At 36.3% G+C, this 64,136-nt stretch overlaps 4 protein-coding genes and 1 pseudogene across 6 annotated transcripts; 1 reads left to right on the top strand and 4 right to left on the bottom strand.

Annotated features, from left to right (window-relative positions):
- Positions 1 to 19,503: 19,503 nt before the first annotated feature.
- LOC118490117 lies at positions 19,504 to 20,302 on the bottom strand. The gene has a single exon (XM_035987339.1). The coding sequence runs from the start codon at positions 20,257 to 20,259 to the stop codon at positions 19,708 to 19,710; it is 552 nt and encodes a 183-aa protein (XP_035843232.1). The 5' UTR covers positions 20,260 to 20,302; the 3' UTR covers positions 19,504 to 19,707.
- A 972-nt stretch (positions 20,303 to 21,274) lies between these two features.
- LOC118490360 lies at positions 21,275 to 26,021 on the top strand (annotated as a pseudogene).
- A 7,689-nt stretch (positions 26,022 to 33,710) lies between these two features.
- Positions 33,711 to 34,753, bottom strand: LOC110931145 (protein FAR1-RELATED SEQUENCE 2-like). The gene is made up of 2 exons (XM_022174550.2): positions 34,505 to 34,753; positions 33,711 to 34,334 (listed from the first exon to the last, which is right to left on the bottom strand). Exons 1-2 carry the CDS (start codon positions 34,751 to 34,753, stop codon positions 33,711 to 33,713), a joined length of 873 nt encoding a protein of 290 aa, XP_022030242.2.
- On the bottom strand, positions 34,724 to 35,932 carry LOC110927498 (protein FAR1-RELATED SEQUENCE 5-like). The gene is made up of 3 exons (XM_022171092.2): positions 35,639 to 35,932; positions 35,286 to 35,544; positions 34,724 to 35,069 (listed from the first exon to the last, which is right to left on the bottom strand). The coding sequence occupies exons 1-3, from the start codon at positions 35,710 to 35,712 to the stop codon at positions 34,761 to 34,763; spliced, it is 642 nt and encodes a 213-aa protein (XP_022026784.1). The 5' UTR covers positions 35,713 to 35,932; the 3' UTR covers positions 34,724 to 34,760.
- Positions 35,933 to 37,757: 1,825 nt separating this feature from the next.
- On the bottom strand, positions 37,758 to 42,964 carry LOC110928537 (ninja-family protein mc410). 3 transcript variants are annotated; one of them, XM_022171548.2, is made up of 4 exons: positions 42,829 to 42,943; positions 41,953 to 41,978; positions 39,087 to 39,830; positions 37,758 to 38,506 (listed from the first exon to the last, which is right to left on the bottom strand). In XM_022171548.2, the coding sequence occupies exons 3-4, from the start codon at positions 39,793 to 39,795 to the stop codon at positions 38,046 to 38,048; spliced, it is 1,170 nt and encodes a 389-aa protein (XP_022027240.1). In that variant the 5' UTR covers positions 39,796 to 39,830; positions 41,953 to 41,978; positions 42,829 to 42,943; the 3' UTR covers positions 37,758 to 38,045. The 3 variants fall into 3 exon arrangements, with proteins under 3 accessions (XP_022027240.1, XP_022027236.1, XP_022027237.1); XM_022171544.2 differs by lacking the exon at positions 41,953 to 41,978 and having other exon boundaries at positions 39,087 to 39,833; positions 42,829 to 42,964; XM_022171545.2 differs by lacking the exon at positions 41,953 to 41,978 and having other exon boundaries at positions 42,829 to 42,962.
- Between the last annotated feature and the right edge of the window lie 21,172 nt (positions 42,965 to 64,136).

Raw genomic sequence — 64,136 nt, 5'->3', positions numbered from 1 at the left:
ACGAAACGTACCAATTCGAAATTCGTGCTATTTTGGGCGAATTCTGTGACTATGGTCTACATCTTACCCCTCCTCAGACCTACCTTAGCTTTGCTATTGGTGGGATATACTGAGTATGAAGATGTATATTTCACTCCTATTTTACAGGAAAATTATATGTGTTAGCGGATACAAATAAAGTACTAAAGTATACTCGAGTAAACTGGAAATTGTCTCTCTGTGGTTTAGTGGTGCTGGCATAATGCCTCCCCAAACTTCTTTTTTTGCAGTATGCTTCCCTGTGGTTTCATTTCACCACACTATGCACTTTTCTATCAAACTGGCGTTAGTTTAACCGTTTGACTTTGAGTGAAAAGAGCAAACTATCTTCTTTTATCTTGCACTATCCGTCCCTAGGTTTAGCATTCACATCCTATCCATCACATTTTACCCTATAGTCACACTAAAAACAACCATCTTTTCTCTCTCCTTTTAATTAAATAATATTTTTATACATTTATCATTACCTTTTCTCTCACTTCCACTCACAACCACTTTCAAAATATATTAAAAAATTATAGAGGGTGAAGAGTGTCCCCTCAAATATACAGATGAACAGTAACATTTTCTCTCTCCTCCACTCACAACCACTTTTTATACCTTTTATAGTATAAGAACTTCTTCTCACAGATTTTGGTGGTTAGGATGTGAATGCTCTTATTACAAGTTTACAACTACCACCCACCACCATCATCACCACCACCACACCACTATCATCCACAAAAACTGTCGGTAAACCCTGCGTATCCATGAGAATTCATGATTCTACCGAAAACAATCGATAAACGCACGGGAAATTCTGCTTGGTTCATTGCCTAGGCCTCCGGCGGGTGCACTCTATATCCCCAAATTCAAACCAAAATCTTCATCTTCAAAAGAACCAAACTCACTAGATCCGCTTACCAGAACCAAGCAGATTCTTGCGTAAACCTTATCCGTATCAACATTCGCCTTGAACTTAACCGCCACAACCCGACATCTATGAATCTAAACATTTTCCAGTTTGTTGCAGTTTCTCTTTTGAATATATAACCCTCTTTCGTTATATTTTGTTTCCCCGAACGATCAAGAAACTTAAAGCCTCTACAAAGTAGCAAAATTCTTTGGATTTAAATCCTCTAAATCTCCTCACATCATCTACAAATTGCAGTTTACTCAAATATATATATATATATATATATATATATATATATATAGGGGAAGGTTCATTTGAGAAGAAAATTTTATTGAGAAGAAAAAGAATAAAAGGGTATAATTGTAAAACATTAAATATTTTTTTTTCATCTCATTTATTATTATGTTTGACTAATTAATTAGTCGTTAAGACTATAATCCTCCACACTAAATATTTTTGCCTACACACATCAAAAGTTATCCTACACATTTCGAAATTTATCATACACATATTGAAATTTATCCTACACAACTCGTAATTTATCCTACACGCCTCGTATTTATCCTACACTATAAATGAATTTTTATTTTTATATTTTGTGAAAAATATATATCTTAAAAATAAGTTACAAATTTAATATAGTTAGTTATTAAAGATGAAACTACCAATTAATGATGTATGTAAGTTTACTAATATACCCTTATAGTTACATTAAGTACAAATATTAAATGAAGTCTAATGAAGCATTTCTATTGGTTGAAATTTCTTCTTTTTTCTTCTTACAAAGAATTTCTTCTCATTTGAACCCTCCACTATATATATATATATATAAAACCGAAATACGGTTTTTTTGGAAATTATATATAATGCATAATAATTTTTACTTTGAAAATCTTTGGATTACATAAGATTCTCAACTTATCGAACTTGTTACTGTTTAAAGTTTTTTCCCATCTCAACTTTCATATACTTTTATGCTTCCATCATCAAATGTCAAACCTTTATGATTTTTTATTCTTTATCAACTTTAGATTTTTGAATGAATGAGATTTGAAAGTTGAGATGTATATGATTGTGATATCTACAGGTTTTTAAAAGTCATAAAAGGTGGAATGCACAATATACCCTTCAAATTCAAAGTGAATAAAGAGAGACACTACTCCAATTCAAGCATGACACATGTGAGAGATGATGGATGGCTAATGGTAGAATTATACCAATTTACTAGCTACAAAAGAAAACATGATCTGCGGATTCACTTCTTGCCACTCTTCAACATTAGTTCCTCAAGCATCGAGTATTTTGTTGAAGGCATTGAGTTTCGCCCTGTCCACTAGGGGTGTGCATGGGTCGGTTTGGGTCGGTTTTGGGTCATAACCATAACCGATATGTCGGTTATGGAAAAGTCATAACCATAACCGCTCGGTTATGGCAGTTTCAGTTATGGAGGTTTTGATGGTTATGGTGGTCGGTTAACCATGAACTTGGCTCTAGCTAATTTTAGCTCAAAACAATATTATCTATAAATATTAATACTTTTATTCTAATCGTTACAGACTTCAAATTTCTAACAGAAACAATCATTTAAACTAATCGTGACAGACTTTAAATATTGAATGTAATATTTCTAACAGAAACAATCAGTTTATCAGATTTCTAACAGAATTTTGTAAACTGGATTTGACTTTTTGAAAGTGTAAACACTTATAAAACATTCAGAACACATCTGAATTGTATAAACTTTAAATCAACTAAACTATCTAATTTACCTCAGTTCATATGGTTCAAAGAACTTTAAAAATTCATGAACACACATTTTCATAAAAAAAAAAATACGATAACTTGTAATTTAACACCAATTTCTACATGTGTTAAAATTAAGGCATTCCAACCCAAACACGTTTTCACACTACATTCCATATTAATTAATAGATTATAAACTATTATCGAATTACTAACTAGCGGGTCGGTTCGGTTATGGCGGTTATTGAAACGTACAAAACCATAACCGACCCATGATTGTCGGTTTTCAAAAAATTAAAAACCGACCCATCGGTTTTCCATTCGGTTCGGTTTTTTCGGTTCGGTTTTTTCGGTTAATTCGGTTTTTTGCACACCCCTACTGTCCACTATTTAAGTCAATAAGACATGTAGAGTTAGCTGCCATTTTCGTCCATGTGGTTTGGTGGAAAATGTCACTTCAGTTAAAAAAAAAATTTGTGCAAGTTTCGTCCTTAACATTTTTGAAACGTGTCACTTCAGTCTAAAAAGATAACGCGCCGTTAAAAACGAACGCTGAGGACGAAACTGACGCAACGCGTTATCTTTTGGACTGAAGTGGCACGTTTCAAAAATGTTGAGGACGGAACTGACGCAAATTTTTTTTTAGTGAGGTGACATTTTCTAACTCAGATATGTATTTGCTTCTGTACATTATTTTCTTGTTGATAGTTATATTTGGTTCTAATGAATGTACGTTTGTGAGTGTAGGAAAGCTTTTCTACTTAATAAAAATATAAAAATTATATGAATATATGTTGTTTATTTTGGTTAATTGGATTTTTTGGTCCTTGATTACATATATTGTCAAAATAGAAGAATAAAACCATTAGCATATGTTGTCAAGAATATGTGACTTTATTGTTGATGAAACAAAGGTTAATACTGAGGTTAATCCGTTGGATTGTCTCTTCTGTGGGTTCAGTCTCCTTCTCTGCTCGTGAAATGACTAAGAACCTGCAAAACAGCAACACCGTTAGTTTCGTTAAGAGGGGAATATGGGGGTTTCCCTCTTAACCAGGCTCCGGCGTGAGAATAAGTATTGTTTCGAGGGAGATAAACAGTGTGTGTTGAGTGTGAGAGTATGGAGGGTAAGATGATTCAACCTGAATGATGAAGGGTCCTATTTATAGCCGGGCGGTAAAAGAGGGAGGAGCAGCGTTGCCAGCTGTTACAGGGCGCCAACTGTCTGACCAAGGGGAATATCCACTTGGTCCCCTCTGCTGTGGTCACGGTAGTGGTACACGTGGTACACGTGGCGCGCCTGTATTTGTTCATGCTGGGAACGTCGTACTGCTGATGTCAGTCCTGCTCCTTGATTTGTTACAGGCCTACATGGCTCTCGATGAATGGTGACACGTTTTGTCCTTTTGGTCGGAGAGAGCATCTTTGGTGCCACCTTGCCGTATTCCAGAAGCTTCTAGAAGCTTCTGGATCCGCTTGCTGATGTGTGTGTCATGTAGGATGAAAAAGTGGTGTGGTCCTTGCCATGGAGGCAAGGATTTGGGACCATACCTCTTCAATTATATTTTAACCAAAACACTCAAGATTAGTTCTGAACAAAATAGAAGAATAAAACCAGTAGCAGTCGAATGTATACAAACTGACTAATCTGTTAAAATCAAGAATAACTAATCGCCTATAGAAGTCCAATGGAACAACACCCAACAGATAATAAAATACCAAAGAAAAGGACATACAAACAAAAGATTGAAGGATTGTTTGTTGACTATGCAATGAACATACATATGGCTCTTAATATATAGGCAAACCATAGCCTCTCTTCTTTGGATGGCTGATGAAAAATTAAAATGATAGTAAGAGTGAGAGGCTGAGATTGTTGGAATTTAGTGGTGTCATTTTTACTTATTATCAAAACAGGTTTGATATATATTTATTAAGTAGATCTGTAACTAATATAACAGAGCGGAATAATATATTTAAACAACACCAAAAATGAACCCGAACAAGATTATGGTTACAAACATGTAAATACGGTACACATAAATTCTTAATCTACTAAGGGTATCCGGAGTGCTGATCGGCAAACACATCGGCACCGAGCGGCAACCACCGCCAACTCTTTTGCCGCACATGTGTTGCCGAAAATGGGGAAGAAATCGGTGATGCCATGCCGATGCAGGGAGGGAGGATAGGAGAGAGAGAGAGAGGGGGTGTGTGGGGTATCCCAATCTCAACCAATCACTTTTTTTTTTATTGTTTACCACTTCACCAAGTGTCTAACCATTGCCAACACTTTTGAGCATAGTTTACCACTTTGACGTGACACACTCTCATTACAACGAGATTAAATATATCTTGTTGTTAATAATTAACCGTATGAAACACCAAATTACCTAGAACACGAACACCAATGGAGCACAAAATCACAAAGCCAAGAAAAGGGACGACGCGACTTTAGAGGTGGCGTCGTCTACCTTTGCTTTGTCGCAAGGCGGCAAGTGAAAAAGAATTGACTTCTTTTCTGTTTTTTTGATATATCACTTATGGGGTGTTTTATTATGAGTGTTGTTAAATATACCCAAAAGTCAACTTTCAGGAGAGAGAATCGTAGGTATGAGAGAGAAAAAAGTTGTCATTAATTACCTAAAGCATTAATTACCTAATATTTATATTTTATTTTTATTTTTTAATTATTAATTACAATCATTAGTTTTTACCTTTTATATTATTTTTTAAATGAGCATAAAGTATTTTTTATGCAATCAAACTTTCATGTAATGAGTTTTTGAAGAAATACTAGTTCAAATGTTTTCTTAATCTTTGTTATAACCATACCCCTTCAGTTTTCTTAATCTTTGTTATAACACACAGACTTGACAAATGTTTTTTGAATAAATTATTCAATTTTTAAACCAATCAAGTTGAATAAAAAGTGGTCTGAAATGTGTAAAAATATTAAAAGACAACAGCTTATCATATAAATTTTTTAGTTTTTAATTTAATATAGTACAAAAAATATAGTTCGTCCATTAGTAATATATAAAATTGTAATAGTTAACTGTATATATGTATTTCTTTTTTATTATACAAGACAAGTAGTAAAAACAAAATATAAAAAAGTGACAAAATATTATAAAATAAAATAACATAAAAAACATAATTATTACTTTTGACTTTTATAATAAAATAATGTAATAAAGTAAATAACATAAAAACATAATTATTACTTTGACTTTATAATAAAATAATGTAATAAAGTGTTTAATCATTACCAAGTTTGACTAATGGGTAAATTTATCTTTATATTGGGTGTATTTATCACACCCGTTTATTAATCAACTAGGTTAGAACTTAGAAGCCCATGTATTACATGAGTTGACTAAATACATTTTTATATAATAAGTAATAAAAAGTTACATCTTAAAAGACTTGTGTATTGCACGAGTTGAATAAAGTCGTGTATTACATGGATTTAATAAATATAATGTAATCAGTTAACACATACAATCGTCAATATACGTTTTTTTTGTGAAAAAATGAACCTTTATGTACTATTTACATATAATAACATTATATTTTATTTTTGATATATTAAAAGGTTAGAAACGTGTGTACTATATGTGGTTGGATCAATAAAATATTAAATAGTTATTATTAATAAGCGGAAAAAATAAAAGAAATAGTTAAAGAAAAGTAATACTAAATAAATAAGAGATAAGAAAAAAATAAAGATAAAAATAAAGGTTATATATCAATAATATTATTCGAAGCCAATGATCTCTAGATCAAGTGGTGGAGGGCTTGCATTTCTCTTGAAAGATGCAGGTTCGACTCTCATTTGGTGCAGAGTGAGGCACTGGTGGGCAATGGTAGGAGACTCAGGGAAACCTGGGTTTGATACTTGAGCCAAACGAGTTTTACCGATAATTTCACCGTCGTGCCTACGGGCGGGTGAGTTACCGGGTTTTCCCCGGAATTGGTGGTGGACTCGGGTTACTCTCGGAGTACTCCGTTTGTCCAGTGGGTACCCCGAGAGTGCTCGGGATTGAGTTTGTTGGCCGTTCAAAAAAAAAATTTTCGAATCCTTTATTATAAGATAAATATAAATATAGAGATATAGATAAATGATTTCATGAAGATTTAGATTTTTTAATTAAAAAATAATTATTTATAATAAAATAGGTAAGAAAGGCGGAAAAACTAAAAAGTAGGTGTTTTTCAAAATTAGTATTTTTCATAAAAAAATATGTTTTGGTTGTTATAAAACATAATTATTAAGCCATATAATAATTAATTGGGTTTTATCTCATAACCCCTATTAACTATTACTAATCATCTTTTGGGGGCCCAAAGCCTAATATGACTAGTACAAGCCGAAACATGATATGAAACACGAAAAACAAAGTTGAATTGAATAAATAATTAAACATTAAATTATTTATAACGTGTATAAATAATAAATCTCATTCCGTTAGAATATATAATTATTCTAGATAATTATATAAATTTAGTTCTGTTAATTGTTCTTAATCATTTGTTAACCAAGTTAAGAGGATTTATTGTTCGTTGCCCAAGGTGTTACTGTTGGTGCACTTGTGTCTGTACTTTGTCTGTATTCGGTCTGTATGTAAACGATGTCCTGAGTTAGTCTGTAAGTTGACCAAGTCAACTATCCTCCTAGTTTGACTTGGCCAATAAGTTGTAATATGTTTGTCTGTATCGAAGGATAGCCTCGAAGGATACTGTTGATCCTTCGAGGTGATCGAAAGATAGGCTTCGAACGATAGACCTCGAAAGGTGATCTTTCGAGGTCCTTGCTGATACTTCGAAAGCACTATATCTGAAAGATGATCCTTCGGACCATCTATCGGATCCTTCGGACCAGACATCATGGGCTGGGTATATATATACCCATGCAGTGTAGTGTGAAAGATAGATGCACACAGACAGAAAGTTAGAGAGCTGAGAGCATTCTGTCCGAAACACACACACACACATAGTGAGAGTTTGCAAGTTATATTTGTAAACATTGTGCTTGTAACTGGAACCTTCATACGTATTAATACAGTGGTGTTAATCGGTGAACTCTTGTGTGTTTGTTTCTCTACTTGCTTCATCCCGGTTTGCTTGCTAGCTTGGATTCCGCACTCGCTAGTGAGTTAGTATAACAAGGTTTAGGTTCGTTATCCTCCGCGAAAAGGGACCTACAAGTGGTATCAGAGCTTGGCTCTTTACCTTGTTTAAAACCGGTTTGTTCGAGTTCTTGGTGTGTTTGAACACTTGGTTTAGCAACCGTTTTTGGTGGTTTTCTTGCTTGTTTAAACTGAAAAACGGCTTCTAAACCTTCGGGAGTGTTCAAGGTTGGGTTGGGTAACTTGAAAACTTGTTTTTAAGTGACTTTGATTTTTCCGGCCATTTTTCCGGTCATATCTCCGGTGACTGGTTTGGATAAGGTTGTGTCCATTTTGGGTAAACTTTTTGAAAGTCCAAAAAGTTGGTAAAAAGTTGTTGGCAGACCATATCCTTTCTGCCGAAAGTACTTCACCAACCCATCACCTTTTCACCAACCCGTCAACGTTTCTGTCAGTGTGTCAGACCTCGAAAGATACCTTTCGAGCTCGATAGATCATCCTTCGATCAAGGAGATTCGAAAGATAGCCATCCTTCGAACATCCTTCGAAGTCAGTGTGTTATCCTTCGAGTCAAGGAATCTTTTCGAAAGATCATCCTTCGAGTTACTGTTCATTTCGAAAAATAAGGATCCTTCGTGTAGGAGAATCTTTCGTATTAGTGTTCGAAAGATCAGTATCTTTCAAGTGTGAATCTGTCGAGATCTTTGTACGAAAGATCAGAATCTTTCGTTGTGAATCTTTCGAGACCTTTGTTCGAAAAATAAGGATCTTTCAATCTTCGAAAGATAAGGAGAAGCTTTTGAAATCTTCTTTCGAAAGATAAGGATCCTTCGTACAGTCAATCTTTCGAAGTGAGTGTTCGAAACTCAACAGTAATCTTACGAACATTGTTGATCCTTCGAACAGGTCGTGATCTTTCGAACAGATTGTATCTTTCAATTCTTATTTGTTTGCTCTTAACAGTTTGTGGTTGTGTAGGTTTTTTTTTCCTTAATATTTGATCAAAATGAGTTGTACTAGTCCGTGGGATTGGAGTTTGGACTCACGATCCAATCAAGAGCTAGTCACTGCTGCAGATTGGGCAAAGAGTATGTTACCGCCTACAACAATCAGTCCAAGTCAATGGGCTTTGGTATCCAATCAAAGTCAAAGTCTTCAGAACCTTCTGATTAGTGAGAGTGAAACTGGCAGCAACAATCGTCCACCTAAGTTGAACCATATGAACGATTTTCCATCATGGAAAAACCGTTTTCACACATATGTTCAAGGGCAAAGCACTGATCTTTGGACGTGTTTCATCAATGCGTTCAATACTAATCTTGAAACTGCTGCGTCAACTTCAGAGGGTTATGCCAATATGCTTGAAAATGACAAGAAGGCTTATGAATTGGAGAAAAAGGCCTTTGCCACACTTACTCAAGCACTCAACAAAGACATCTACCATCAGTTCTCATATTGCAAGACCACGAAAGCATTGTGGGATGCCTTAGTTGCTAGAGGAGAAGGCAATGCAGCTGCTCGAAAATCTCGGCATGATTTGTTGAAGAAAGAGTTTGAATCCTTTCAGTTTTTGGAAAACGAGACTCTGAATGATATGATCACACGTTTCTATCATTTGATTAGTGAGATGTGTGCTTATGGAGTTGTCTCTACTCAACAAGACATGGTGAGTAGATTTGCTGACGCCTTACCTCCAAAGTGGAGTTCTTTCATTGAACTGTTAAAGCATACTGGAACTCTAGATCAAGTCAACATCTATGAGTTCATTCAAAAGCTGGAACATAAAAATGATGAAGAAATTAGGAAAGCAAGGCGTGCTCCAGCTCCTCAGAATACAGAAATGTATCTTCCAGGATTCGATGCTTTGGCAAGATCCGCTGCAGTTCAGCAACAGCAACCTAAGCTGCAGACTGCATTTGTGTCCAATACAAGTTCAAGTTCCTTTCCGTTTCCTCAGTCAACAGCTGCTCCACCACAACCTCAATTCGATCCGAGGTCTTACATTCCTGTTCCAACACAGCCACAACCACAACCTCAACAACAACAACAGCAAGCTCACTATACAAGCAATCCTCAACCTCAACCCCAAAGTCATCACACAATCCGAGTCGACAACTCAAATCTTTCACACCTTAGCATTGAAGTTGCTAAGGAACATATGGAGATTATCAACACCATGGTCAGTGCATACTGTGGTTTGGTAGCAGGTCAGCTTGGAAACATCAACATGACCAATGAAGATTATGATCAGATCGACAAGGAAGAAATGGAGTTGATGGATATTAAATGGGCTTTTGCTAGTGCGGTTAGAAGGGCAAAAGATTTCATGGCACGAACTGGAAGAACTTCGTTGGAAGGAAAGAAAAACACGAAGTATGGGTTTGATATTAATGCCGTCACGTGCTTTAACTGTGGCGAGAAAGGGCACTTTAAACGTGAGTGCACTCGACCAACAAAACACGGCAATCACAACCCTTTCAGAAACCAGACGAATGTGAATGCCCAACAAGAAAACCGTGAACGGAGGATGGTGGCAGTGAATAACAATCAGGGACAGCCTGGAACTGCAAATCACAATCGGGCTTTGGCTGTTCAAGCTGATGAAGGATGTGACTGGTCAGTGCAGTTTGGTGAAGGTGATCAGGGAAGTGGAACTGCTTTGTATGCTAAGGTCATCGAGCAGGTTCACAAAGAAGAATCTTCTGGGAGTGATGACAGTTCTGGTTATTCTGGAAGTTCGGATGAAGAAGGCTCTGTTTCTGGGGATAATCACTCAGAGCCTGATGAGAAGGAGGAAGAAGGTGAAGATATTCAGGATCTTCTGAATGAAGCTGATGAGCTTAAATGTCAGAAATCAATTCTGATTAGAAAGGCGGATACTACATCAAAGGAAATGGAAAAACTATTCTCTGAAGATGGAGCTTTTTCTTTTCAAACTGCCTTTATGGCAAATGGCTCAGCCTCTTCTAATCAGGTAAATTCTGAACCTCCTGCTTCTAGCAGTTGTGAATCTTGTGCTGATATGAAGCTTGAATCAGAAAAGCTTCATAGTCATAACCAGAATTTGGTTATTGAACTGTCGAAATGCAAAGAGGCAAACATGGCTTTAACTCGGAATGAAAAAGAATTTAAATCTGTAATAGAAACATTAAAGAAAAATGTGTCCGAGGTTAACAAAGTAGTTTACCACAAGCAAGTGAGTATAAATGAATATATTAACCTTGTGGAAGAAACTAAAAAACAATTAGCCATTGCCCAATGCGAACATGATGCGATCAAACAGAAATTGGATAGTTATTCTAACTCCCAATTTGTGCTTGATCACATCATCGATGTTCAACAACTAAAGGGAAATCAGAAAGGAATAGGGTATAATAAATGTCCGCCCCCCTTGATGAACAACTATACCAAGATGCCTGATGAGGAAGAAATGCCTCGGTATGAACCCAGTGTGCCTCTTGATGTTGAGGAGTTTACTACTGGCCTTGGGTTCAAACCGGACAATTCTTCAAATACAGCCTCTAAGGAACAAGAAACTTCACCATCCATGAAGCAAAGTCCTCCAATTATCGAGGACTATGAGACATCGGATGATGAATCAGAAGTGGCTGTAAGTGATCAGGATAAATCACTTAGCAAGATGAAAGGAGTAGATATTCCACGAGAGAATCACATCCTTTGTGATCCTGATACTCCTGAGATTCCATCTGTTAAGAAGCAAGTGATTGATCCTGTCAAGGTTGATAAGACAGGTGTGTCTACTGTTAAAAGCAGTAATGTGTTGTACACTTTGGTTGGAGATAATAAAATCTACTCAGATCATGTTTTTCCAATTAAAAATGTAAATAAATCTTTGATTGACAAAGTCTTTGAAGACAATACAAACAAATTTTTGGGAAAAACACTTCCGGGAATTGTGGTAACACAATGTGATCCAATTCCTAAGGCTGAGATTAGGAAACAGTTTGGTAATCAAAAATCTCCAACCACTCAACAACATACTGCTTCTAAGGGTAAACAACAACAACGAGCTCCAAAGCCAAAGGCTAAGGTTGAATCAAAAGGAGCTCGTTACATGAAGAAAGGAAAAGATGTTAAGTTTGTAGCGTCAAAAGGTACATATAAAATTGAGACTTTTGAAAACAAATCAAACACTGATTTTGTACAACAAGTCAAGATTTTGAAACGTAACAGTGATAACAATTACACCCAACACACAAACGGGTGTGATGAAAAAGCAAGTACCTCAGGTTCTACAGGCTCAACATCTGGTAGTCGATCAAGTTCTCCTAAGTCTGTTGAAAGGAGAACTTGTTTCAAATGTGGAGAAATTGGGCACATTATCAGAAACTGCCCAAATGCTCCGAAGAAGAAATTTGTTGAGAAAGCTCCACCTGAAACAGTTCACCCTCAACGTCGGTCAGTTTCACCTAAACATGATAAACGAACTGTAAAAGAACAAGAAACTAAACAACGACGTAAGAACATAAAAACTGTTGAAAAGGCTTTAAAACCTGAAGTTCAAACAGTTAAAAGGAAACCAAGTGTGTCACAACCTGTAAAACCAGAAACTTCAAAAATTGTTTATAAAAATAAATCTGGCAGGTCAAATCAAACTTGGTTACCTAAGTCGGGTGACAATTCAGGGGGAGCAGTTGTTCTTGAAAACCATCAAGAGATCGAGCTTACGTTTCGTGATGCCAAGGGACGACCCAAGACCACTAAGGCTTGGGTCCCCATTCTCAACTGATGTGTTTAAATGACATGTGCAGGATGTTCTAGGAGGAACTATTAATAGTCATTGGATTGTTGATAGTGGAGCATCCAGGCACATGACTGGCGACTTACGGCTCCTGTATGACGTGAGAAATATTAGAGGAGGGTATGTTGCTTTTGCAGGTGATAAAGGTGGGTACATCACTGGAGAAGGAAGTATCTCCAATGGTATCGTGTGCTTTGATAAGATCAATTATGTGAAGCAAATTGATCACAATCTTCTGAGTGTGTCGCAAATCTGCGATAAAAAGTTCTCAGTAATTTTTGATGACGCTGGCTGCTATGTGCTGAAACCTGGATTCAAAATTCCACAAGAATGGATTCTCTTATCGGCTCCGAGAGTTAATGATCTTTATATTCTCGACATGAGCCAGGCGATTACTACATCTGCACAAGTCACTTGCTTTGTCTCAAAAGCCACAGAAAAGGAGTCTATATCTTGGCACAGAAGAATGGGACACATTCACTTGAGGAAGATGAACCATTTGGTGAAAAATAATCTTGTGAATGGTGTGCCTGTTAGAAGTTTTCATCTACAAGATATCTGTGTCTCGTGCCAAAAGGGGAAGCAAACAAAGAAGTCTCACCCTTTGAAGAAAATCAACACTGTCAGCATGCCTCTCGAACGTCTTCATATGGACCTTTTTGGACCTATGAAGCACAAGACAACGTTTGGTGATGCCTATTGTTTAGTAGTTACTGATGACTACTCTAGATTTTCTTGGGTATCTTTTATGGCACACAAGAGTGAAACTCCTGGAATCCTCAAGGACCTTCTCACTATGTTGGAAAATCTCTATACGTTGAAAGTGAAAAGGATCCGAAGCGACAATGGAACTGAATTCAAGAATCAAGTTATGGATGAGTTTTGTACTTCTAAAGGCATTCTTCATGAATACAGTTCTCGTTATACTCCACAACAAAATGGTGTCGCTGAGAGGAAGAATCGGACGATTATAGAAACTGCAAGAACAATGTTAGTAGAGTCGGAACTCCCTATTCAATTCTGGGGAGAGGCTGTATCGGCTGCTTGCTACACGTTGAACAGAGTTCTTACAGTAAAGAGACATGGCAAGACTTGCTTCGAACTCCTTCAGAAAAGGAAACCGGATCTTTCTTACCTTGAACCGTTTGGTGCTCCGTGTACTATGATTGAGCCAGATGGAAAGTTTGGTGCAAGAGCTATCGAGGGTTTCTTCCTTGGATATGCTACTCCGAATTTTCGTGTTTGGAATCTAGCTACCAAAAAGATAGAGCTATGGAGTGAAGTTAGGGTTCAAAGGTACACGAGTCCTGTTAGGGCTCCGGGTGATCCGTGGATGTTCGATTATGATGGGCTATTTGACTCCTTCAATCTGCCAACCTTTGACGAAGAATCAGCAGCGGCTAGAATGTTGTTGGAAAGTGACAACGCTGCTGTCTCGCCTTTGGTTAGACCTATTGTTGTTGACCCTCAAGCTTCTTCGTCTGTCAACAATATGGTTCAAAATGAGGTTTATGAAGATGCTGCTGATTATAATGACTCTTCTGAAGATGATGAATATCATGATGCAGCCGAAGGATCTTCAGCTCCAGCTGCTCCTGTTCAAGGTGCCTCTGGTGATACACCTCATACGCAGAATATAGATACTGCTGAAGGGAATGCATCCACCTCTACCCACATTCCTGGTGTGGAGTTGGTTGTTGATCTTAATCTTACCAATTTGGGTATCAATGCTCGTGTGCCAGATAATCCTGAAATGCGGATTCACGATACCCATCCCCAGCAGAATATCATAGGAGATGTCCATCGCGGTGTGCAGACGCGTAATCAGCTGAGAAACAACCGGAATGCTGGTTTGTATTCAGCTATAAGAGAATCTGGTCAACAGAATGACTGGTCCTTCGCGTGTTACGTGTCACAAGAAGAACCAAAGTCGTGGAAAGAAGCATTGAAAGACAGTGCTTGGGTTGAAGCCATGCAGGAAGAATTACAGCAATTTCACAAGCTTGGTGTTTGGAAGCTTGTTGAAAAGCCTGAGAATTACAAGAAGATTGGCACTCGATGGGTCTTCAAATGCAAGAAAGACGACCGTGGAGTGGTTATTCGAAACAAAGCTCGTTTAGTTGTTCAAGGTTTTCGTCAGATAGAGGGGATCGACTACAACGAAGTCTATGCACCAGTTGCACGTCTGGAAGCTATTCGGATCTTTCTGGCTTATGCCTCATTCAAAGGATTCAAGGTTTACCAGATGGACGTCAAAAGTGCATTTCTACATGGTGTGGTTGAAGAAGAGGTATATGTCGAACAGCCTCCAGGTTTTGAAGATCCTGTTCATCCCGATCGGGTTTGGTTGCTCAACAAAGCTCTTTATGGTCTTCATCAAGCGCCACGAGCTTGGTATGCAACCTTATCTACATATCTGCTGGAGAACGGTTTTCGAAGAGGTCTTATCGATTGTACTCTCTTCATCAAAGAACAAGATGGAGATCTTCTTCTGGTACAGGTATATGTTGATGATATTATTTTTGGTTCTACTAATGATGTTTTGTGTAGGAATTTCGAGCGCATCATGCAGGATAAGTTCGAGATGAGTGCTATGGGGGAAATGAATTTCTTCTTGGGCCTACAAGTGCAACAAACGGAGTCTGGGATATTCATCCATCAGACTAAATATGTTGGTGACATCTTGAGCCGGTTCCAGATGTCCGATGCAACGCCCATTGGTACCCCATTGCCAACTAATCACGGAATAACTCCTGACTTGAAGGGTGAACCTGTTAGCCCTTCATACTATCGCGCGATGATCGGATCCCTTATGTACCTCACAGCATCAAGGCCAGATATAATGTACCCAACGTGCCTGCTTGCCAGATATCAAGTTAACCCGAAGGCCTCACATCTTGCAGCTGTCAAAAGGATTTTTCGTTATTTGAAGGCTTACCCCGACACCGGTCTGTGGTATCCTAGGGATAATAACTTTGACTTGGTCGCATTCAGTGATTCTGATTTTGGCGGATGTAAAATCGACGGCAAATCCACAACGGCTGGATGTCAGTTTTTAGGAAATCGCCTAGTCACATGGCAGTGCAAGAAGCAGACGTGTGTCGCTACATCAACATGCGAAGCTGAATACATTGCTGCCTCAAGTTGTTGTTCACAAGTTCTTTGGATCCAACAACAATTGCGGGACTACGGTTTTGAATTCCTAACTACTCCTATTTACGTTGATAATTCTGCTGCTTTAGATATCACTAAAAATCCTGTGCAGCATTCAAAGACCAAACACATCGAAATCAAATATCACTTCATACGTGATTGCTTTGAAAAAAGGCTAATCGATGTTGTTAAGGTCCACACCGATGACCAACGTGCCGACTTATTTACCAAAGCTTTTGACAAATCTAGATTTGACTTCTTATTAGTGGTAAATGGCATTAAGGTCAAGCAAGAGTAAACCAACATCGGAAAATCATTTTTGTAAATATCTTTGTGTGTTTTTAAATTTATCTTAGTTTATTGATTTTAGGGGGAGTAAATCCGAAAATCTGAAAATCCAAAAACATCGAAAAATTTCAAAAAAAAAACACAAAAACAATAGAAAAACAAAAATGAGTTTCCTGGCGAGCAAAAGAGAAAATGATAGTACATCAGTGGTCTATCTAAACCTCTTTAAACCTTAAATGAAAAACGATAAGCAGCTCTATATAAGATGTATCGGTAGGCTCACAATCATTTTAAAGTGTGCAGGGTGATATAAATCTTAATCGACTGAAGACCAGGTGGGAACCATTCATTGGCATATGGTCTTAGTACCGAAATTTCGTTTGAGAGATTGCCGAGGTTCTGAGATATTCGGTCTTTATGCTGCTTATCATCTGGGTATCATGGTTGTATCTTTTACCGAAAAATAACGGGGACGCAAGTCTAGATCTTCCATGATACTATACATACGTGTACATATTACATACTGCATTCGACCTCAATAAGTGATAAACAATCACATGTCCAAAACAAATAAGTGATAAAAATATCACATCTATCCGGGTGCCAAGTTCGTCTCTCTGCTGTACGGAAGTACTGACCTGTTCACGGACTTGCACCTGTGCCCTCATGCATACGAAAATCAAGTTCCTCATCAATAAGTGATTATATCACAAAGGGCTTGTTTTCAAATCAAAATAAGTGAGTATCTCACAGTTTATACGGTCAAACAGATGATAATCGGTATACTCACCGGTAAGATGAACTCTCGTGCATACCTTGATACGGGAATGTGTCGTGATGTGGATGAACACCGGTCGGTAAGTATAAATCATACCTTAACGTATCCCCTCGCCATGATTACATCTGATAAGTTGAGCTTAAGTGGACAACAATACCGATAATTGTTATAGGATGCTTATCTTAATGTTAACTAACTGAACAACAAGAGTGTTTTGGCATGACCGTACACTGATATGATTCTCTTACCCTCGAAACTCGCAAAAAGAATGTCTGTATATATTTATTTACTGCTTAACTCTTATTGTTTTTCTTTTAAACAGTTTCGTCGTTTGGTGCATATCAGCACGACATTAGCGGTGATGTCGTTTGATAACACTCAAAGGATTTTAAATTGTTGTCTTTTAATTTCAAAAATACCAAAAAGATTTTAGGCGTGTTTTAATATAAACTTTATAAAAGCCAAAAAGATTTTATTTCTACTTTATTTTCGATCGTACGATGTTGGAGCTCGAGTCTTCGTTACCTGAAACCTGAACGAAAACCGAATTGACTAAATCTTCATAAACGGTCGAAATTTGCAAGTTTTGAAAGTTAAAGTCTAAAATTGACAAATTTATTAAACTTTCAAACTGTCGGACGGTGTTTGATTATGACATGGTCATTCGTGTGTCATTTGGTTATACTAACTATTCCAAGCAGTTGTTCTCATTACGCGTTTAGATTTCTTGCATGTGCAGATTTTAAAGGCTAGGAGAACATGGTCGATGACAAGCTTCGGGATGAAGACACAACGTGAAGGCACTCAACTGATGAAAATGATCGAGTTGCCGCTGGCCATCATCAACACCACCAGGATCTCACTTCATAAAGTTAAAGTATTTCACGAGCATGACTCAAGGGGGAGCTTATGTTAAGGGGGAGTTTGTCAACACACTTCCTACATGATACGGGTAGTTTGTTGATACACTCTCTGCTTTCAAGACGTGAAGACTTTGAAGATCCCCCGACAATGAAGACCTGAAAGGACTTGAAAGGACATCAAAGTTTTGGGAACTCGAAGACCAAAGACCGTCAAAGTTCGAGACGAGTCTACAACTATAGAAGATAAAGACAAAGCTACAGCCAAGGGGGAGTTTGTTGGTGCACTTGTGTCTGTACTTTGTCTGTATTCGGTCTGTATGTAAACGATGTCCTGAGTTAGTCTGTAAGTTGACCAAGTCAACTATCCTCCTAGTTTGACTTGGCCAATAAGTTGTAATATGTTTGTCTGTATCGAAGGATAGCCTCGAAGGATACTGTTGATCCTTCGAGGTGATCGAAAGATAGGCTTCGAACGATAGACCTCGAAAGGTGATCTTTTGAGGTCCTTGCTGATACTTCGAAAGCACTATATCCGAAAGATGATCCTTCGGACCATCTATCGGATCCTTCGGACCAGACATCATGGGCTGGGTATATATATACCCATGCAGTGTAGTGTGAAAGATAGATGCACACAGACAGAAAGTTAGAGAGCTGAGAGCATTCTGTCCGAAACACACACACACACATAGTGAGAGTTTGCAAGTTATATTTGTAAACATTGTGCTTGTAACTGGAACCTTCATACGTATTAATACAGTGGTGTTAATCGGTGAACTCTTGTGTGTTTGTTTCTCTACTTGCTTCATCCCGGTTTGCTTGCTAGCTTGGATTCCGCACTCGCTAGTGAGTTAGTATAACAAGGTTTAGGTTCGTTATCCTCCGCGAAAAGGGACCTACAGTTACTCTCACGGGTCATAGCTCGGTCGACAGCGTTAATATATCAAGTCCGTACATATAAATTAAATCCTTCAGGAATTGGACCAAAACAAACATGGAAATGAAGAGCGATATATTCTGCTAAATGTATCATAGATTAGAGCCTTCAGGATTAGCCCCTTTGGTTAACCTTAGTATTAGCTTGTGTTTCATCAATAGTTGTAATAGTTTAATGGTCACATACACATTCCAGTTATCACTGTATTATCAACATACACAAGCAACAGTAGAAAAAAAAAACATATGCAATTGATTGAACAAACAATTAATAGTCACATATTCTTTAAACAAATCCATCACTTAAGAACGCCACCCTTAACTTTTCATACCATTTACGAGGGGGGTTTTTAAGCCATACAAAGACTTCATCAATTTACACACTTCAGAATCATTATTTTTTCAAAAGAATTACCCTCTAGTAGTTACATATAAAGTTCTTTAGAATAATTACCATACAAATAAAATATCATTCTCCAGTTCGGAGACGAGTGTATCCCGATGTGGTGAATTTCGCCAGTAGCCCATTTGAAGGATTCGTTGGCCGTTCGAAAAAAAAAATTAATATCAAGATGATACAAAGACAAACCATTCTCAGTAGCTAGGCACAAACTACAACGCACGATGACCATATTTACAACTAGAGAGAATGCCTCATCAAAATCAATCCAATTCATAAACAGTGGCGTTGAGATTTCCGACCGGGGTCCAAAACGTATATACCTAAAAAAATTATAAAACCGAGGGGTCGAAAACATATATACCTATTTTTAATATATTTTGCAACAAAATGTTTATATTGATAATTTACTATAAAACCATAATAAAGTATTCTTTTCGTATATTTTACTCCTACTTCACAAGAAAATTTAGCAGATATAAGAAAGAGTTAATTACTGTTTTCGTCCCTGTGGTTTGTCAAAAATCACTATTTCAGTCCATTAGTTTAAAAATTGCGATTTCAGTCCCATGTAGGTGCATTTTGATTTTTAATAGTATGATACAATGGCTAATGCATGAAATCCCACTTTTGATGCAAAATGATGAAAACTAAAGGTTGAAGGGACAACAAGAATCTCCACAATTGACTTATAAAAAAACATGCAAACGAAGCAAAATCAACAAGAATCGAGTCTAGGTTTCTTTCGAATGGATATCGAGCCTTTTAGATGATCCCTAAAGATTTTGATCTCGGAACAATCTCTTAGATCTTCAAGACTAATATATTGTTGTCTTACCATTCTAGAGAAATCACCCGCGGTGTCATGCACCCAAATATAAGGATGACATGTTTCGTCGTAGTAATATAAGAAGCTCCTCGCTCCACCAGCACTAGCACCAACTTTGTCGTCGCCACCACCACCACCACCGGGGACATAAGACTTGTAAATCTTCTTGCTTTTCAACCGCTTTGACGAACCAGGTTTAAGTGTATGAACTTTCTTTAATATCGACCCCACTCTTATTTGCAACTCTATGGACCTATCACTAAGGTTCCAAATCCTTGTACCGATGCCTGCAACTTGTGTATGATCACGACATCCATTGAAACACCTTGTGATCGCCAAAAGGTTGCAAGTTTGCATTTGGGTTCTATGAAAATATTTTGGTTTGTTCTTGTGTTTAGGGTTATGGGGGGATTTTTGAAATATGTTTAGGGATTTTGGCATGGTAAGTGGTAGGGTACAAGAACCATTAAAGGGTAGAGAAGATTGAAATTTGGCACTAAAATAGTGGGAAAAGTGGTGTCATTTGAAACTTTTTTAAAGCTTCATGATGAAGTGTTGTATGATGTTGCTTCCTCTTTCATCATTTTGATTCATACGAGTTTCCTCCATATTTACTTTCCTTTCAAGATTCATGATACTTTGTTTGGTGAAATAGCAATTTTTTTTAACTATGAGAATCCGTTATCAGAAAACTTACATCATCTATAAGTACTTTACTAAACCCGATTAGTTAAAATTGCAGCTTGTGCTGGTCATGTTTCCTTCAAGAGGTTATGATTGAAAACCAGTGGAAGCAAAATTCGAACTTATACCCTTAAAAAAATTAAGAATGCACTAGAAATGTTTAATTTTGGCATGGAATCAGATTTAGTGACAAAATCTTGACTATAACTCGTAGTAAAATGTGCAGTAGCGAAGCTTGAGATTTCCGACCGGGAGGTTGAAAACGTATATATATATAATTATTACTGAAATTGTCCACTATGTCACATCACATCGTGTGGTGTGGGTTTCCTCTAGTATACATATACACACACAAATTTAAGCAATGATTTAAACAAGCAAAAGTGAGGCATGACCACAACCTCGAGCCAAGCTGACTCTCGCTCAGACCGGCTCGTTTACAACCAACCCGATTTGGTTCAGCTTATTTATAAAGGAGACAATTTAAAGAAGTTGAAGCCGTGAGTATTTTAAAGACCAATATCCTCCACGGCAGCCTCCTTTATGGAATTAAGCTAACATGTTTTGAATATTCCAAAAGGGTTCTCAAAGTCTTGGATTTGAACAATACTAAGAGATATTTATTTAGAAAAAAGATATTTGTAATGTGTGAAACATCTTTTTGGATTTATTCAAAAATAGATATTCGAAATAGTAGATAAGGCATCCATGGTTAAGGCTATAAATGTAGACTTTTAGTCCCTTGTAATATTACCATCCTTTATTTACCAAAATGACTCACCTAAACAGCCTTTGGTTATGGTGGTTGGCCATACTTGTGATCACCATTTCAGTAGTGATGTTGGGTATTTTATGGTCCAAGTTAAAACCATTGAGCTCATCATCACCATTACCACCGGGCCCTCGTTCCTTGCCGGTTGTCGGATACCTTCCATTTCTTGGTCCCGACTTGCACAAACAGTTCACCAACATGGCTAACACCTACGGTCCCATTTTCAAGTTCCACATGGGAAGCAAGCTTCACGTTGTGATAAACACGTCAGAGTTAACAAAGGTTGTGACTCGTGACCAAGATCACACCTTTGCTAACCGTAACCTGACAATTGCGGCCTCCATAATAACATACGGAGGCCAAGATATAGTATTTTCCAACAACTCTCATTGGCGTAAACTTCGTAAGATATTTGTCCATGAGGCACTAAGCAACAAGAATCTTGCAGCATGTAGTTATTTCCGAAGCAATGAAGTTAGGAAAACCATTAAGAATGTTTTCGGTAAATTGGGCACGTCTATCGACATTAGACAGGTTTCTTTCTTCGTTGTAGTTGTTAGCCAAGTTTATTATCTATTATAACTAGTAATTGTACCTGCCGCGCGTTGCGGCGGCGTCAAAACATACAATAACTCGAATTTATTCCGTCGAAAAAAAACGTATTATATTTGACCTGACTTGTTTCCAAACAAAATTTACATCAAAACGTAGATCAACTGAAAACGTACATAAAAATAGGTATGAAAACGTATTATATTTGACTCTAGTCGTTTAAAAAAAAGATGATGTTGAAACTTAAACCAACTTGAATTTATACCTACACGTACATAAAAATAAGCACATAAGAACATAGTTTTTTTAAGTTAAAGAATGAAAGTACAGGGAATAAACTTAAAACTTTAAAAACTCAAGATAGTTAAATGACATTTTACAAATTTTAAAAATTAAAAGAGTTGTAAATATCAATATTGAAAGTTGAGAGAAAATTAAAAAGTGTGAATACCAATTCACACCTTCTAATATATATTAGTTTTATTAATAATGACATAACAATTTTTAGTTGAGCGTAGATGTATATGAGACTTACAAATTGCTAATAGCAAAAATAAAAAGAATAAATCAGGGATCGAACACCTGATGTCTATTTTATTACTAATACGCTCAACCAATATAGCAGACTCTCATTTTGTTTGCTTTTTCGCCAAAGTTTTATATATAAAAAAGAAGAGGTGGCTGTGAGTAGAAAGCTACCAACCTTTAGTTTTAATATATATTAAATATACTAAATTAGTGCATTATTCTTATTTGTAAAACTATGTGTAACTTGGCAAGAAAGAAGAAAACAAAAGCAACACGTGCACTTTAATTATGTGTAAAATTCAAACAAAATCTAGAAAAGATGAAAGAAAAAAACAAACAAAAGTAAAAGGATTAAAGTGTAAAAGTCAAAAGTAGGGACCAAATATGTAAATAGCACCGACATTCATCTTTAATATGTAGATAATTATTTGATATATCATTTTTTTAAATTTATTTGTTAGTTATTATTAGAGGCCGGTTATTGTACAACATGCCTTATCGTACGACGCGTACGAGATTGTCTTACAACATGCGAAAATTTCTTTACAACATGCGATTTCCCTTTTTCTTCATTTTTTTTGTACATGCGATTTTACTTCTTTTTGTACATGCGATTTCCCCTATTTTAATGTACATGCGATTTTATTCTTTTTTTATTTTGTACATGCGATTTCAATATTTTACTGTACATGCGATTTTATTTTTTTAAAACATAACGTGCGATTTGTCATCGCGTACGCAGCGTACGTTAAGGCATATTGTACGATATACTTTTTCGTTATTATTATGTATCTAGTTTATTATCTATTATAACTATTGTATTCAGTTTAGATTTATTTGTTAATACAATTATTACTATTATTATTATTATTATTATTATTATTATTATTTTAAATAGAGTTAACTGCCCTTTTCGTCCCTGTGGTTTGTTCACTTTTGCCATTTCAAACCAATTTTCGAAAATGTATCAGTTTCCTCTCCTCCCTGACATACTGGAAACGCGTCACTTCGGTCCAAAAATTAAAACTCAGTTAAGTCAGATGGGTTAAATGAAAGGTATTATTGTCAATTCATATATCTTTTACTTTCACCTTATTTTATGAATTGACAACAATACCCTTCATTCAACCCTTCTGACTTAACTGGGTTTAAATTTTTGGACTGAAGTGACACGTTTCCAGTATATTAGGGAGGAAACTAGTGCATTTTTTAAAATTGGCCTGAATAGGCAAAAGTGAACAAACCACAGGGACGAAAATAAAAGTTAACTCTAAATAGAGTTGACGAAAATGGCAGTTAAGTCTTTTAAATATTATGATAGTTATTATTGTATCTCTAGTTTGAATTTGAACATTAGGATATTTATTGACTTTTTAATATTATCTTTAGTTGGTTAGCTTTACCATTATCCTTTTCATTGTAATCTTTCTATATAAAGAGATCTGACTTTTAGTTATTTAGTACAAGGAAAATACTAGTCACTAAATCTGGATCTTAAAAAGACAGGTTTCTTTCTTGACGGAGTCGAACGTCCTAACAAGCATGATACTGGGGAATACATCTACCGTTGGGAGTCGCCATCTTGGTGAAGAGTTGCATATCGTTTCTACGAACATTAGTGAGATTTTCGGACGACCAAACATGTCTGATTTCTTCCCTAAACTTGCATGGTTTGATTTACAAGGAGTTGAGCGGGACATGAAGAAGCAACTTAAAATGATGGATGAAATAATCGAAAGCATGATTGAACAACGAACCAAACTAAACTCCAAAATGTCACATGATGAAGTTTGTGATCATGAAGAAAAGAAAGATTTTTCACAAATCTTGTTAGAACTTAAGAACCAAGAAGATGGATCACCACTTGACATAACCCACATAAAGGCACTTCTCCTGGTAAGCAAACTTTATGTATATATAATATAGAGTAGGGCTGGCTCAATGTTTTTGGTGGCGTAAAGCAAAATAAAATTTTGAGACACTTTTCCATATCAAGTGCTTAACTATTAAGGTATAAACTAACGTTTAACAACATCAACAGAATCAAGTGTTTAACTATTAGCAAATTAGGGGCATAAATTATCACTCAAAATCAATAGTTTTAACGACGATTACCTTCAAGCAAAACCAACTAATAGAATAGCAAGCAAATTAGGCAAAACTAGGATAACTAAGTTTGACTTTTGGGCCTACAAGCAAACACAACTACCACCTTCTTTTGTTTGCTTTCCCTTTCATGTAGTTAACCCAAAACAATCAGCACAAGCCCAAATATATCAAATATATATATATGAAAAAAAATCCAAGATGAGAGGCCCTAAAAGTTGGTGGCCCTAAGCTAATGTCTCATTTAGATTGCACTTCAGCCGGCACTGATATAGAGGCCGGTTAACGTTCAAAATCCCTTAACGTACGTCGCGTATGCGACTCAGTATCAACATGCGAAATTAGGTTTATAACGTGTGACTTTCATTTCTATATATACATGCAACTTTCATTCTATACATATATGTATATGTACATGCGAGTTTATACATATACATGTACATACGAAATTGACTTTTATGTAAAAGAAACATCGAATATTAATTATTCAAACTATGATCTACTAATTAATTGATAATAATTCATACTGACAATGTGACTAATGTCACTACTGATTTTCACTTTCTTTGGTAAGGACAATCATTCTAACTAAAAAGTAACGTCATTTGTCCCTAATGAACACTTGATTGATCTTTATCACAATCAGAATTTTGTAGACTGTTTTGAAGCGACATAAATGAAAATTAAGGGCATACAGAGTTACTCACATTGCAAGTATGGGCTATCATCGTCTAATGGGCCACAATGTTAAATTATTAAAATCCAATACGTCTTTAAGGAATTATAATATCACGATAATACAACCGCTAACTCGTTTTACATAATTTAAGTTTTGTCTTGCATCTAATGTTTAACTTATTGTGTATCAGGACGTTATGATTGTAGGAGCAGAAACGACGGCAACACTAATAGAATGGGTAATGACGGAGATTATGAAAAATCTTGATGTAATGAAAAGGGTTCAAGAAGAATTAGAAGAAATTGTAGGACTAAACAACATCGTGGAAGAATACCATCTTCAAAAACTTCAATATCTAGATGCAACGATTAAGGAAACACTTCGGTTGCACCCTATACTCCCCTTCCTAATGCCACGGTCACCTAGCAAGGATTGCACGGTAGGGGGGTATACAGTGCCGAAGGATAGTACTGTCCTTCTAAATGTATGGTCAATCCATCAAGATCCTCGACACTGGGACAACCCCTTAGAGTTCAATCCTGATAGGTTCTTGACTTACCATGAGGCAAAAAAATCATATAATGGAAATAATTTGAACTTCTTCCCATTTGGTTCTGGGAGAAGATTGTGTCCAGGTTTACCATTGGCCGAGAAAATGTTGCTGTTCATCTTGGCTTCTCTCTTACATTCTTTGACTGGAGTTTGCCCAAGGGCGAAGAGCATGACCTTTCTGAAAAATTTGGTATTACACTCACGAAATTAAAACCGCTCATTGCCATACCATCTCAAAGGTTGTCTAATGTGAGCCTCTACATGTAATCACAAACAACTTTATCAAGCTTTTTGATGGGTCCTATAGGACCTTTTAGTGTTCTTGCAAACTTGCGCTAAACATATTTTAGTGAAGCAACATTTGTGGTTAACACTTTCCATTGCTATTACACACTTGACACTTATCATGCAGGTTTTCACTTTCCTGGTGGATAATTTTATTATATTCGTGTGCGTCCATAAACTGTTATTTTAGAATATTGATGAACGAACATTAATGAACATGAAAACGTTCATTTTCTTAATGAATAAACACGAACAAGAAAATCTATCCGTTTATTTAAAATGAAGGAACACGCACATGCTCCATTCATATTCGTTCGGTTCGTTTCCACGCCTAATTGTAACCTACGTAACTTTATAGGGGAAAAGCATAACCCAAACTGACCCATGTACCCATAATAAATGGGTTTAAAAAGAAACAAATTACTTTAGAAATGAATGAATGAGAAGACAAAATGTTGTCATCAATATGTTTATCCATGGTAGAATTATTGCTAAATTGGGTTTAAAACGATTAGTCTTCATGGGTGGAGATAAAATAGGAAGTTTATTTCGCTAGGAAGGATAGGAAGCAATCATAACCGTCCAATTGCACAATCTACAGTCTAGATCAAAATCAAATTAAAAACTGTCATTTAAACACGCTCTCCGGGGTTTCAGGGGTATTATCGTCAAATTCCCAAATAACCGCCGTTGAATATACACAGAAATCCTTCGAAAAATAGTGCATTACGTTTTACACTTCCATTGAACGATCAAACACATACAGAAATTTGAGAAAATCATACTCCATTGAAGTTCATAGCGTCGTCGAGAGATAATTTGAAGGTTTACATTCGAGTTACTCAAAAGAAATCCGTCTCTGAAAACCCTAAATCATCAAAGAATCAAAAAAACATCATCTGCAGAAGAGAACATAGATGAACAAGAAAATATTAGCCGAAAATCAACAAGGAACTAGAAAACGAAAAGATATTTCAGACAATGGTAATTTTATCTATTTTTGCTCTTTAACTGAATTCAAGTTACGTTTTATGAAGTACAGTAGACCTAATATATCATATGCGTTCCGAAAAATAGTTAATGAGTTATATCTTCCCCTATCTTAACATTTTTGTTAGTAGAGACTACATTGCGTTTTATGTTAAAACTATGATCTAAGATGCTAATGCTTCTTATGGGATTTATATATTGTGAATTAATGCGTTTTACCTTAATAAAGTTGCAGAAACAAAGAGATTATTATTATGATAATTGTAATCGAATTTTAGAACATTGCGTTTTATCTTTGAATTTGCTGAGATACATGTGTTGTTAACTATTGCTTGTTAAATAATATGATGTAAATTATCGCGTTTTATCTTAAACTAGTGAATTACTGCTTTTTATCTTTATAGTGTTAGCTAATTCGATTTATCATAAATTTGTTAATTGACATTGTTAACTAATGCGTTTTATAATAATTTATCATAAAAAAACAAAATGAGATTATGTAATGTTAATTTGCTGTGTTAAATAATATGATTTAAAGTATTGCGTTTTATCTAAAACCTGGGAATCACTGCTTTTTATCTTTATAGTGTTAGCTAATGCGTTTTATCATAAATTTGTTAATTGACATTGTTTCATTATTCTATTTAAAGTTAAAAAACAAGAGGAAAAACAAAAAAGGAGAAGAAAGAAAGTGGTGATCGAATCATCAGAAGAGACCGTTTCTGATTCCAATGATAAAAAATCTAGTCGAGCTATTGTTCTGCATACTTCCGAAGAACAAGTAAATTCAGGTAACATAAAACGCATTTAACAAATTTCGTGAAAAAAAAATATATGTTTTTAACACAATTCAATGTATCAGATGATGATTTTGTTGATCCACAACCAAGAGTTAACCCGACAAAAAATCAAAAGAAGGAAAAGGCAGAATCAAAACCAAAGAGATCACTGAGGAAAGATAAAACAAAAGAACAACCAGAACAACAACCATATTACGATTACGACGGAAAAAAAATCAACATAAGATGTGCAGTCAATAATCTAAAAGATTATATTGAAGGTTTGTCAAAAGAGCAAAGGAATGTTGTTAAAGAAATAGGGTTTGAGAGCATACTAAAATTCAATCTGCATTCAGTTCCACGCAAATTCGGATATTGGCTGGTAGAAAACTTTGATGCTGAAAATGATGAGATAAATACCGGAGATGAAAAGATTAAGATCACAGCTGAATTTATCCAAAAGGTACTTCAAATACCAAATGGAAAAACAGAGATTGAGGAAAAATTGAGACCAAAAGACACTGATCTTATAATTAAATTCTGGCGCGGTCAGCAAAGATATCTTGAAGAGAATGTATGCGCACAACTTGATTAGTTATTTAAAATCAAGAAATGAGCTTGGAAGATTGTTCAAACTAAATTTCTTGGTTATATTTTTTACAATCGTGGCGGAGGCAATGCAAAGTAGTAATGTTAATCAAAGATTCTTGCCATCAATGAAAAGTGACAAAAAAACCCAGGATTTTAATTGGTGTGAATATATTCTGACCGTTTTAAGGCGTACAAGAAGACAATGGCCTGGAAATGAGAAGCTCTTCAATGGACCTATTGCATTGTTAGCGGTATGAAATCTGATCTTTCACTATTGCTACATATTTGCTGAATGCTTGTTTAGACTGCTTGTTTATATTCTTTGTTTGTTTAAAACTATATTTATAAAACGCAATGTATATTATAAAACACAATGATCTTTCATTTTTGTTTCTTTATATTCTTTGTTTGTTAAAACTTCTTTTCTAGTGTAAAACGCAATGTTTTTGTAAAACGCAATATATTTAAAGTTACAAAACATTAGTTTTGTAAGTTGTTTACAATGATTTATATTTTAAAACGCAACAAAATTTGAATTGATTATATTTCTAAAACCCAATGATTCATACAGATGCTATATGCTTACAAAAAACAAGGATTTGACGATGCTGAAAACACTGAAGAGTTCTCTCTTGATAAAATTGACTCTACAACATTACAAGAATTTGAAGGTGAATTGGAAATTGCTGCGCAAAATGAGGGGAGATGTCTTGTAATGGATAAAAAGAAAAAAGTCAGAAAGAATAAACAAAAAAAGAAAGATGAAAAGGATGAATTTTATGTTTATCCAACTGAATCCGAGAATGAAAACGAAGAAATTTTTGAAAATGAATCTGAAGAAAATGATGAAGACGATGCTGAAGAACAACCAATCACATTACTTAAAGCTGCAACAGACTGGATTGATCAAGAGAATCAAGAAAATGTTCAAAACAGCCCAATTAAAACCAATGAAACTGAGAAAACACAAACAGAAAGTGGAGGATCATGGGGGCAATTCTTCATTAAACCATCAATAGGAAATAAAGATAAAATGTGGGTAGACAGTCAAAGCCGACTGCGTAATTTCATGCCATCACAAAATCAAAGTGAAGGTCTTTCTGACATTCATTCAACAAAAAGTGGCGATGAAAATATGAAGAACATTGAAGATAAAAAATCACATGAAGAATATCTTGTGACTGTTTTGGATGATCATTTAAAAGGATTTGAAGAAATTTTCGAAAACATCCAATCACGCATAGATGAGATTGTCGAAGAATATCCAAACAGTGAAGCTTTTCATAACAAAGTAAACGAATGGGTGTCATTGATGGAAAAATTAAACCATCAAGCAAAAAAGCACAAGAAAGTTAATATTGATTCAACTATGATGGAAACACCATCAAGATTTCTAAATTTGAGCCAAAATGAAGACAATGAAAATCAAATCATTTCAACTCCATTGATTATAAAACGCAATGATGATGATGATGATGCAAAACGCAATGAGGATAACACAGCTGTAGTCTAGTCCTCCAATCCAGAAAAAATCAGTAACAATGACCCTGCATCTATTCTGCAAACACACATTGAAACACCTTCAATGGAACAATCATCATTTAGCGAAGAAACTCCATCATTAATGTTGGAGATGATTAAAAAGACAGATGAAGAAGAAAAAAAATCAAATCAAAAGAAAATTCAGGATAATGAGGTACCATCCTTTGATTTGAAAATTTCTCAGTTGTCTTCAAATGTTGATGAAAATGAAGTTGAAGTTGATGCTACTCCTCACGCTGCACAAACCGAAATTCAAGCGGAATCTGAAAATAGATCAATCGAAAAAGATGTTCAAATTACTGGAATACAAACAATGTTTGATAGAATTGAAGAACAGGATAATACTGAAAAGCAAATCAGTGATCTAATTCAAAACACATCATTCCTCAACCCACAAGAAGATCCGTATAAAACACCTGCAAAATCAGTTCATCAAGAACAACCAACAACAGATATAAGCAAAACAGAAGAAATAATCACAAGGATGGTACGACATGATTGAGAGAAAAATGTACCAGAAGTATTTTGTTCACCGTACTATCTACGACAAGTAGCAATGAAGGAAGCAAGAACGGCACACGAAAACAACATATCGGGATATGCTTTCCATGCAGAAGGAGAAATGATGTAAAAATTCATTTATATACAATAAAACAAAAAAACAAAAATAAAAAAATTATAATTTAATTATTAACTTTTTTTTTGCAGGGATACTCTTTTTGAAATTAAAGATCATGTATTTCTATATAGATATGTTGTTGAAACAATGAGGCCAGGATTGGAAATCACCGGAGAAGTAATCAATTGTTGGTCATATATTTTGAATGAAGAAGAAAAAAGAAGATCAAAAGACAACAAAACTCCAAGATTTTTCTGTACTATTCGAATGCTGGTATGATATATAAAACTCAATTTTTCTGTATTCGTATAATGAAGTATTTTGAAGTTTGATTGAATGAAGTTTTATAAAACGCAATTGCAGTTTTATTTCTTTAATAAAATGCAATGCTTACTTTGTTTGAATGAAGTTTTATAAAACGCAGCTGTATTTGTTATTACCTTCATAAAACGCAGCTGTATGTTTTATTAACTTCATAAAACACAATAATATGTTAATTTGATTAATTTTATGCAGGCTTTTCCTTTGAATGATAAGGAAGAAACAAATAAAGAAAAGATGATAGAAGCATTCACAATGAACATAGAAAAAATTCTTCAAGGTGCAAAGCTAAAAAGCATAAAGGATTTTAAAATTATCCTTGTCCCGATTCTCTATATACAACATTTCTTTGTGATCTCCTTCAATCTTGAAGAGAAACAAATATTCATCATTGACAACAGTGCCAAAAAAGAAACAAATAAAGCTAAATATGGGGATGTGCCTGAAAATACAGTAAGTATTCTTACTTATGCTTTTAAAACACAAATATAAACCACCTAATCTTTTTGTTTTGTTTTTTTTTCTGTAGAGGAATGCTTTGGCAGCTTACCTTAAATCTGTTGGACATGAAAAAGCAGATGATATAAAGGGAATAACCCCTGTTAGAATGCAGATGAAATGGAGGACACAATATAATGGCATTGACTATGGTATATTCACTATGCGTCATATGGAATGTTATCATGGAGAACCGGTCGAAAAATGGGATTGTGGGTTTAACGTGGAGTATGAAGAACCTGCAAGGGGTAAAAACAAAAAACCAGTCAACAAGCAGACCGCACAACTTGAAGATTTAAGAAGAAAGTTCATCGCGAAGATATTATTGCACGAAATCAACGAACAAAGAGATTATGTAATTGAGGACTCAAAGAAGTTTCGAGACCTCAGTGCGAAACTTAAAAAACAATCCTATGACACTAGTTTAGATAGGATTAAATACAGGCTTTCTCTTGCTGGTTTACTTTGATTTTGAAATGCTACTTATTATAAAACGCAATGTTTTTTCACTTAGCATGTTTTTAATATAACTCATTATTTTCTTGATCTTGCTAGTTACTTTGATTTAGAAATGCTACTTATTATAAAACGCAATATTTTTTCATATAACGCAATATTTTGATGATATTTTTAAAATGCACTTATTTGTTTGTTATTTTAAAACGAAATATGTATCCTTTAAAATTATTTAAACATTATTTTGAAAAAAATTTATAAAATATATATACAATTTATAAAACGCAACATTTTAATAGTATGCTATAACTCAACATTGTCAATTTTAATTTTAATATGTTTTGAATATAAAACGCAATGTTTTTTCTAATTATTCATTTCCAAACATATAACGCAATATAATTCATAACTCAATGCAATTTTTTTAAAATTTTTATAACACAAAAAACAAATTAAAAACATAATTACAATAAGGACAATAATAAAAATAATATATTATAATCTTCTAAAACGAAATGTTATAAAAAAATAAAATAATATACAATATATGAATATTGTATGATAGAAATTGATACATTTGATTAGACCAAAAGCCTTAAAAAGCCTTTTGGATTCCTGATACCAAATACTGTGTATGATTGAACATTCAATTCAAAAAAAAAAATAATAATCATTTTTATTATTAAAACAGTTGATTCAAATTCCTCTACCAACATATAAGAACAGAAACCCTAAACTATTTTCACATTGCTCTCATCATACACCAAAAATACACCAAATACCCAACACACACAAACCCTAAAATGGCTAATCCACAACTATCAGTTTGGTGGGTTAAAAGAGGCAATTTCGTTCTTCAATTCCTTGATGGGAAAAAAATAAAATACCATTCCGTTGCTTCTGTTCTTCATAACTGCAATGAAAATGTTTTGAAAAGAATGAACGAAATAGGTATACCACCTTCTTGTTACACAAATCAAACAGCCGCACTGTTCAGAATTCTACACAAGAGATATGGTGATCCGAATCAAACTGCAACTGAAGATGCCCAGGTTACATCTTGGGAGTTCATTGAGGAAACTTTCAAAGTTTCAGTGACTTGGGACGATGGTGAAGTGGAGATGTATGACCCAAAGGACATATCTACCAGTGAGGATCTAAACTTTTTGAATCAGTTATCTGAAATACCAATCATCAACAACTCTGGTAGCAAATTTGCAGAGAAGCTCCAAAACGCAGTAGTCTCACAGGTTGAACTTTGGGTTGAATCTGAAAGTGATGAGGAAATCCCTGATGGAAGCTTAGGGTTCTCATCCGATGAAGAAACAAACTTTGATCCATGAAGCTGATCATGCTTGTAATTTTTCTTTAATTTTGTGGTTTGAAAACATCATGTTTGTGGGTTTAAAAACTATCATCATCTATATAACGCAATGTTTATTATATCCAATTGCATTTCTTGTTTAATTTTATGTATGAACTGTATGATAATAAAACGCAATAATCAACAAATACCATTTAAAGTATATTGTATTGTTCTATGTATATAACGGAATAACCAAAAAAAGATGATAAGTGATTTGGAAATCCCTGATGGAAGCTTAGGGTTCTCATCATTTCTTGTTTAATTTGATATATGATCTGTGTTACAATAAAAAGCAATAATAAAAAAAACAATTTAAAATATATTGTTCTATGTATAAAACGCAAGGTTTATGATAACCACTTGCATTTCTTGTTATGATTGTTCTATGTATAAAACGCAATAACAATATATTGTTGTTATCATAAAACGCAATTAAACAAAACAAACTGATATTTATGAAGGATATTTCAAAACGTAGTAACAAAAAGAGATGAAACCTATACATCATAAAACGCAATGACAATTTTTTTTTACTTATTGATTTCTGATATTGACAGAATTTGTATACATAATTACATTGCATTGCTAGAACCTATAGCATTAGAAGAAACCTTATCTTTACATGTTCGACTGTTATGTCCTTTTCCACCACATACACGGCACGATTTCTGGATCTTTGATGATTTCTGAATTGCAATCTCACGATTAGACTTGATCCTTTTTTGTACACCGCATCCTTTGGTCCTTACTTTGATCGGGACACGAATCATAGAATCTGATTTTTCTATGTTCCCTCCAATATCAGCAAATCTTTCTTTGCGACTAGGAGGCAGCGCAGCAACCATAACCTCATCCGCTTTATCAATATAACTTTTAATATGATCCCTGTAACGACACAGTTCATCTAAATCGCCAACCAGCCTATTAACAACATACTCATTTGCAACAACGATTTCTCTATAAACTTTATCAATTTCACTATTCCTACCAATTTCATCAAATCGAATATTGGAATGATTTGATCCCACTGAAACAACATCTCTCATCCATCTTCTATGAACATATCTTCTAGGAAACTCACTTATATCCTCATACCGTAATACGTAAAATATATGGCGGCACAATATACCAAATTGTTCAAACCGTTTGCAAGAACAACTTATACTTAAACCATCTTCTTCTTTGTTGTATTGCACCTGTAAATAAGATTAAAAAGTTATATAAAATTAGTGAAATGTAATATAAAACGCAATGAATAATAAATATAATACAGATATAACCATATGACCATATAATGTTAAAACGCAATAAAACATGAAAAATAAAACGCAATAGATATTTAAACAATATAAATTTAAAAAAATACCTTGAAAAAAGAAGTGCATGGCTGTCTGAAATCCTTTATTTCAAAATATTGAACATCACCCATAGTATCAACAGACTTTGACGTACACTTTGTAATAGCAGCATCAATTTCAATCTGAATATCCTTAAAAATTGTTTGGGTATATATTTCTGATGCTTGTTTCTCCAATACAAAGTCACTCCAGGGTTTACACTCAATATACCTTGTATCATGATCATTCCTCCTATGCTCATGCCTTTGAATATCCATTGCAGTCTCAAAATGAGTGAAAAAATTCAACAAGTGCACATCTTGGATTGCAAATCTGACCAAAGAAGTAATTCTCGCTTTCACATCTTGACGTAGTACGCATAAGCCCAGCCAAATCCTCTCCATGGTAATAAGCAGGAATCCAATCAAATCGAAGATCGTACATGTCTTTTAACCACTCATGATTTTCCAATCCAAAAGTAGACATTATTGAATGCCACTCAGTTTCAAAATCTTCTGGAATAATAGTATCATTCCAAACAACATGAGTCATTCTTGTATTAAAATCAGTGTTTGCTGACAAAACAGGACCAACCTGAATAAAAAGTTATAAAATCATTAAACATAAAACGCAATAATTTAAAAACCAATATATTGAAAATGATAAACATAATGCATTGATTGTAAAACGCAATTGTTTTGTAATTCTATTGATAATAATGTTAGAGGATCTTATTGTATAATACATAAAACGCAATAATAAAACAATTATAAAATTGCAGTTTGTTATATCATAAAACGCAGTTAATACCTTTGTCTTCAATTTCTCCCATATATGCCACATACATAACCTATGCCTACTTCTTGGAAGTACATCCTTAATAGCTCTCTTCATTGCAGCATCTTGATCAGTAACAACAACTTTAGGCTCACTTCCAAAAGCATTAACAAAGCATCTTAAAAGCCATCTATACGAATCTGCAGTCTTCGAACCAAGTAATGCACCACCAAATGTGACATTCCTAAAATGATTATCAATACCAGTAAATGGTACAAAAACCAAATCATACCTGAATAAAAAACAAATTAAAAAAGCATTAGAAAAATTAGAAAAGGATATATAACGCAATAGAATATATAACGCAATAAATCAAAAAAACTTACTTGTTTGATTTATAAGTAGCATCAAAACCAAATATGTCACCAAACACTGTATAATTTTTTTTTTGATTGCTCATCAGCCCAGAAAAGTCCTTTCAATCTTCTATCTTCACCAATAACATAATCACATGTGAAACCAGGACAACATTCTTTCTTCCTAATAAGACGCCTAACTACCATTTCTGCATCATACTCTCCGATGTAAAGATTCAAATCCCTTCTATAATTCTTACAATCAACTTTACTAGCTCCAACTTCACCAAAACCACCATACATTGTTTTCATAATATTGAATGCTTTAACAGATCCAATATTGATTGCAGACAATCCAGATATAAAACTTTCTTTTACATAATCGATACTTCTGGCAGCCGGCAAGAAATGAATATCTTCATCTTCAACAAAGATATGATTATGTTCTTCTTCAAAGTAGTAGATTTTAAACATATTATTGTTCTCTAATATTAGTTTCACATGAGCATTGCATCCAACTCTTTTTGAACCTCTATTACGTCTAACAATCTTTTTACTATTCTCAACTGAACCAGAATCTATTTCTTTGCTAACATGAAATCCTTCTTTTGAACAGACAATATATCTTATTTTTACTAAACCACCAACATGTTTCCAAGAGGTATTTTTTTCTTGCAGAAAAACCTGCAGCAAGTGCATATCTCTGATAAAATGCAAATGCCTCATCAAATGACTTAAAAAGCATTCCAACAGCAGGTGTAATAGATCCACTGACTTTAGGTTTGAAAAACTTTCTTCCACTGTTTATGCATACACGTTCCTCCCACTTGGAAATGTTATCTGAAACAATTAAAAAGACTATAAAACGCAATACCTCTTACAGAATAATGTTTTTATTGATAAAACTAAAAATATGTTAATAAAAATTTAAAAATACAAAACTTTAAAGTTTATAAAAGCATAAAAAGCAATACATTCAGTAAAACGCATCATGTGATCTGAAACACTTTACAAAAAATCATAAAACGCAATACAACCTATATAATAATGTATTTACTGTTAAATCTCAAAATATGTTAATAATAATTTAGAAATACAGACCTTTAAGGTTTGTATATGAACTATTATCAAATAAATAATAAAACGCAATACATTCAGTAAAACGCATCCAATGATGAACAAACAAAAATTGTACAACAATAACAGTTATAGCTTTATATAGCTTTATATTACATAAATCTTAAACTACAAGTTTGTATGCATATAAGTTAATTAATATCATAAAACGCAACTCTTAACTAAAACGCAATAAAATGATGAAGAAACAAAACAAACAAATTATGTTAAATTATACAACAATAGCAATTAAACTTATGAAATATCAAATATTAATTACAGAAACACGAATTATAAAACGTAAAACAATGAAATTTGGACAAAAATAACAAAAAATAACTCAAAATTGAAGCTAAACATACCAGCAGAGTCTGACGAAGACATTGAAGTTATCGAATTGACAAACGAAAGAAGATTAATGTTTGAAAAGAGGTGAATTTGCGATCGATGGCGATTTAGGTTAATGGAATCTTCAATTCTGTTATGAGAGTGATGAACTATGAAAAGAAGTAACAGAATCTATAAATTAGAACGAAGATATGATAATGTAAAAAGACGAAAAAGCCCCCGCGTTCAAAAATTTTAAAAAAAGATGAACGGCTGAGATTGCTTCCTATCCTTCCTAGCGAAAATTAACTTCCTATTTGATCTTTACCCTAGTCTTCATAACACCTTTTAATCGTATGATTGTGGTTTTCAATTTGAATCAATAACGTCCCTGTGGTTGTCAACTAACGGTTAACCAACGAATTTTGTTAACAAGGACGTTATTGACCCAAATCGACAACCACGACGACGGGAATGGTCAATTTTGGCACTCAGGGATTGTATGTGCGATCAAGAGACAACCATAGAAAATAAAATTGTACTTCAAGTATTACAAAAAATTGTTCAAAATTTTAAGCAACAAAACTAGTTACATGAGATCTAGTTAGTTAAAAGATTTGTTCTTGATGAACAAGCATGAAAAGAAAAATCTTTTTTCCGCACATATAACTGTTCGTGTACGTTCATTTATGTGGTTAAAGTTGACTGAACAAACACAAACATGCCCTGTTCGTGTCCGATTTGGTTATTTTACATGCTTAATAGTACTCAATTAACTTCACACTTGACAGGGAACCCAAACTGACCCATCTAACTATAAATGGGTTAAAAAGAAATACCAATGCATTACATACAACTTGCTTATTATGAATAGATAACCTATGCTATATAACTATATTTATCACACGAGTGACAAAATCATAAGCCGTTGTATTCGCATCAAATGCCACTATTATTAACCTAAACTGCCAGATTAAAAAATAAACGGTTTCGATCAATTCTGAGCCGAAGCAGCAGGGTTACTACTAGAAAATGGTGGTAAACCCGCACCCCCACCAGCACGCGCACCGTTTAGATTGGGTTGTTCTTCGGTAGCGTGCTGAACGAATTCTTCGGGTGACATGTGGGACCCATGACAAGCACAAACGATACGGATTTCAGTCCCACTGTATTTATATGTAACACCTGAAATTGTTTTCCCATTTGGGCCCGGGCCTGTTGTGGAAACCCATGGTAGATTTGGGGAGGACCCACTTCCTCCAAATTTAAGTTCTGCAGCTATACCGGGCCTTATAGCAGGGTATTCTTGAGGAAATCTTTCGGGCTGTGACTGGTCAATTACGTTTGTACCCTTCATGTCGACTTCTGTATGCATAGATGGCCCGTCTTCTTTCGCCCTTTTATTGTCACCCTTTGCCCTATCAAACGGCTTCGGTGTGTTTACAGGTGTCACACCTATAATAATTTTGAAATATATGACAAGAAAATGTTAAAAATTAAAAATAAAGAATTCTGATTATATGACAAAAATAAAAGAGTAAAATGCCATTTTCGTTCTTGAGGTTTGGCCAGTTTTGCGACTTCCGTCCAAAGGTTTGTTTTTCCGCATCGGGATGCAAAAGGTTTAAAATATTGCCATTTTCATCCGGCTCGTTAACTCCATCCATTGTTCTCTGTTAAGTCAACGGTATTTCCGTCTTTTTTGTTAACTTAAAGGGCAATTCGGTCTTTTTCACTTTATGTACTAACATTTCAAATACCCTTACTAAATAAAAGCCGAGTCCCCTGACTTTAAGTTAACAAAATAGACGAAAATAACCCTGACTTAACAGAGAAAAATGGATGGAGTTAACGAGCCGGATGAAAATGACAAGATTTCAAACCTTTTGGATCCAGATGCGGAAAAACAAACCTTTGGAAGAAAGTCGCAAAACTGGCCAAACCTCAGGGACGAAAATGGCATTTTACTCAAAATAAAAATCAAAGCTGAAAGTAATAATTGTTAAAAAATTAGAAACAAGAGCTTCAGATTTACCTGCTGGAGTTACAGTCGCCACCTGGACCGGAGTGTAACCAAACATCAATGGCAAGTTTGCAGGAATCACAGGCTGTTGACTTCCCGGAATAGAGTTTGACTCTTTGACCGATAACGAGTAAGGCAAATTCATAACATTTGCGGATTGACCCGGAAATACTCCACCATGTGACACAACATGCCCAACTTTAAGCTCTTTTTCCGATGAAATAGTAAACGCCCTTTGACTCTGCAAGTCAACACCAGTTGACTCAGATCTTTTTGACACATCACCAGCTTCAGAATCTGCCACATCCTCGTTTTCAGCGGCTGACGCGTCATCCGCGGTTATCGAGACATGCGGGGTCCGTGGTTTGATGTGCAACGTAGCAAGATAGTTGTCTCTTTCATGTCGTTTTTGATTATTAATTTCATCAAACATGTTTTTACGTTTGTTACCTGTCTCCGTATTAGACGGTCCCTTTGAAAGATCATATACGATATTTTCCTCTGGTTTTGACTGTTGAATTCTCTGAGAGACGATAGTTGACTCTTCTTTATGATTAGAACCATCTAGAAAGTTCTTGAAATCATCGATTAGTTTGCTACCCCTATTATCAGCTTCCTCCACCCGAACGTCTGAACCAATGACGGTTTTACCTTTTGAGGCGGCAGATGGTCTGCCGCATGGTAGGGATAAGCTGAGATCGAGCCGTTTATCATCCTCCATCTTGGATCTCAAATGACGGTTTTACCCTTTGATTTCTGCTGTAAGTTACGGAAGCAAATTAACATATGGAACAGTTAAAGGCTACTAAAATTAATATAAGAGTAAACTTCCGTTTTGCTCCCTGTGGTTTGGTCACTTTAACGGTTTTGCTCCAAACCTTTAAAAATAGCCATTTTAGTCCCTGATGTTTCGGTTTTTTTGCTAGTTTGCTCCCCGCCTCTAACTCCATCCAAATTGTTTGTTTTTCCATTTTGCTCCCCGCAGGGAGCAAATTGGCAACAAAACCAAAATATCAGGGAGTAAAATGGCTATTTTTAAAGGTTTGGGGCAAAACCGTTAAAGTGACCAAACCACAGGGAGCGAAACGGAAGTTTACTCTTAATATAATTTTTTTCTTTTTTCTGATACTTTAGATTAAAATTTAAATAATCATCTAGTTGTGCAAGTGCAACCATAGAACAAATACTCCCAAACACTTGAAATCATACTAATTTAAGACTTTCTTAAAGTGGAAATAAAATATTATTTAGTCGATAGAAAACAATAATAAGCTTGGAAATGATCGAATCGAATTAGGAAAGTGCAAATTCTTTAACAAGCATAAGTCATCCACTGATAGAAAGCACACTTACAGACAAAGTACAAATTCTGCGGTAAGTTAAGGATGCAAATTAATATATAGAACAGTTAAATGCTACTAAAGTCAATATAAAATTTTTCTTTTTTCTGTTACTTACTTTTGGATTAGAATTTGAAAATAACCATCTAGTTGTGCAACCAATGAACATAAATTCCAAACATCTCGAATCACACTAATTTCAGAGTTTCTTAAAGTGGAAATTAACTATTGTTTAGTCAATTAAAAACTAAAATAAGCCAGAAAAACGATGGAATAGAATTAAGAAAGTGAAAATACTTCAACAAGCATAACAAGAAATATTAAAAAAAATGATTACTGCAGTAATTTATGGATGCAAATTAGCAAATAGTACAGTTAAATGCAACTAAATCAAATAAATAATACTTTTTCATACAATCAATCGTACCCAGTAAATCCCACAAATAGCAACGCTATTGGTAGGGTCTGGGGAGGGTGAGATGTAGGCACATCTTACCTCTATCCCTAAGGATAGAGAGGCTGCTTCCAGAGAGACCCTCGACACCAAAGGCATATAGTAGAAAAGCGAGAAACTACACATATCTTTAAAAAGAGCAATACTAAATAACAAAAGAAGTGGTGGATAGGTAACATATATGAAAAATACAATCAATGCAAAATCCGCCTAGACCATAAAGAAACGCTGAACATCTGCCTTAATCCTACATCTCCATAGACCCCTGACCATGTCCTCAGAGAGGTGTAACTCTAGCAAATCTTTCCTAATCCGCTCATCCTAAGTCAACTTGAGCCCACCTTGACTCCTCATCCCTTCCACAGTTAAGCCTTCTACTGCTCTAACTAGTGCTGTCAATTGCCTTCTCTTCACATGCCTAAACCATCTCAATCTTCCCTCCTTTATCTTATCTGAAATAATAGCTACTCCTAACCTTTCCCTAAAATCCTCATTTCTTATCCAGTCTAACCTTGTATGCCCACACATCCACCTTAACATTCTCATTTCTGCTACCTCCATCTTGCGCGCTTGTGCTTTCTTAATTGACCAACAGTCTGTCCCATACAACATAGCAGGTCTAATCGCAACCCTATAAAATTTCCCCTTTAATTTAGTTGGGAACCTTTTGTCGCACAAAACCCCAGTGGCTGCTCTCCACCTACACCAACCGGCCTAGATGCGATGTGCTACATCATATCTCCTCATCCCTTTGTACAAACGATCCTAAATACTTGAACTTAGTAACCTGCGGAACCCCTTGACCGCCAATAGTAATTTGAGTGTCGTCGCCATCGCCAGCACCACTGAAATTACAATAAAGGTACTCAGTCTTGGAGCGACTAATTCTTAAACCTTTTCCATCTAAAGCCGCTTGCCACTCCTCTAACCTCGCATTCAGGCTCTGTTTAGTCTCTACCACTAACACAATATCATCTGCAAAAAGCATACACCATGGAATTGTCTCTTGAATCGACCTAGACAGCTCGTCCAACACTATCGTGAAAAGAAACGGACTCAATGCATACCCTTGGTGAAGTCCTACCTCAACATGGAAGAAATCGGTATCCCCTACAGGCGCACGAACACTAGTTTCAGATCTAACATATAAATTTTACTAACTTCAGGGTTTCTTAAAGTGGAAAAAATTACTATTCATTCGATTAAAAACTAAAAATAAGGCAGAAAAACAATGGAATCGAATTAAGAAAGTACAAATTCCTCAACAAGCATAAGAATTATGATTAAAATATTAATTTCTACAATAAGTTATGGATACAATTTAGCAAATAGAACAGTTAAATTCTTACTAAAATGGTAAAATCAAATTAAAAAAAAAAAAAAAACTTTTTCATTCATTTTTAGCAAGTGATCTAGTAATAGTTGCACAACTACAAGAAAGCAAATCCAAACACCTCAAATCATATCCATTTCAGAGTTTCTTAAAGCGGAAAAAGATTACTATTTAGTCAATTAAAAGCAATAATTATCCGAAAACGATGGAATCAACTTAAGAAAGTGAAAATTCCTCAACAAGCATAATAGTAAAAAAATTAAAATAATAATTTCTTCAATAAATTATGGATGGATACAATTTAACACACAGTGATATAACAACAGAACAGTTAATTTCTGCAAATAATACTTTTTCATTCAATTATAGCAGGTGATCTAGTTATACACAACTACAAAACAGCAAATCCAAGCCCTAGATAACATCAATTACAAAATTTCTAAAAACTGGAAAATTAAAACAAGTAAAAACTAGTGAAACTAGCTATAAATTAGGAAACCGAAACTTCGATCTAACTTCAAATCGAAAATTGAAAACGGATTAGTATCGGATTAACTTAATTGAGCAATAATAAACGGTTTTGATTGGAAAACATTGAAGAGTGAAGTGATGAAGTTGAAGATTTACCGGAATTTATTGTTGGAGGATGAAAGTTGAAACCCTAGATGATGATGAAGGAGGATGATGCCAATTGGGAAGGTAGTTGTTGGTGAAGATTGATTTGTTGCAAATTTTAAATCCTAGGTTAGGTAGGGGGCATAGCTTTTCTTTCTTTTTTTTTTTTTTTAATAAAATGAAAGTTCAACGAACTGTTTCACGTGGTTTGTGTCATTTTGACAGTTTAGTCCAAATGTTTTATTTTTAACATCTGGATCCAAAAAGATTTCATCGTTGTCATTTTGGTCTAACTGACTTAACTCCATCCATATTTCTCAGTTAGTTAAGGGGTATTTTTGTCATTTTGTCTATTGTTTTTATTAAATGTTTATTTTTTTTAAGTTTATACCCTTTTTCAGTCTCTCTCTCCTCCCTCTGTCTTTATACCCTATTTCTTTCAAAAAAAAAAAAAAAAAATCTAGTACAAAACCATCACAACTATCCATCTCCACTTTCTAAAACACAACCACCACACCACTGCCACCCATCTCCGTTTCACCGTCACCCACCATTATCACCATCGCACCACTGCCACCCATCTCCACCCCTCTGAAAAACAACCACCCATATCCACCCCTTTAAAACACAACCACCACACCACTACCACCCATCTCCAACCCTCCTTTTTTCTACCTGTTTACACCTAATATCAATGCCCCACTAATAAAGACAGAACCGAGAGAGAGAGCCGAGGGTTGGCGGCTAGGGTTCCGGCTTAAAAGACCTAGCCGTTGCCGGTGATTTGACCCAGATCTAGGGTTTTGATGCACAAATCAACTGTCAAAAATGGGGGTGGTGGTGGCGGGTTCTGGATCTGGTTGTGCTGTAGTGGCGGGTTCCATGGTGGTTGGGTGGTGGTGATGGTTGTGGTGGTCGGTTCCTAGTGATAGTTGTGGTGGTCCGGTGATGGTGGTCGGCAGTTGGTGGAGGTATAGAGAGGGAGTAGAGAGAGAAAGAGTATGTGTTTCAAATTTTGGTCAAGGGTATAAAGAAAAAGAGTATAAAGAAAGGCTATTTATATATACGTGTTTATTAATGAGGTGAATAAACATGATAGAAAAATAGAAATATATAAATGACCAGCTTGCCTTTGACTTAACAGATGTGAATGGATGGGGTTAAGTCAGTTGGACCAAAATGGTAACGATGAAACCTTTTTGGATCCAGATGTTAAAAATGAAACCTTTGGACTAAACTGGCAAAACTGCTCAAACCATAGGGACTAAAATGACATTTAACTCTTCGATAAATGGTATTTAAGATTATGGGGAGTGTGCCTTGGGTTTGGGCGTGAAAATACAACCCACCCCTTGTACACCATCCCCTTAGGGCTTGAGTTTGGGTGTTGCCCCTTTGGCGTGGGAAATAGGTTGGGTGTGGGGCGGGGCTGGGGGTTAGATGGAGGGTGTTGATTGTTTGGTGAATTTTTGACCGTTAGCAACGGGTAACTATAAAAAAGTAAAATATTTATTATATGTATATATATAATAAAACCAATCAAACAAAACATCTTCCACAAAATATCTACACACTCTCAAAAGAAAAACAAAATGCAATCTTTAAGTTCGCTAGATTCGTATGACGAATTTATTTTGTCATCATCATCAGACGACGATACGGAACTGATATTATCAGTCGTTTAGAAAGTGGTACAAGCTATTGTTGAAAATGAGCATGAAGGGGGTTCCCAAACCAAACGGAGAAAATATATAAGTCGCGAACGACAAGCCGGCCGTGATTTATTGGTACGTGATTACTTCTCACCCGAACCAACATATGATGAAAAAAATTTCAGGCGGCGTTTTTGTATGAGTCGAAACTTATTTTTAAGAATATCAAATGATTTAGAGAACAAATATGAATACTTCAAATATGCGCGTGGTGATTTGGAATTCTCCGGTTGCAAAAGGTCACGGTCGCGCTTAGACAATTGGCTTATGGCTCTAGTTCCGACACAATGGACGACTATTTAAAGATGTCGGCACGAACAGCTAGGGAAACCCTTCACAGTTTTTGTGAGATGTCATTAAACTATATATAGAAAAATATTTGAGAAACCCTATGTTTAGTGACATACAACAAATTTTGGAGTTGCGTGACGAAAGACATGGTTTCTTCGGATGCTTGGTATTTAGATTTTTTGAAATGGGAGTGAGAATTTTTTTTAACCGCATGGCCAGGACAATACACGAGTGGATATCATGGAAGACCGGCTATGATGCTTGAAGTGGTTGCATCACAAGATCTTTGGATTTCGTATGCATTTTTTTTGGTGTGCTCGGTTCACATAATGATATAAATATTCTTAATCAATCGCCTATTTTCAACGATCTTATAAACGATGTTAGACAAAAAGGATCTTTTTTTTTTTTTTTGTAAACGGGGTCGAATACAAGTACGGGTATTATCTAACGGATGGTATTTACCTTGAGTATGTTGTGTTCGTAAAATCATTTTCACGGGATACAACGTTAGATGAAAAGAGAACAAATTTTAACATAGCTCAAATGGCGGCACGCAAAGACATCAAGCGAACCTTTTGTGTTATACCGAAAAGATGACGCATTTTGAGCATGCCATGTCGATTGGTGGACAAAGAAAAAATAAGAAATATGGTGTACGAGTGCGTTATTTTACACAACATGATTTTAGAGGATGAATGATGTGCAGTTTGCGAATACTTTGGGGAGGAGAGGCAATCAAATAACAAAGACATTAGTGATGATGCGAGAACATTAAATAGATTTGAAATCCAGAACAAACAAAGCATCATAACTTTCGAGTGGATTTGGTTAAACATATTTGGACTGTTCAGAGATACAACCCCGATGATGATGATGATGATGATAATTAAACATATGTGATGTAGTAGTTCTATGTTTTATGTATTTTTTTATTTGATGTATTTTTTTATTTAGTTTGATGTATTTTTTTAGTATAATTGTCATTGTTATTTTTTAAATTAATATAAATATCTTTTTATAAATTTAATTCATTTATTTAATAAAAGAAAGTATAAAAAAACTAGTGTCACGTGTCAACTCATGTCCCAAACTCAAATCCCTCCACTCCTCTACCTTTTGGGGCTTGAGTTGCGGAGCCCACACTGCCTACGTGGCAGATACATGTCAGTTCATGCCCCCAACCCAAGCCCCTCCACTCCCCACAGTCTAATAAAATGAATGAATTTAACTAAACGAACGTACATGAATTTACTAACATGGACATCCATTGATATGTGACACTCTATACAAATCTCACATTGGTTATGGATAAAAGAGATTCTTGGTTCATAAGGAATGTATCGTCTCTTAAATCACCAACATGTTTTGGGATTAATATTAGTGGATGAGAGGAGAACTTCATAGTTAAGTGTGTCTAGGTGAGAGCAATACAAGGATGAGCAACCTCCTTGGAAGCCTCTACCAGGACAACAAAAAACAAATTCATGAGTTCCTCACAGACAAATTAGACATTATTGATCGTACAAAAAGCCAAATATTACATTATATTCGTTTATTTAGTTTATTTTTATGTTTGTTTATTTATATCCGTTGTTGATTTATTTGTTATTAGTAATATCAATTGCCATCATGAAGTAATCCCCACCAGATTAATCAATTTTAGAATCAAGTATTGGGTAATTGACTAAGGAACGAATAAGAAAACATACATTTTCTTTGTTTGCTTCTATTTTTGTTTTTTCATTTACGTTTGTTAATTTGTATTCGTTTAGAATATTTAGGGTTTAGAATATTTAGGTTTGAACATAAATAAACACGAACAAATTTATTTTCCTATTAAACAGGCGATAACAAGAGAATCCGTTCATGTTTGTTCATTTATTTGTTTGTTCAGTTAAAGTTAAATGAACAGACATAACACATGTCTCATTTGATTTGTTTATAGTTCTAGTTGTTTTCTTTAAAAAAAAAAATTAAAACTTTAGACAACACAAGAGTTTTAATATTTATCTTATTTCCATTGTTTTTTAGATTTTAATTTAAAACATAGTTTTATAAGTATAAAGTGTCATTCAAAACTACATAGATTTTCATTGTTGCTATAAGGATAAAATTTATCTGATATACATACTAACATATAGATATAGTATCAGATAAAGTAATATTCTTTTGATAACTATACTATTAGATAAACATATTAGCAATATTCTTTTGAATGAATACATATATAGATAAGCTACATTCAAAGAGTACGGGCTTCATTACTTTTTTATATGTTTTTTTATATTATATTCTTCTAACTAATATACTTTTTATTATTATATTGATCGCATCATTTGTTTAATGGCTGTACTAGAATTTATCATAAAAAAGCGAATACTTAGACACAATTGGTAATAAAGAATCTTACAATTGGTAATAAGGAATCACAAGATGATAGGCATGTCCTAAAGAATGAAGGTTTTCATTACTAGTATATTATATTGTTCTTAGTTCTTAATTGTTATGTGTTTTTAGTATATTTTATGTGAACCATGGTACTTATGACGATCAAAACTTGTTATTTGATAAATACTAATAAAAAAAATACTTTAGAAATGATAAACTTTTTAAACTATATTTGAATATAATAATTAAAGGCATAACTATACAAACACCACTAACACTCTATTCAAACATCAATAACTTGTCTTGTGAGTTTTTTGTTACCATAGATGGTCTGTAAAGTAATCAAAAAGGGTCATATGGCAGTCATATGAGCCATATGATATGACGAAAAAATGGTCACGTGGGTCGTATGAGGGCCAAATCATACAGATCGTGTGGCCCATACACTCATATGATGCGACGGATGGACTGGGGGGGGGGATAGTGCACGGTCCTCCCAACCGCCGGAGTGATCCCACTCCGGGCTGGGGGGGGGGGAGATAGTGCGACGGATGGACTGGTGTACATTAATGGGGATGATGTCTCTTTGGCAACACCCGACTATAATAAGGCATGCACAGCTGCACACACACAATGTGCTATACAATATTAAGGTACCAGGTTGATGAACTTGCAAAGCTTCTAGCTTAGACGTCATGTATCATAGAATATGCATATGATACATAACGTCTAAGCCGGAAGCTTAGCAAGTTCATCAAAGTGGCACAAAATTTTAAAAGGTAACCTGATAGAACTCAGAAATCTAACAAACGTAACTGATAGATTTAACTGCTGGAAACTTAAATATTATAAGATAAAAGACCTGATTCGAGATGGGTTAATCTCCAAGAACAAAGGTATAGATACCCCAATTTAGATAACGTAAACATTCATAATTCTCCAAACTAAACTAGAACAAGAGATATAAAAAAACATAAATAGAGATAACTGATCCTAAACTTCAGCTACACATTTACACACCAGCCCTAATTCTTATTAAATGCTTTCTTGACTGGGCCCTTGACTAGGTATGGGCTGCAATTGAGTTAAGGGTCGAGTTGTGTTGTGTTTATTGATGTAACACCTCGCAAAAATCATGTCCAATACAGTGGTGACACGTGTCATAAACCCTGATCGTGATTAGAGATATCTTGAGGGACTAAAACTGTCAAACAGTGTAAAGATGTAATTAGAAGGATCAAAAGCATCAACATGCCAAACTTGTGCCTCTAAATGACTTTGTATAATGTCCGTATTTGTTATTGAATAAATTGTCGGACACTAAAAGTCGTTTGTGCTTAAAAATCAAAAGTTACAAAACACAGGGGTTAAAAGTGTCAACATGTTAATTCTTACCTCTGAAAGGCCTTTTAAAATTCCCAAAGCTTTATAATATATTATTACACTCTCATGTATATCTGAAAAAGTTTCATAAAGATCCGGTTCAAAATTGTGATGTAAATTGAAGTTTCCAAGAATAGGGGTTAAAAGTGTAAATATCACAATTCTAGTCTCGGGAGACTTTTTCAACAAATCCAAAACTTCCTTATGCATGGCTACACTCCCTAGAACACCCCATACCTGATTACACTGACCATGCATGCTGAAAATGTCAGATTATCGAACAATGGAAGTGCAGGGGCGGAACATGCAACAAAACAAAACAACTTGAAAATGCCCCCCCCCCCCTCGCGTGGCGTGGCGCGCCAGGTCTAGCCTGGTCTGGCGCGTGGCGCGACGAAGACTGACGTCCAGCCAGAACTGGCAGTTGCCCAGCTCCGCAACCTGCAATCTTTTGAGATTTTCTGCAACTCTGAACGAAACCAGCTGCATGTTAACGGTTTTGCTAAACCACTAGACACATGTTAACATCACAAAACACTTGAGGACACATGGATTGATCTTGTGAAGTGGAAATCACTATAAATAGGCCTCACTTCTTCATTTGTTCTTGCACATTCAATAGAATTTCTCAAACAAACTCTCAAAACAAGTTCTCTGGAACAACCTGGTCTTTAAAGAGGCTCTAATAGTTCAAACTTTCATGCTAAGGACCATTGTAAGTGTTCTTAGCTTCTGTAGTTAAGCTTTTGTTAGTTTAAAAACCGAAAGTCAAAGTTAGCGTAATTCTGCTTTGACTTTGTGATTAATCACTAACGGTCCAGCCATTATTCAAATTGAAAGTGGCTTTGTGTTGGTAATTATGTAGGTATTAAACCCTATAAAGGACACCTCCTAATTATCACATTTACTTGGTCAATTGTCGGGTCAAACTACTTAACAGGAAAGTCAAACGAGTCAGTTTTTGCAAAATACATCATAACTGATAATGTAGAAGTTATAAATTACATTTTATCACTTAAACAACTTGGTAAATAATATAAGAACATGTTTAGGCATGTTCAACCCGACAATTCTGAGTTTAGGCTCTGTTCGCAACCAAAAGTCGCAAAAGTAGACTTTTGCTTTGACTTTCAGTTCTGACCCAATTTAGCTTAGTATTAGTTATGCCTTAGGGTTCCTTTGGGACCATATTATATGCTAGTATAACTCTCTGAAGTTATACTACATGGTTCCTTAGAAATCATAGATTACATGCATGTTCCGTTATTTGCTTAAAATTGACCATTATGCCCTTTTATCATTAAAACAAGATTTTTGAAAATGTGAGAGGAAAAAAAATCTTTATTTCTGAATTATAAGTATGTCCTAAAAGTTTGACATCAGTTTCTGGTCTAAAATGGAAGTTATGCGCAATATCGTAAAACGAAAGCTTTTTGTTAATTAAACGGCATTTTGGCATAACTCATATTTAAACTCAACTTTGGTCACCAAACTTACTACCTACTATTAAGATATAACATATATGGATTTTTGGAAATTTTATCAAATTTTATACTGACCATAATATAGAGTTCTTGCATGGACTCAGTAATTGACGATAATGCCCTTTTCGTTAATAAAATGAGTTTTATGCATCATTTGCATATCAAACCTTTTTCTACTGATTTTATGCATTAAATAAATTATTTTTAAAAGTAGAGTCTGATCAAAATCCAAGATTTCCTTAAACAACCCGAATATCGTCAAATACCGACTTTTATGCGATTTAGGCGCATAGTATGGTTTAAAACCATATTTAGCACCTAAGACTTGTTACTTACTGATGTTATAAATAAATTTTTATACTTTAGCAGTAAGTATAAGTCTTGAACTCAGATTTCCAAATTTAACCCTTAAAGCATATGTGAAATGACCAAAATGCCCCTACGGTACATAGTTTGACCATAAATGATAAAATTCACATATGTATGATATCTTACTGATATAACTTGTTAAAAAAATATTTTTACTGATTATTTTAGACCAGAACCTCAGATTGCTATTTAACCTCTTTTATAAACTTTAAAATGACCAAAATACCCCTACAGGGCTTAAATTGATTTTAAATTCGTTTTGGGCATAATGGAAGATATCCTACTGATATCATAACATATTTAAAGCATATTAACTTGTGGAACTTGTTCATGACTCTTTTGGTTACCCGTTATGCATATACGCGTTCGGTAAGGTTTATGTAACTAGTTTGCAAAAATTAGCGGAAACGGGTCAAACTTTATCATTTTTACTTCAAAATCTAGAATGTATTTAGTTTACCCATTTTATACAAGTCTTCATACTTGTTGGGTCTAAAACACATTCTAATCCGGTCTTCGCTTAATCTTGCGTTTTGAACCGTAACCTTTCTTTAAAACTAACCGGTCTAAGTTATAACTTAAATAAGACCCGTTAGGAGTCTAATAGGTTATTAAAACCTTCGTTCTATATTAGGAGCCCAGTAAAAGCTACTTGTACTTGCTGATTTGATATACGGTTGAGAATAAAATTACATTTTAGCTCAGGTAAATACTTTTAACTTATTTTCCGTTATACGGGCTTGGGATACGGTATTATAATAATATCGCTTGGTCGGGTATGAAATCAGTTAATCGGATTGTGATTAATAAACTGCATAACCCGTTTTAACCTGTCTTGTTTGATGCAATGCCTTTGGGGGGTTAATGACCATGTCCTGGATATCCTCGGCCCATTCATTAGAAATGGCCACGACTTAAGCACGGGGTGTAGGCATACACCTGACAATTGCGTATGTATAAACAGTATCTCATTCTCTTGTGGGCCTATACTTGTGGTGTGTCTATTATTCTAATCCGGCTCTTCTAACCGGGTCCTGAACGGACGACAAACTTGTAAATCTGTATACAAGATTATTTTTAAGTAATTGTCCCAAGTTATAAAAGATTTTATGCCTTGTGCATCCAAATCAATTTTTATAAATAGTCTTCAAAAGAGTCAGTTAATTGTATTTAACAGTGTAAACCGACGTATTTTTCAAAAAGGTTAAGTGCAGGTACTACGCGTAATGGGCTGGAAACTCTGAGTATTAAATAAAGAGTCTTGCAAGCTTTTTTAATACTTTAAGTCTGTTGAACAATGTTTCTTTCTGTTTTAGATCCGCCTGTGGATCCATTTACAATCCGTTGTGTAATATTTTATTATACTTTTATTTCGGTTTGTAATATTACTTTAAGACTTCCGGTGTGCATTAAACTGTGATTATTTGACTATGATGATATCAACTACGTCACGATACTCCCCACCGGGCCCACCGGTAATACGTGGAAATATCGGGGTGTGACAGGTTGGTATCAGAGCCAAAATTGAGTGAATTAAACACTAGCCATTTGTGTTTAACCTCAATGACACAGTTTGCACATTCCTTGACTTCCGAGTCTAGGAAAATGACTTAGGACTAATCCTAATCTTAATTGTTTTCTTTTTGTTGTTTCTTTTGTTTGTTTTGACAGGAACAAAGACAATATGCCGCCACGTGTCAAATGCCGAGGTGGAAGGGGAAAGGCCCCAGTTTTAACAAGGAATGAATACGAAGCCGGGCCATCCCACCGGCGAACTCCATCATCGAACTTTAGCTCTAGTCCTCACGAGGACTGGAGAACTTATTTAGAGCCTGCGAGGCGTTCTGTCTCGCTCAGTTCCTCCCTGTCTTATCATCACTTGCTTGGACCTCAACAAGACGAGGAGCACCAAGATTCGCATCATTCATTCATCCCGTTGCAGTGATCGGATTCGCACAGTTCCTTCCAGAACCCGACCCCGTTTTTCCAAAGCCGATTCAACCCGATGAACCAGGTGCAAGAACCAGAGGGTCCAAACCCTTTGGGACCAGTTGACCACTATCCTGAAATGCAGGACATGGAGACGGATGAAGATCCCGATCCGGAAATGCCACCATCTGGGACGCCCACGCATCTCATCGAGATATCCAGCGGATCATCATTTCATGGTTCGCCATACAGGGGCCCAGACATTTTTGCTGAAAGATGGGCCACATACAAGTGGGAGTACACTCTCTCTCACCATGACTCACCACCACACCATCAGGTCCCTTCTGAGGACCTGCATTTCCAGGCGGTCACGCCACCACCACCGCCACAGCAAGAACAGCAACTGCCTCTAGAACCACCGAGGCAAAGAAGAACAGGTGCACGGATGTCCGTGCGTGGGGGTTTCCACTTCAGCACCCCCCCCAACACTCAAGCAACAGCAACTACCCGCCGTTGTACAAAGACCCGCAAATGGGTGGGCCTTCAAACCCAGTTTCTGAAGTCGACTCTGCGCTAGTCGAACCCGCACCACAAATGGGTTATGATAACCCGATTCCTTCTTACGCCGGTGCAGCGGCGTATAACCCGTTTGAGTAGGAAGCTTACTCGGGTTACAACTACTACAATGCCCGTAATGTTGACCCGTACCTCGAGGCGGTGAACTACAATGCTCTCCACCCCGAAGGACCCTTTCAAGCTGCGTACCCAACTGGGTACCCGGCATATGGGTATCAATACCCACCACCTCCTCAACCTCCACAGCAGCAGCCACCGCAACCACCACAGATCCAACGACCACAGCAGCAGGAAATCCTTCAACGGTTGCACGAGGTGGAGCAACAGGTACAGGAGGAGCGTAGAAGCCGCCAGGGTCTACTTAAGGGTTTGGCAAACCTAATAAAGGGGAAGAAGAAAAGGGATTATTAAAATCCTTATTTATTTGTTTTGTAATTTTTAAATTTCAATCAAGTCCCTGCTTGGACATTTTAATTTTTGTATTAAGTCCCTGCGAGGACTAATATTTCTTATTTTAGTCCCTGTGTGGACAATGTTGTTTCTTTAAAGTCCTGTTTAGGGCAGTTAGGTACTTCTTTCAATTCAATGGAATGTTTTAATTTAAAATTTCATTTGTCATTATATGTATGAATATATTATATGAAATAAATCAAAATACCATTCCATTTTATAGTTGATCTGCCAATAAACATTGAAAGGAAATCTCGAAGGTATAACCTAGCCCATATGTCATTTTAGACATGGCCCTGATGGTAAAACCTTTCTAAGATTTAAATCCTTGTTAACATCTATAAACATGTTAGCACTCCTGGCAAATGTGATTCGATAAAATCACACTAGTCATCCTTACATTGGATTCTTCCAATTCCTTATTTTGACTAATAATTTAAAAACATCCATTAGTGATGAAGTGCCTACAGGCCATATTCATTGTCCAATAAGACAAAAGACAATTGTAGTCTACGACTCCCTGTCAGGAAAAGGTGATGAACTATATTCAAACCTTAATGCCTCGATCTTATAAGATCATGGCTTATAATTTAAAACTGTCCTTGTGACTAGGCCTTTTGTGCCACTCTAATATCTTTAATGATCTATAATTGAGGATAAATTATAATAAAAATCCTAAATTAACATGACTAACAAATTAACCAATATGGTTTATATCTGCCATGGTTAATGAGTCATCAAAAATGATGATTCCATAATAACCTCTGAATAAAATATTGTCAATTGTTTTATAGCAATCAAGATTCAGCATGTCTAAATCAGAAGAGGTTAACAGTCACCCTTGGGAGAGAAATGATACCACCAGGATTAATGTAGCTGGTGCAGATTTACAAGCTATGATTGATAATGCAGTCACTCGAGCCATGGACAGACAGTTTAAAGAATCAAGTGGTACTCGTAGCAAGACCCAATCTGTACCTCATACGAAACCACCTTCTAAGACTCATATATCTCATAAAGACGATTCTCATCATTCGTCGAACCAAAGAAGCGTTCCATCCAAACGAATCGTGCTCAATCAGGAGCCACGTGTTAAGAACTGTTCCTACAAATATTTCATCTCTTGCAAGCCAAGGGACTTTACAGGTGAGAAAGGAGCCGTTGATTGTATGACTTGGATCGATGAGATGGATACAGTGGTTGATATCAGTGGTTGTGCAGAACAAGATATAGTGAAGTTTGTTTCACAATCATTTAAAGGTGAAGCTTTAGCTTGGTGGAGGTCCCTAATCCAGGCCACAGGGAAGATCCCGTTGTATAATTTGACATGGGATCAATTTGTTGCGTTGATCAAGGAAAACTTTTGTCCACAACATGAGGTTGAGAAAATCGAGACCGACTTCTTGACTCTGGTCATGAAGAACTTGGATTGTCAGGCGTATCTTACGAGCTTTAACACCATGTCCCGATTGGTTCCTTATTTGGTCACACCGGAACCGAAGCGCATAGCACGTTTTATTGGAGGTTTAGCTCCAGAAATAAAGGGAAATGTGAAAGCATCCAGACCTACCACATTCAGGTCAGTGGTAGATCTGTCTCTATCTCTTACACTCGATGCAGTCAGGAATAGATCTGCCAAAACTTCCGAGGAAGGAAAACGAAAACGGGAGGATGAGAATTCTCATCGCTCCGACAAGAAACGAAAAGGGAACTCAGATCATAGGAAGGGTTCTGGGTTTAAAAAGGACAATCAGCAGTCTGGTGAGAAACCCAAATGTAAAACCTGCAAGAAAAATCACTTTGGGAAGTGTAGATTTGAATCGAAATCACAGTAGCAGTCGCAGTTAAAGCCTATTGGATGTGGGATCTGTAAGTCCAAAGAACACAAGTCTTTGGATTGCAAGAAATTGAAAGATGCAACTGATGTGCGTGTAGTGTAATATATTTTTGGTATATATTTTAAGCCCTTTTGCACTTTTTTAGCCAAGTTTTAAATTTATAAAACACGATATTTACTAACACTAAACACACATATGGGCAAGTGCACCCATCGTGAGCGTAGTATAGTGTTGGTAAGATACCGAGGTCGTCCAAGGACACAAGAGCTTTTAGTACCGGTTTATCCTCAATGTCTAATCAAATCAAAAGTTAGAAAAAAGGTGTTTAAACTAGAAAAATAAAACTAACTAAAATGCTGAAAAATAAAATAAAAGTAAAAACAGATAGACAAGATGAATCACTTGGATCCGACACGTGTGTAGTGTAACCTTTGATTATTTCAGCACTTTTGCACTTTTTAAGAGATTATCTTAGTTATTGTAGTAGGCCCCTCTTTTGAAGGTGACGTTACCCTCAACCCAGTAGTTTGAGTCAGCAAGGATACAATCCTAAAGGGTCGGATTATTGAAAGATAATTAATTAATTTATTAATGCATATTGTGGTAGGCCCCTCTTTTGAAGGTGACGTTACCCTCGGCTAAGTAGTCTGAGTCAGCAGGGATACAGTCCTAAGTAGCCGGGTTAAAGTTTTAATAGTAGCTTACTTATGAGGGGATCAAAGAGTTTGGACCCCCGCCATCCAATACCTGTGAGTATTGGAGGAGGTCCTACTAAATTTAACCCAGGTCCTTTGCAGGATCTATACACTGAACAATGGCAAGACTCTTACCAAACCATTCATTTAACCCCCTACCAGGTAGCCAACATATCTCCATATAGACCGTGGAGATATGAATGGTGAAAATCTTTTATTTTATATAGACAGTAAAATAATGCCAAGACACCACGGACAAACGATAAGGAAGAATCACCTTCAACATAAGAAACTAGTTATTAAAGTCGTTAATACATAACCAAATAAAAAGTGCGAAAAGATTAAAAATAAAAAGTATTACACTAAACACTTGCCTTCACCAAGTGATGTAAGAGACTTAGGCAAACATGGCCTTTGATTGTCAAGAACTCTTATGATCAAGCTTGGATCCCGAGACGACTCACACACTCTATGATGGATGATGGATGATGGTGGTGGATGATGGTCTTGTGATGGTGGTGGGTGGTGGGTGAAGTGTGAGAGAGGTGGTGTGCCAAGGGATGGTTTGCAAATGAGCCAAGCACCCCTATTTATAGCTTGAACAACAGCTCGGGCACGACCCCGAGTCCATTGGGCACGGCCCCGTGTCCATCCTCCTTCTCTTTCTTCATTAATTGCAGTTTGTCTACATTAGTTGACCACGCCCCCGTGTCCGCTGAGCACGACCCCGTGTGTAGGAGCGTATCTGTACTATCAAGATTTCCCTAGATTCTGCGAATCTTAGAGTTGACCATGGCCCCGTGTTCGCTAAGCACAACCCCGTGGTGGGCAATAGAAGCTTCTACAACTTTGTCTTTTCTGCTGACACTTGGGCACGCCCCCGTGCTCATTGAGCACGGGGCGTGTTCATCCTTCTGTTCTCTTGTTTTGCTTGGGAAGATGCTGTCGGGGAGGCCGGGCATGCCACGTTTGTTCCTTTTCTTGTATTTATGTTAGATTTAGCTGTCTTTTTGCTTCTTTTGTTCATTTGAGCTTAATTAATCCTGAAAATACAAAAGGAAGACAAAAACACACTTTTTCCAACATTAGTACTAAAAAGGGGTTAGTTTTATGCCACAGTTGATGTAATTTATATGTTGTATTTTGTGCACATCATAACCTGTTATGGTTGCAACGAAAAAGGGCACATTAAGACTAACTGCCCTAAGAATCCAAAGAAGCCTAAAGAGGCTAAGAAGACCAATGCTAGGGTCTTCCAAATGAATGCTCAGGAGGCGGTTCAGAACGACAATGTGATAACAGGTACTTTTCTTATCAATGATGTATATGCTAGAGTTTTGTTTGATTCGGGTGCAGATAAGACGTTTGTAGATAATAAATTTTGTAAATTGTTAAATCTGCCTGTTAAAACTCTAAGCATAAAGTATGAAGTAGAATTGGTCGATGGTACCATAGAGACGGCTTCAACAATCTTAGATGGATGTTTTATATCCATTAGGAATCATTCTTTTCCACTGTCATTGCTTCCGTTGAAATTGGCAGGATTCGATATAGTGATAGGCATGGATTGGTTATCTTCTAACCAAGCCCAAATTGTTTGTGATAAGAAGCAAGTAGTTATTAAGACTCCCTATGGTGAACCACTTATAATACAAGGAGATACGCAGTATGGGTTGCCTAAACAAGTGTCTATGCTTAAGGCATCGAGGTGTTTAAAGAAAGGTTGTGTCATTTACATGGCACAGGTAACCGTTGATGAATCAAAGCCCAAGATCGAAGACATCCCTGTTATTTCTGAATATCCAGACATTTTTCCTGAAGAGCTACCTGGTTTACCTTTAGACAGGCAAGTGGAATTCAGGATCGATATCATTCCTGGAGCATCACCAGTTGCAAGAGCACCCTATCGATTGGCACCAACTGAGATGAAGGAATTGAGAACACAGTTGGATGATTTGTTGGAAAAGGGTTTTATTCGACCTAGCTAATCTCCTTGGGGAGCACCGATTCTGTTTGTGAAGAAGAAAGATGGCTCAATGCGTTTATGCATTGATTATCATGAGCTGAACAAAGTCACTATCAAGAATAGATATCCATTGCCCAAGATCGACGATTTGTTCGATCAACTTCAAGGAGCAAGCTACTTCTCAAAGATCGACTTAAGGTCAGGATACCATCAACTGAAGGTCAGAACCGAAGATGCACATAAAACTGCATTTAGAACTCGATATGGCCACTACGAGTTCTTAGTGATGCCTTTCGGGCTCACTAATGCACCTGCAGCGTTCATGGATCTCATGAATCGCGTTTGCAAGCCATATTTAGACAAGTTTGTCATTGTTTTTATTGATGACATACTTATATATTCAAAGAATCAAGCCGATCATGAAAAACATCTCCGGTGTATCCTTAAACTTCTTCAGCAAGAAAAGCTCTACGCCAAGTTTTCAAAATATGAGTTTTGGCTTCGTGAAGTCCAATTTCTTGGACATGTGGTAAGCGAGCATGGTATCCAAGTGGATCCCGCTAAGATTGAAGCAATTATGAACTGGCAAGCACCGAAAACACCCACAGAGATTCGTAGCTTCTTGGGTCTAGCAGGATACTATAGACATTTCATTGAAAAATTTTCAAGGATTGCTGCACCCCTAACTTCGTTGACTCGCAAGAATATAAAGTTTAATTGGGGTCCCAAGCAACAAGAATCTTTTGAGATCCTCAAGCAGAAGTTAAGCAATGCTCCGGTTTTGACATTTCCAGAAGGGATTGAAGAGTTTGTTGTGTATCGTGACGCATCGCACACTGGTATGGGTTGTGTGCTCATGCAAAGAGGCAAGGTCATTGTCTTTGCCTCACGACAATTAAAGGTGCATGAAAAGAACTACACCACCCATGATTTGGAATTGGGTGCCGTTGTGTTTGCACTGAAGCTTTGGAGGCATTATTTATATGGAACCAAGTGTGTGATTTATTCTGATCATAAAAGCCTTCAACACTTGTTCAATCAGAAGGATCTTAACACGAGGCAGCGTCGATGGATGGAGACTTTAAATGATTATGATTGTGAAATTCGCTACCATCCAGGCAAAGAAAATGTTGTAGCTGACGCTCTAAGCAGGAAAGAAAGGGTTAAACCGATAAGAATCAATGCCAAAAGCATCGAATTAAAGAACAACTTGAATGAAAGGTTATAAGCTGCTCAGAAGGAAGCTGTTTTGGAAACTAACTATCCGAATGAGAAGTTAGGCGTCACTGCTGATCAACTGTCATATGGCAAGGATGGGATCCTTAGATTAAATGGTAGGATCTGGGTCCCAATCCATGGAGAGCTTAGAGACGTGATTCTTCAGGAAGCTCACAGTTCGAAATATTCAGTCCATCCTGGCAGTGATAAGATGTACCAGGATTTAAAGGCAATTTATTGGTGGATAGGTTTGAAGAAATCTATAGCCACTTATGTGGCTAAATGTCTGATGTGTGCACAGGTTAAAGCCGAGCATCAAAAGCCGTCTGGTTTGCTGCAACAGCCTGAACTTCCCACCTGGAAGTGGGAGATGGTAACTATGGATTTTATCACTAAGTTACCAAGGACAAAGCATGGGAATGATACTATTTGGGTTATAGTCGACAGGCTGACCAAGTCAGCTCACTTCTTACCTATTAAAGAAACACACAGCTCCGATAAGCTAGCTCAGCTGTACGTGGATAAGATAGTATCTCTCCATGGAGTGCCGGTATCTATTATCTCCGATAGGGATACTAGATACACGTCTCATTTTTGGAAAAGCTTTCAGCAATCCCTAGGCACTCGTCTAAACTTCAGCACTGCTAATCATCCTCAGACGGATGGCCAAAGCGAGCGTACGATACAAACACTCAAGGATATGCTCAGGGCTTGTGTTATTGTTTTGGGTGGAAGTTGGGATAACTGTTTTGGTCAAAAATTACCGAAGCAATTAAGTAATCAAATTAGTTAAGTGAGGTAGTGTGCTAAGAGAATGTGTTCAAAAATGTGTTAATTAAATGGTTTGCAAAAATAGTTTCAGGATACGGCTCAGGATATTGAGCTGTATCTACAATCAAACAATGAGCAAAAAAGGTAAAAGGTGACACGGGATATACGAGGAAAGCCCTTGATCAATCTAGATCGCCGGCACAAAACCTCGGGAGCTGACAATCGCAGCTGCCTTGTTCTTCTTATTGCTTTAAACGTCAGGATACAGTGCAGGATATTGATCAGATCGCTAAGTGTTACAATGTTTGTTGTGAAAGTGAAAGTTGCGAGAGAGAAAAGTGTGAGAGCAGTGAGTGTTTGTGTTGTGTCCTATTCGATCTGATTTATCATCTATTTATAGCTAGTAAACGAAAACAAAATCTCCTATAAGTATGGGATGCCTTCGAATATTCTTCATTAGCCGTTGGAGACCAAGTAAAGCGGGTTCAACGTCCTTCTTTGAACAACTTAGAGCGAGTCTTCCAGAGAAAAGGTCCTTATGAACGTTACAGGCTTGGACTCATATTCCTGCACATAACCCGTTAGTGATCCTCAGGATATCATTCAGGATGTTACCAATATCCTGAATGCGTAACCCGGGGTATGAACACATATCATATAATCAATATATAGCTTAAAATATTGACCAGGATATAGGCTCAGAATTTCACCCATAACAATTGTCCCCAAAAATGTTACCGTTAAGGATCCTGAGTCCCAACGGTTACATTTTTCACGATAACCAAGGTAATTAAGAGATAAGACCTGATGTGACTGCTTGTAACCGTTCAGTCTACATTTACTCATTGCTCCCTATATCTTCTCATGCTCATCTTCTTTTAACCATCACCGAAGAGAAAAAGGTAAATATTTTCTCTCTCATTCTCATCTTCATCCTTGCACCTGTTTCAAATTCCGGTACCAAATAGCTAGACAAACTAGATCGAGCTCCGGTGATTCTGCTCCTACGTTTATCCAGCAGAATATTCTCCAAGATCCGGAGAAGGAAATATGCACTTTTGATAGTGCCCATTTGTCGGCCCTTAAAACCTTTGGCATCTTCCCGGAAGGGACGGTGTTCCGGCCATTTGATCGGGAAATCCGATCAGATATGGTGTCTGATGAATGGCTATGCTTTAACGCTTTTCCTTTTACCTTAGGGTTACAATTTCCTTTCTCTAAGTTTATCACCGAGGTTTTTAATCTCACCAAGATCTCTTTTAGTCAAACAATGCCAATGCTTTGGCGGGTCCTGTCTGTTCTTGATCAAATCAAGAAGAATCATATCCCTGACCTTTCTGTCCATGACCTCCCTTTAGCATACCAACTTAGATGTCACGGCTCTTGTCGATTCTTGTTTTACTCTACTTCCAGTGACCCATTAATCCTCCGAGCCACCAGGAACGAAGAGGAATGGAAATCCAAATTCTTTTTTGTAAAAAGAGATTTAATCCCTGGTGGAGCGGATTATCCGGTGAAATGGTTGAAAAAGGGTAGGACCTAGGTGTTTTGGTTAAAAATCACACAAGGATAATGTAACCAAACTTTATGTAAACGGGGTATGATGCTTGGTTAATTATAAAAGTAAAGGATCACTTTTTGAGAAATATGCAAAGACACAATGATTTATACGAGGAAAAAGCCCTTGATCAATGTATGATCTCCGGCATAAAAAACCTCGGGTGATGGCAACTACCGATCACCAACTTCAATATATGAAAAATATAGTTACAACTTCGGATGATAATGAGCTGAGTACAAGGATCACTATAGTTTCGAGTGTCTAAGCGTGTGAGAATTGTGTTGTGCGTCGTCGTCGTGTGTTCTTCCAAATGAGGAAGAGTGGTATTTATACAAGTGTAGGTGACCTATTTTAGGTAAAAAGACTAATAATCAGCTCATTACCCCTTTAGAAATAAAAGACAATCTAGCCTAAATTGCCGCCCATAAATCAAGCTAAGTTTCCATATCCTTTGCAACGTCTATCTTCGATTAAGCTCATGCTATAATTGTGAAGACGCGTCCCTTGATTATGATGCTAAGAGCGTATCCTGCTAGATGTTCCTGCAAAATAACATTGTTTTAAACGAAGGTAACTGTTAGCATGAGGATCCTTTGATGGTCCATGATCCTGAAGTCCTGCTGAGGATCACTGTCTGCCAAAGAAACAAGGATCACTGGTTAGGATCACGTATAAGGATCACGTATAATAAAAATCCAGCCCTAACAATTGCCCCCAAAATATAAGGAGTTTATTGTAAATTAATGAGTTATATTTTGCTCTGATCTTATCTTCAACGGACTACTCGGATAACTAGCCATTATCAGCGAACTAGCCGTTGCGATCATTACGTCATAGATGTGACAATCCCTGCAAATCATGATTATAAATAGGAGATAGGGTTGGGATCACTCTGTATTTAAATTCAGGATATACTCCCTTTATAATCTCCACCGAAGATTGACCAGGTATTCTCTTCTTCTCTCTTTCCTTTCTTCCTTCTCTTGCTCTGTTTTTTCTGCTTTTACTCTGTTTCTGTTCCACCACGAGTATGTTGCTTCGAAATCCTCCACATAAGGATTCCAAGAAGAGCAGTCCCCTAAAAAGCCAAGGGATCATCAAGGACTCTCCTACGGAGAGATGTTGCTTTACTGATGCTCATGTAGACAGGATTCGTCATTGCTTTCCGGCGAATGCTGTTTTCAAATCCTTCACACCTACTGCTTTGAGCGACTTTGTTTCAGACGTCTGGGTGGCCTTTCCTGCTACTCCGTTCACCATAGGGTATTCGTATCCTTTTCCAGCCTTCACCCAATCCTTCTTTTCTTTAACCGGCATATCTTATATCCAAGCTATGCCGATGATCTGGAGGGTCCTGTATACCCTTGAGAGGATCATTGAGCAGGAGGGGATTGACTTAGGGATGCCGGAGCTGGCCGAGTTATATGATCTTACCACATTTGGTTCCTGTCGATACTTGTTGAAACGGAAAGCTGGAGAGGATCACCCTGTTTTTAAGGTCACAAAAAATGATACCAACTGGAAGCGACGATTCTTCTTTGTTTGGAGAGATACCATCCCTAACGGGGAGGATCTGCCCAAGGAGTGGGCTACTCATGGTAGGATAGAGGATCCTCGAAGGATCACCATCAGACTTGTCTCTTATGATGAGGATCACTAATGTCTTTTTTGTCTTTTGTGTTTTTTCAGCTATATCCGTTACTCATCTCAAGTTAACTCCTGCTGCAAGAGAGAGAGTTTTAGCTTTCAAGAAGCTTGATCCTAAGACCAGAAGTTTTCAAGTCACCATCCAAGATTCACAAGAAGTATCCTCCGCATCTGCCACAATGTCAAGTAAGTATCCTTACCAAAAAGTAAGTTCTATGCAAAAGTATTAAATTAGTTAGGAGACTTATCTTGTTTTGATTGTGTAGGTGCTGGGAAATCTGCTAAGTCCGCCAAGTCTGCCTCCTTGTTTGGGGTTGATGATCTTGCCAACGTCAAGTCTTCGAAGAAGAAGACTCCTGCTGCTAGTCCCTCTGCTTCAGCCCCTAAATTACCCATTAGGGGTAAGGGAAAGAAGAGGAAGACTTCTGAGGATCTCCAAGGATTTCCCCTGATTCGTCAGCAGTTTCTTGATTCTGTCAACGAGGTTAGGATCACTGCCCCTGTTGGTTATCCTGATGGTTTTTGAGGATCACCTGTGTCTGACGTCATATCTTGTTGTTTTTGCAGAAACTTACTGAAATAGAGACTTATGTTAACCACGTTGAAGATCAGGATTGCCAAATTGCCGACCTCCAACAGGTGGGTGTGCTGAAGGATCTCAAGATAGCCGATCTTGAGAAGGAGCTCCGGGCTACCAGGGATGAAGCTGTCAAAGCATTGATCAAGTTTGACTACGAGAAGCATGATATCACCCAGGATGCTAAGGTCTCTGCTGCGATAACCATGTATAAGATCCAGCTGCAAATGGCTGCAGAGGCTCAGGATCCTTCCTTTGACAAAGGTACATGGGACGTGGAAGGTTGGAAAGCAAGGCTGGCAGAGTTGGAGGATGATGATGATGCTGAGGATATCCCTATGCTTGAAGGTGGAGATGCTGGTAAGGATCAGGGTGAAGCAAGTGGAGCTGGTGGTGATGGTGCAGCGAAGGTTTGAGCTGCAAGATTGGGCAATGATGGAAACTTCTAGACATAGCCGGAGC

The sequence above is a fragment of the Helianthus annuus genome, chromosome 3, assembly GCF_002127325.2.
Source record: "Helianthus annuus cultivar XRQ/B chromosome 3, HanXRQr2.0-SUNRISE, whole genome shotgun sequence".
Classification (NCBI taxonomy): Eukaryota; Viridiplantae; Streptophyta; class Magnoliopsida; order Asterales; family Asteraceae; genus Helianthus; species Helianthus annuus.
Note: the sequence above shows the minus strand (reverse complement) of the source record. Positions and strands in the feature narration are given on the sequence as shown.

Excerpts from the sequence above, each read along its gene's own strand:
- LOC110927498 (XM_022171092.2), bottom strand. The coding sequence starts at position 35,712 with ATGAGCAATCAAAAAAAAAATTATACAGTGTTTGGTGACATATTTGGT. Across the intron at positions 35,545-35,638 it reads GCTACTTATAAATCAAACAA|GTATGATTTGGTTTTTGTAC; the intron begins GTAAGTTTTTTT and ends TTTTTTATTCAG. Across the intron at positions 35,070-35,285 it reads GGGAGAAATTGAAGACAAAG|GTTGGTCCTGTTTTGTCAGC; the intron begins GTATTAACTGCG and ends CTTTTTATTCAG.
- LOC110931145 (XM_022174550.2), bottom strand. The coding sequence starts at position 34,753 with ATGGATATTCAAAGGCATGAGCATAGGAGGAATGATCATGATACAAGG. Across the intron at positions 34,335-34,504 it reads CATGCACTTCTTTTTTCAAG|GTGCAATACAACAAAGAAGA; the intron begins GTATTTTTTTAA and ends TCTTATTTACAG.
- LOC118490117 (XM_035987339.1), bottom strand. The coding sequence starts at position 20,259 with ATGCCAAAATCCCTAAACATATTTCAAAAATCCCCCCATAACCCTAAA.
- LOC110928537 (XM_022171544.2), bottom strand. The coding sequence starts at position 39,795 with ATGGAGGATGATAAACGGCTCGATCTCAGCTTATCCCTACCATGCGGC. Across the intron at positions 38,507-39,086 it reads GGCGACTGTAACTCCAGCAG|GTGTGACACCTGTAAACACA; the intron begins GTAAATCTGAAG and ends AAATTATTATAG.